The 60,948-nt window shown below is 49.6% G+C and overlaps 1 protein-coding gene across 3 annotated transcripts; it reads left to right on the forward strand.

Annotated features, from left to right (window-relative positions):
- The first annotated feature begins 19,661 nt into the window (after positions 1 to 19,661).
- Positions 19,662 to 60,646, forward strand: LOC129025982 (granulocyte-macrophage colony-stimulating factor receptor subunit alpha). Of its 3 annotated transcripts, XM_054473139.1 has the most exons (13): positions 19,668 to 19,718; positions 25,836 to 25,899; positions 32,290 to 32,391; positions 35,638 to 35,780; positions 38,474 to 38,597; positions 38,718 to 38,847; positions 40,253 to 40,425; positions 41,765 to 41,898; positions 44,330 to 44,359; positions 48,253 to 48,388; positions 50,777 to 50,897; positions 53,010 to 53,091; positions 59,851 to 60,646. In XM_054473139.1, exons 3-13 carry the CDS (start codon positions 32,316 to 32,318, stop codon positions 59,926 to 59,928), a joined length of 1,227 nt encoding a protein of 408 aa, XP_054329114.1. In that variant the 5' UTR covers positions 19,668 to 19,718; positions 25,836 to 25,899; positions 32,290 to 32,315; the 3' UTR covers positions 59,929 to 60,646. The 3 variants fall into 3 exon arrangements, with proteins under 3 accessions (XP_054329112.1, XP_054329113.1, XP_054329114.1); XM_054473137.1 differs by lacking the exon at positions 25,836 to 25,899 and having other exon boundaries at positions 19,662 to 19,718; XM_054473138.1 differs by lacking the exon at positions 25,836 to 25,899 and having other exon boundaries at positions 19,662 to 19,718; positions 50,801 to 50,897.
- Positions 60,647 to 60,948: the final 302 nt, after the last annotated feature.

A 60,948-nucleotide genomic window follows, 5' to 3' on the forward strand; every position in this document is an offset into this window, starting at 1 on the left:
AGTAAATACAAAGATAGAGACATAGATAATACATGGAATAGAAGATCGATTGATATAATAAGTGATCATTATAGATATGATAGATGATAGGTGATAGGTAGACAAATGATAGATGATAGAAATATAGATAGATAAAATAAAACTTAGATGATATAATAAATGATTATGATAGGTGATACATAGGTATCTATATAGATATATAGAGGGAGTAAATACAAAGATGGAGAGAGACATAGATAATAGATGGAATAGACGATTGATATAATAAGTGATCATTATAGATATGATAGATGATAGGTAGATGATAGATTAAAACTTAGATGATAGATATAAGTGATTATGATAGGTAATAGATATCTATATAGATATCATCTATATAGATATATAGAGAGTAGACACAAAGATAAACAGATAATAGATGGAATAGAAGATTAATTGATATAATAAGTGATCATTATAGATATGATGGATGGTAGGTGATATGTAGACAGATGATAGATAATTGATAGATGATAGAACAGATAATTGGTAGATGATAGATAGATAGATACGATAGCTAATTGATAGATAGATAGATACATAGATGCCAGACATGGTGGCTCACGCCTGTAATCCCAGCACTTTTGAAGGTCGAGGCGGGCGGATCACGAGGTCAGGAGTTCGAGACCATCCTGGCCAACATGGTGAAACCCCGTCTCTACTGAAAATACAAAAAGTGGCCAGGCATGGTGATGCACGCCTGTAATCCCAGCTACTCAGGAGGCTGAGGCAGGAGAATGGCATGAACCCGGGAGGCAGAGGTTGCAGTGAGCCGAGATTGCACCATTGCACTCAGGCCTGGTGACAGAGGAAGACTCCCTCTCAAAATAATAATAATAATAATAATAATAAACAAAGTGCTGGGATTACAGGCATGAGCCACCACTCCTGGCCTGGAGTTGTAGTTTTCCATCTCTTTGTTCCAAAGGCCGGAGTCACCAGCAGTTGATGCTTATCTTAATTTGCCTTCTGGTCTACCTGCCAACCTTCCCACCACCCCACACAGGAAAACTCTTTGAGGCTGCTTCAGCAGACAACACCCTGAGCCTGCTGCCACTGGTGCCTTTACTTATTACAACGCCGAGCTGCTTCAGAGGCAGAACAGGCTTATCTGAGTCCTCAGACTTCTCTCCTTCCCAATAGCATCAACATTTTCCAAGAAAATCACAACATGTGAATTTATTTTATTATTTTTATTTTATTTTATTTATTTTTTGAGATAGAGTTTCACTCTTGTTGCCCAGGCTGGAGTGCAATGGCACGATCTCAGCTCACTGCAACCTCTGCCTCCCAGGTTCAATCGATTCTCCTGCCTTAGCCTCCTGAGTAGCTGGGATTACAGCCGCCTGCCACCATGCCCGGCTAATTTTTTTGTATTTTTGTTAGAGATGGAGTTTCACCATGATGGCCAGGCTGCTCTCGAACGCCTGACCTCAAGTGATCTGCCTGCCTCGGCCTCCCAGACTTCTGGGATTACAGGTGTGAGCCACTGTGCATGGCCAATGTGTAGATTTATTAAATGCCCTTGTTCGGCCTCCCAAACTGCTGGGATTATAGGTGTGAGCCAACTCACCCAACCCACCATCTAAATTCTGTCTCTGAGATTTACCTCATACCACCCCCTCTCCTGGCACCCATCCCTGCCCCTGAGAAAAGGGCGGTGAAGGAGACCAGGAACCACAGTTGTTTTCAGCTAAGAGGAAACTTCAGCTCAGAAAGTCCCTGCCTGGCCCACACCCCTCATTCTAAAGAGAGAATTGGGGCTTCCCAGCAAGGAACAAGGAGATGGCACAGACAAGGCTACATCTGTTCAAACAGTGACATTCTCTGGGCCATGTGTTCATCAAGCAAAAGATATCACCATCCCGATGTTCACAGACCAGGACAGGAACCTACAGGAAGCCGCTTACAGGTGCTGGGATGAATCTCAGAGCTTGGTCCTTTGAACACATCCCTCAGGGCCACGTTCTGGCCTTAGCACTGGAGGTTAAAGATTCACAGGACCATTGTTTCTGGAAAGGCAGGGAAGTATAAATAAACAAATGCTCAAGGTCATCTGAAGGTGACCTATGAGGGAAGCAGAGAACTAAGAACTGGAGGTGGAGGGTTTCCAGTCATGGCAGAAGGCAAAGAACTGGAGCTTCCCAGCAAGGAACAAGGAGATGGTGCAGACAAGGCTACGTCTGTTCAAGCAGTGACATTCTCTGGGCCATGTGTTCATCAAGCAAAAGATATCACCATCCCCATGTTCACAGACCAGGACAGGCACCTACAGGAAGCCACTTACAGGTGCTGGGATGAATCTCAGAGCTCGGTCCTTTGAACACATCCCTCAGGGCCACGTTCTGGCCTTAGCACTGGGGGTTAAAGATTCACGGGACCATTGTTTCTGGAAAGGCAGGGAAGTATAAATAAACAAATGCTCAAGGCCATCTGAAGGTGACATACAAGGGAAGCGGAGAACTGAGAACTGGAGGCGGAGGGTTTCCAGTCATGGCAGAAGGCAAAGAACTGGGGCTTCCCAGCAAGGAACAAAGAGATGGCACAGACAAGGCTACGTCTGTTCAAACAGTGACATTCTCTGGGCCATGTCTTCATGAAGCAAAAGATGTCAACATCCCCATGTTCACAGACCAGGACAGGAACCTACAGAAAGCCGCTTACAGGTGCTGGGATGAATCTCAGAGCTCGGTCCTTTGAACACATCCCTCAGGGCCACGTTCTGGCCTTAGCACTGGAGGTTAAAGATTCACGGGACCATTGTTTCTGGAAAGGCAGGGAAGTATAAATAAACAAATGCTCAAGGTCATCTGAAGGTGACCTATGAGGGAAGCAGAGAACTAAGAACTGGAGGCGGAGGGTTTCCAGTCATGGTGCAAGGCAAAGGGGTAGAAGGAATTACATGGTGAGAAAGGAAGCAAGAGAGAAGCCAGGGTCTTTTTTTTTTTTTTTTTTTTTGAGATGGAGTCTCACTCTCTTGCCCAGGCTGGAGTGCAGTGGTGCGATCTCGGCTCACTGCAACCTCCGCCTCCCAGGTTCACGCCATTCTCCTGCCTCAGCCTCCCAAGTAGCTGGGACTACAGGCGCCCACCACCATGCCTGGCTAATTTTGTGTATTTTTAGTAGAGACAGGGTTTCACTGTGTTAGCCAGGATGGTAAAAGAACAAGCTCTCACACAAACTCACAAAGGAGAGCTCATTTACTGTCTCATTACCTTGGGGACTGCACCAAGCTATTTACTAGGGATTCACCCCATGACCCAAACACCTACCACCAGACCCCACCCCCCAACATTGGGGATCCCATTTCAACATGAGATTTGGAGGGTACAAACATACAAACTCTATCACCATCTCAATTTTTTTTTTTTAGAGAGAATCTTGCTCTGTTGCCAGGTTGGAGTGCAGTGGCACGATCTCGGCTGACCGCAACCTCCGCCTCCAGGGTTCAAGCGATTCACCTGCCTCAGCCTCCTGAGTAGGTGGGATGACAGGTATTACAGCTGCACGTCCATGGTGGGCTGTGGGACGGTGATAAAAGTAGGGACAGAGAAGTCTATGTTCAGCCAAGATGGAATCATGGAAACGCACTTTACCCTCCCATCTGAAACAATCAAGAAAAACATGGAAAAATGCAACTGTGTTAATTTCTTTTTTTTTTTTCTTATTTCTTATTATTATTATTGAGACAGAGCTTCACTCTTGTCGCCCAGGCTGGAGTGCAATGGCACAATCTTGGCTCACTACAACCTCCGCCTCCAGGGTTCAAGCGATTCTCCTGCCTCAGCCTCCCGAGTAGGTGGAATTACAGGTGCACGCCACCATGCCCAGCTAATTTTTGTATTTTTAGTAGAGATGGGGTTTCACCATGTTGGCCAGACTGGTCTCGAACTCCTGACCTCAGGTGATCCACCCACCTCGGCCTCCCAAAGTGCTGGGTTTACAGGCATCAGCCACTGCACCTGGCCTTATTATTATTATTTGAGACAGAGTTTTGCTCTTGTTGCCCAGGCTGGAGTACAATGGCACAATCACAGCTCACTGCCACCTCCACCTCCAGGGTTCAAGCGATTCTCCTGCCTCAGCCTCCCGAGTAGGTGGAATTACAGGTGCCCGCCACCACGCCTGGCTAATTTTTGTATTTTTAGTAGAGACAGGGTTTCACTGTGTTGGCCAGGCTGGTCTCAAACTCCTGACCTCAGGGGATCCGCCCACCTCAGCCTCCCAAAGTGCTGGGTTTACAGGCGTGAGCCACCACACCCCGCCAACTGTGTTAGTTTCTTAAGGCTGTGACAATAAATTAAAACAGATTGGGAGGTTTCCAAGAAAAGAGATTTATCCTCTACCAGTCCTGGAGACCAGAAGTCTGAGATCAAGGTGTCTCAGGGCTGTGCTCCTTCCAGAGGCTCTAGGGGAGGATCCTTCCTGCCTCTCCCAGCTCCTGGGGGCTCCAGGCATCCCTGGTCTTGTGGCCACATCACTCCAGTCTCTGCCTCTGTCTCCGTGTGGCCTCATCCTCTGTGTCTGTGTCTCCTCTTCCGTCTCTTAGAAAAAAACCTACCATTGGAATTTGGACCCACCGTCAATCCAAGATGGATTTCATTTTGAGATCCTTCACTTAATTGTATTTGCAAAGACCCTATTTCCAAATGAGGTCCTATTCGCAGGTTCTTGGGGGTTAGGACATGAATCTATTGTGGATCATCATTCAACTCATTGCAATATTGTTTGGTACCTTCTAGAGGCTCTAGGGGAGGATCCTTCCTGCCTCTCCCAGCTCCTGGGGGCTCCAGGCGTCCCTGGGCTTGTGGCCACATCACTCCAGTCTCTGCCACCATCTCCAAGTGGCCTCCTCCTCTGTGTCTGTGTCTGCACTTCTGTCTTTTACAGGGATACCTGGTATTGGATTGAGAATCCACCCTAAACCTAGGATGATCTTATCTCAAGATCTTTTACTCATTACACCTGCAAAGACCCTATTTTTTTTTTTTTTCTTTTTTTGAGACAGAGTCTCACTCTGTCACCAGGCTGGAGTGCAGCGGCGCGATCTCGGCTCACTGCAACCTCCGCCTCCCGGGTTCAAGCAATTCTCCTGCCTCAGCCTGCTGAGTAGCTGGGACTACAGGCGCCCCCCACCGCGCCCAGCTAATTTTTTTTTGTATTTTTAGTAGAGACGGGGTTTCACCGTGTTAGCCAGGATGGTCTCGATCTCCTGACCTTGTGATCCGCCCGCCTCGGCCTCCCAAAGTGCTGGGATTACAGGCGTGAGCCACCGCGCCCGGCTTTTTTCTTTTTTTGAGACAGAGTCTCACTGTGTCACCAGGCTGGGGTGCACTGGCGCGATCTTGGCTCACTGCAACCTCCGCCTCCTGGATTCAAGCGATTCTCCTGCCTCAGCCTCCCAAGTAGCTGGGACTACAGGTGCACGCCACCAGGCCCAGCTAATTTTTGTATTTTTAATAGAGATGGGGTTTCACCGTGTTGGCCAGGATGCTCTCGATCTCTTGACCTTGTGATCCACCCGTCTCAGCCTCCCAAAGTGCTGGGATTACAGGCGTGAGCCACCACGCCTGGCCAAATGCAAAGACCCTATTTCAAAATAAGGAAATAAAAAAATATTTCACAGCTGGACTTGATGTTGCGTGTCTGTGGTCCCAGCTTCTCTGGAAGCTGAGATGGGAGGATTGCTTGAGCTTGGGAGTTCAAGGTTGCAGTGAGCTGTGATCTCACTACTGCAGTCCAGCCTGGTTGACAGAGCAAGACTCTGTCTCAAAAAAATAAAAAAATAAAATAAAATAAAATAATAAAGAGTGGGTGAGGTCAGGAGTTCCAAGACCAGCCTGGCCAACGTGGGGAAACCCTGTCTCTAGTGAAGATATAAGAAATCAGCTAGGCGTGGTGTCGGGCACCTGTAGTCCCAGCTACTCGGTAGGCTGAGGAAGGAGAAGGCTTCAACCCAGGAGGCGGAGGTGGTGGTGAGGAGAGATTGTGCCACTGCACTCCAGCCTGGGCGACAGAACAAGACTCTGTGTCAAAAAAAAAAAAAAGAAAAAAGAAAAAAAAAGAGTGGAGATAATTACAACAACCTACTCTTTAAATTCTAAACAAATGGACTGGGCGCGGTGGCTCACACCTATAATCCCAGCACTTTGGGAGGCCGAGGCGGGAGGATCACTTGAGGCCAGGAGTTCGACACCAGCCTGGCCAACATGGTGAAATCCCGTCTCTACTAAAAATACAAAAATTACCAGGCACAGTGGTGCACGCCTGTAACCCCAGCTACGTGGCAGGCTGAGGTATGAGAATCAGTTGAACCCAGGAGGTGGAGGATGCAGTCAGCTGAGATCAGGACACTTCACTCCAGCCTGGGGGACAGAGTGAGAGTCTGTCTTTTTTTCTTTTTCTTTCTTTTTTTTTTTTTTTTTTGAGACAGAGTCTCGCTCTGTTTCCAGGCTAGAGTGCAGTGGCGCGGTCTCGGCTCACTGCAACCTCCGCCTCTCGGGTTCAAGGGATTCTCCTGCCCCAGCCTCTTGAGTTACTGGGATTACAGGCACGCACCACCATGCCCAGCTAATTTTTTGTATTTTTAGTAGAGATAGGGTTTTACCACTTTACCCAGGGTGGTGTCCAACTCCTGAGCTCAGGCAATCCGCCCGCCTCGGCCTCCCAAAAGTGCTGGGATGACAGACGAGAGCCACACCAGGCCGGGTTGCTTCTATACATTTTAGGGAGACGTGAGACATGAATTAAACACATTTAAGATACACATTGGTTCAGTCCAGAAAAATGGGGAATCTCACAGCGAAAGCTCCCAGGTTATGGGTAGATTTAAACATTTTGTGATTGGTAATTGTTTGAAACAATTTTTTTTTGTTGTTTTGAGACGGAGTTTCACTCTTGTCCAGGCTAGAGTGCGGTGGCGTGATCTCAGCTCACTGCAACCTCCACCTCCCGGGTTCAAACGATTCTCCTGCCTCAGCCTCCGGAGTAGCTGGGATTACAGGATTGCGCCACCACGCTCAGCTAATTTTGTATTTTTAGTAGAGACGGGGTTTCTCCATGTTGGTCAGGCTGCTCTGGAACTCCTGACCTCAGGTGATCCACCCGCCTCGGCCTCCCAAAGTGCTGGGATGACAGGCGTGAGCCATTGTCCCCGGCCGAGAATTATTATCAATAGAAAAGAATATCTGGGTTATAATGGTATAGGGTTTGGGGACCAAGGTTTTATCAAGCAGATGACGCCTCCAGGGAGCAGGCTTCAGAGAGAAGAGATTGTAAATGTTTCTCCTTTTTTTTTTTTTTTTTTTTTTTTTTGTTAGAGCGTTGCTCTATTGTCCAGGCTGGAGTGAAGTAGCGTGATCTCGGCTCATCGCAACCTCTGCTTCCCAGGTTCATGTGCTTCTTCTGCCTCAGCCTCCCAAGTAGCTGGGATTACAGGTGCCACCATGCCCGGCTAATTTTTTTTTTTTTTTTGCCACTGCACCCAGCCGATTGTAAATATTTCTTATTCAGACTTAAGATCTGTGTTAGGCCGGGCGCAGTGGCTCAAGCCTGTAATCCCAGCACTTTGGGAGGCCGAGGAGGGCAGATCACCTGAGGTCAGGAGTTGGAGACCAGCCTGGCCAACATAGTGAAACCGTGTCTCTACTAAAAATACAAAAATTAGCCGGGCGTGGTGGCGCACGTCTGTAATCCCAGCTACTTGGAAGGCTGAGGCAGGAGAATTGCTTGAACCCGGGAGGCAGAGGTTGCAGTGAGCTGATATCATGCCGCTGCACACCAGCCTGGGCGACAGAGTGAGACTCCACCTCAAAAATTAATAAAATAAAATAAAATAAAATAAAGTAAAATAATAAAATAAAATAAATGAAATGAAATGAAATGAAATAAAATAAAATAAAATAAAATACTCTAATTTTCCCTCCACTTTTCTGTGTAAAAACTGGTCATAAAGGCCAGGCGCGGTGGCTCATGCCTGTCATCCCAGCACTTTGGGAGGCCGAGGAGGGCGAATCACCCAAGGTTGGGAGTTCGAGACCAGCCTGGCCAACATGGAGAAACCCTGTCTCTACTAATAATACAAAAATTAGCCAGGTGTGGTGGCACATGCCTGTAATCCCCGCTACTCGGGAGGCTGAGGCAGGGGAATCATTTGAACCCGTGAGGCAGAGGTTGCAGTGAGCTGAGATCACGCCATTGCACTCCAGCCTGGGCAACAGAGCAAGATTCCACCTCAAAAATAAAATAAAATAAAATAAAATAAATAGGCCGGGCGCGGTGGCTCACGCCTGTAATCCCAGCACTTTGGGAGGCCGAGATGGGCGAATCACAAGGTCAAGAGATCGAGTCCATCCTCGCTAACACGGTGAAACCCCGTCTCTACTAAAAATACAAAAAATTAGCCGGGCATGGTGGCGGGCACCTGTAGTCCCAGCTACTTGGGAGGCTGAGGCAGGAGAATGGTGTGAACCCGGGAGGCGGAGCTTGCAGTGAGCAGAGATCGAGACTCCGTCTGAAATAAGTAAATAAATAAAGAAATAAATAAATATAGGACTCTAATTTTCCCTCCCCTTTTCTGTGTAAAAACTGGCCGTAAAGAAATTCCCTCACCTCCCTTGTTTGTCTGAAGATCCTAAGATTTCCATTCCAGAGAGGAACGGGAATTCCGTTCTTTTCTTCTGCCCCACACCCAGAAGAAAGGAGCTCTGTTCAGAGACACCAAGAAGAATCTAGAAAGACAGGCCTGGCTGGATTTCCTCACTCATCCATGAGCCTTAGATCTGGCCCTTTTCCACCCATTCTGTTTCTACACAGCTGTCCAGACTGTGTTAAACCTAAGCTTAAAAACGAACAGTGTCACGCCTGGCGCGGTGGCTCACGCCTGTCATCCCAGCACTTTGGGAGGCCGAGGCGGGTGGATCACGAGGTCAAGAGATTGAGACCATCCTGGCCAACATGGTGAAACCCCGTCTCTACTAAAACTACAAAAATTAGCCAGGCGTGGTGGCGGGCGCCTGTAGTCCCAGCTACTCGGGAGGCTGACGCAGGAGAATCACTTGAACCTGGGAGGTGGAGGTTGCAGTGAGCTGAGATCAAATCACTGCCCTCCAACCTGGGTGACAGAGTGAGACTCAGTCTCAAAAAAAAGAATGTGCCAAGATCATCTATCACTGTGTGGTTTTTCTGCAGACAGATCACTTGGGCCCAGGAGTTCGAGCCAGTCTAGGCAACATAGCGAGACCTCGTGTGTACAAATAAGTGTTTTTATAAAATTGCCTGGGCACGGTGATCCCAGCCTGTCATCCCAGCACTTTGCGAGGCCAAGACAGGCGGATCACGTGAGGTAGGAGTTCGAGACCAGCCTGGCCAACAGGGTGCAGCCCCGTCTCTACTAAAAATACAAAAATTAGCTGGGTGTGGTGCTGCATGCCTGTAATCCCAGCTACTCAGGAGGCTGAGGTATGAGAATCATTTGAACCCGGAGGCAGAGACTGCAATGAGTTGGGATCACACCACTGTACTCCAGCCTGGGGGACAGAGTGAGACCCTGTCTCAAAAAAAAAACAAAACAACAACAGAAAAAAAAAAAAGAAAAACAACAGAAAAGAAGAGAAAAAACAGAGGTTTATAGCATCTCCACAGGCTCCTGTTATCACTAATGTAAACCACAAATAAAATTTGAATGCCTGCTTAACCATCTGAATGGATCCCTTCCCTGAGCTAAGGACATTTGAAAGTTAAGGCCGGGCGTGGTGGCTCATACCTGTAATCCCAGCACTTTGGGAGGCCGAGGCAGGTGGATCATGAGGTCAGGAGATGGAGACCATCCTGGCTAACACGGTGAAACCCCGTCTCTACTAAAAATACCAAAACATTAGCTGGACGTGGTGGCGGGTGCCTGTAGTCCCAGCTACTCGGGAGGCTGAGGCAGGAGAATGGCTTGAACCCAGGAGGTGGTGGTTGCAGTGAGCTGAGATCGCACCATTGCACTCCAGCCTGGGTGTTGCAGCGAGACTATCTCAATTAAAAAAAAAAAAACAGAGATCATAAGATTGACAAAACAGGCCGGGCGCGGTGGCTCACACCTGTAATCCCAGCACTTTGGGAGTCCGAGGTGGGCAGATCGCCTGAGGTCAGGAATTTGAGACCAGCCTGGCCAGCATGGTGAAACCCCGTCTCTGCTAAAAATACAAATATGAACCAGGTGTGGTGGGCAGACACCTGTAATCCCAGATACTCAGGAGGGTGAGGCAGGAGAATTGCTTGAACCCCAGAGGCAGAGGTTGCAGTGAGCTGAGACCTCACCACTGCACTCCAGCCTGGGCGACAGAGCCAGACTTTGTCTCAAAAAAAAAGACGAAACAGGCCTCCAGGTAGCAGACTTTTTTTGCCACTGCACCCAGCCGATTGTAAATATTTCTTATTCAGACTTAAGATCTGTGTTAGGCCGGGCGCGGTGGCTCACGCCTGTAATCCCAGCACTTTGGGAGGCCGAGGCGGCCGGATCATGAGGCCAGGAGATCGACACCATCCTGGCTAACACGGTGAAACCCCGTCTGTACTGAAAATACAAAAACAATTAGCCAGGTGTGATGGCGGGTGCCTGCAGTCCCCCTACTCAGGAGGCTGAGGCAGGAGAATAGCTTGAACCTGGGAGGCGGAGCTCGCAGTGAGCCGAGATCGTGCCCCTGCACTCCAGCCTGGGTGACAGAGCAAGACTCCATCTCAAAAAATAAAATAAAATAAAATAAAAATAAAATAAAATAAATAATAAAATAAAAATAAAATAATGCTGAAGGGGTATCATGAGGCTTGTCCGACCTTCTCTGCATCATGGTCTCAACCAGTCTTTCATGTTGTCGACAAAAAGAGTCAAAGTCTGTGAAATATTTGAAGACGTTCATTCTGAGTCAAATATGACTGACCATAGCCCGTGATACAGCCCTCAGGAGGTTCTGAGAACGTGTGTCCAAGGTGGTCGGGCGCAGCCTAGTTTTATACATTTTAGGGAAGCACGAGACATCAATCAAATACATTTAAGAAACACATTGGTTTGGACCAGACGCGGTAGCTCACAGCTGTAATCTCAGCACTTTGGGAGGCCAAGGCGGGTGGATCACCTCAGGTCAGGAGTTCAAGACCAGCCTCAATAACGTGGCGAAACCGCATCTCTACTAAAAATACAAACATTAGCCGGGTGTAATGGCGCACGTCTGTAATCCCAGCTCCTCAGGAGGCTGAGGCGGGAGAATTTCTTGAACTCAGGAGGCTGAGGTTGCAGTGAGCCGAGATCGTACCATTGCACTCCAGCCCAGCGAAAGAGCGAGACTCTGTCTCAAAAAAAAAGAGCGGGGGGGTGTCAGGCATGGTGGCATAAACCCAGCACTTTGGGAGGCCAAGGCAGACGAATCACTTGAGATCAGGAGTTCGAGACCAGCCTGACCAACCTGGAGAAACCCCGTCCCTACTAAAAATACAAAATTAGTTAGGCGTGGTGGTGCATGCCTGTAATCCCAGCTACTCGGGAAGCTGAGGCAAGAGAATCGCTTGAACCCTGGAGGTGGAGGTTGCACTGAGCTGAGATCTACTACTGCACTCCAGCCTGGGCAACAAGAGCAAAACTCCGTCTCAAAAAAAAAAAAAAAAAATTGGATAAGAATTTAAGGTTTGTAGGGCATAAGTCCCCAGACATCTTAGATAGGAATTTGGGCAAGTTAAAAAAATCAGAGTGATCAGGCGCGGTGGCTCATGCCTGTAATCCCAGCACTTTGGGAGGCTGAAGAGGGCAGATCACAAGGTCAGGAGATCGAGACCATCCTGGCTAACACGGTGAAATCCTGTCTCTACTAAAAATACTAAAAATTAGCCAGGCGTGGTGGCGGGCACCTGTAGTCCCAGCTACCCGGGAGACTGAGGCAGGAGAATGGCATGAACCTAGGAGGCAGACCTTGCAGTGAGCCGAGATTGCGCCACTGCACTCCAGCCTGGTCGACAGAGTGAGACTCCGTCTCAAAAAAAAAAAAAAAAAAAATCAGAGCTTCATCCTCAATGTTAACTCCAAAACGTCCTTGGCAGACAGGAGGGGTGCACTCAGATGGTTGTGGGGGGCTTAAAATTTTATTTTGGGTTAGCGTTAGTTGGCCAGGCACAGTGGCTCATGTCTGTCATCCCAGCACTTTGGGAGGCCAAGGCGGGTGGATCACCTGAGGGCAGGCGTTCGAGACCAGCCTGGCCAACGTGGCGAAATCCCGTCTCTACTAAAAATACAAAGATTAGCTGGGCATGGTGGTACACGTCTGTAATGCCAGCTACTCAGCTACTGAGGCAGGAGAAACGCTCGAATCTGGGAGGCGGAGGTTGCAGTGAGCCGAGATTGCACCATTGCACTCCAGCCTGGGCAACAGAGCAAGAGTCCGTCTCAAAAAACAAAACAAAACATCTGTGATGTCAGCTACTCAGCTACTGAGGCAGGAGAAACGCTCGAACCCGGGAGGCGGAGGTTGCAGTGAGCCGAGATTGCACCATTGCACTCCAGCCTGGGCAACAGAGCGAGAGTCCGTCTCAAAAAACAAAACAAAACAAAAAAAACAGTAGCTAATAAGTGGCCTCTGAAAAGGACATCAGTTTGGGAGTTTTTGGCCCAAACCTGGGAGAATAATAAGACGTGAGGAATTCTTTGTGTGGGCAGAAGAACATGCAGAGTGGGAAACCCAGTCTCCGTTTCTTGGAAAGCCTGGTTCTCATCTGTTCTCAGAACCTGTCTCTCAGCCACTAAACTTTAGGATAAGCTGCCAGACAAGGGAGATTTGAAATCCTGCAACTCACAGCTTCCGGGTAATCCTCAGTTCTCGAGAAGTAGAAACCGACCCCTCTGGGCCATGGGATTTTGGTTCTGGAAGTTCTGTGGGCTCCAGAGGAATGAGGGTTTTTTGGTTTTTGGTTTTTATTATGAGACGGAGTTTCACTCTTGTCACCCAGGCTGGAGTGCAGTGGCACGATCTCGGCTCACTGCAACCTCCGCCTCCCGGGTTCAAGAGATTCTCCTGCCTCAGCCTCCCGAGTTTCTGTGAGTACAGGTGCCTGCCACCACGCCTGGCTAATTTTTCTTTCTTTTTCTGTTTCTGTATTTTTAGTAGAGACAGGGTTTCGCCATGTTGGCCAGCCTGGTCTCGAACTCCTGACCTCAAGTGATCCACCCCTCTCGGCCTCCCAAAGTGCTGGGATTACAGGCATGAGCCACTGCGCCCGGTCAGAAACAGGTTTTTCTTTTGTTTTGTTTTGTTTTTATGTTTTCAGATGGAGTTTCACTCTTGTTGCCCAGGCTGGAATGCAGTGGCACAATCTCGGCTCACTGCAACCTCTGCCTCCCAGGTTCAAGGGACTCTCCTGCCCCAGCCTCCTGAGTTTCTAGGAGTACAGGTGCCTGCCCCCACGCCCGGCTAATTTTTCTTTTTTGTTTTTGTATTTTTAGTAGAGACAGGTTTCGCCATGTTGGCCAGCCTGGTCTCGAACTCCTGACCTCAACTGATCCACCCGTCTCGGCCTCTCAAAGTGCTGGGATTACAGGCGTGAGTCAATGCGCCCAGTCAGCAAGAGACTTTTTTTGTTTTGTTTTGTTTTGTTTTATGTTTTGAGATGGAGTTTTACTCTTGTCGCCCAGGCTGGAGCGCAGTGGCTTGAACTCAGCTCACTGCAACATCTGCCTCCCGGGTTCAGGTGATTCTCCTGCCTCAGCCTCCTGAGTAGCTGGGATTACAGGCGCCTGCCATCACGGCCGGCTAATATTTCTTTGGTGTTTTTAGTAGAGATGGTGTTTCACCATGTTGGCCAGGCTGGTCTTGAACTCCTGACCTCATGATCTGCCTGCCTCAACCTCCCAAAGTGCTGGGATTACAGGCGTGAGCCAGTGAGCCCGGCCCAGAAGCTTGAGCTTTTTGTCATGGAGAATTTCCAGTTGGGAAGGAGTTATCGAGACAGGATCATTCTGATCACAGTGCCCCAGGGAGACCCCTGTGAGGGGCGCTTTCTGTCATGTAGAGAAAAAAGTACAGCCTGAATGAGAAGCTCTCCGGCAGCATCATCAATGCCTCCAACCCCCAAGAGAGCAGGTGCTCTGCAGACCCCGCCCCACAGCTGAATGGTTTCTCCCTGGGGAAGCCAAGGCCCCTCTCCTTGCCCCTTAATCCCATTCCCCTGAGAGCAGGGCTTCTATTTCTTTCTTTTCTTTTCTTTTCCTTTTTTTTTTTTTGAGATGGAGTCTCGCTCTGTCCCCCAGGCTGGAGTGCAGTGGCGCGATCTCGGCTGGCTGCAACCTCCGCCTCCCGGGTTCAAGTGATTCTCGTGCTTTAGCCTCCCAAGTAGCTGGGACTACAGGCGCCGCCACCACGCCTGGAGAATTTTTTTTATTTTTAGTAGAGACGGGGTTTCACCGTGTTAGCCAGGATGGTCTCGATCTCCTGACCTCGTGATCCACCCGCCTTGGCCTCCCAAAGTGCTGGGATTACAGGCGTGAGCCACCGCGCCCAGCCTTTCCTTTTTTTTTTTTTTTTGAGACAAAGTCTCGCTCCTGTCCCCCAGGCTGGAGTGCAATGGCGCGATCTCAGCTCACTGCAACCTCTGTCTCCCGGGTTCAAGCGATTCTCCTGCATCAGCCCCCCGAATAGCTGGGATGACAGGTGGCTGCCACCATGCCTGGTTAATTTTTCTATTTTTAGTAGACAGGGTTTCACCATGTTGGCCATGCTGGTCTCTAACTCCTCTGACCTCAGGTAATCCTCCCGCCTCGGCCTCCCAAAGTGCTGGGATGACAGGCGTGAGCCACCGCGGCCAGCCCAGAGCTTTTATTTCTTATCTCTGCGTTCCCCCAACTCAACCTTCTCCCCAGCTCCCCTGCTCCCCTACCCCACCTCCTCCCCAACCCACCTCCTCCTTCACCTGCTTCTAGCCCCTTCCAGGAAAGCTGATGTCCCTTTTGAAAGAAAAATAAATCGCCGGGCGCAGTGGCTCACACCTGTCATCCCAGCACTTTGGGAGGCCGAGGCGGGAGGATCACTTGAGGTCAGGAGCTTGAGACCAGGTCAGGAGATTGAGACCAGCCTGGCTGACATGGTGAAATCCCGTCTTTACTAAAAATACAAAAACTTAGCTGGGCGTGGTGGGGGTGCCTGTAATCCCAGCTGCTCGGGAGGCTGAGGCAGGAGAATCGTGTGAACCCGGGAGGTGGAGGTTGCAGTGAGCCGAGATTGCGCCACTGCACTCCAGCCTGTGGACAGACTGAGACTCCATCTCAAAAAAAAAAAGAAAAGAAAAAATATGGGAAAGTTCTCTACATCGACATCAGCAACAAAGTATGAGCCACTGACAAGAACATCCACCTTCGTGGCCAGTTCCAGCAGCCTTGGTGAGCCATCTGATTTGGCTCTTGGAAAGACAAACTTCTCTACATGAATGGTGAAAGTCAGAAACAGGGTATGAGCCATTGACAATCAGACCCACTACAGTTTGCAGTTTGAGGAGCCCTGGTAAGCCATCTGGTTGAACTCTTGGAAAGTTAAAGTTCTCTACATCGATGTCAGCAACAAAGTATGAGCCGTTGACAACAACATCCACCTTCGTGGCCAGTTCCAGCAGCCTGGGTGAGCCATCTGGTTGAGCTTTTGAGAAGATAAACTTCTCTACATCCATGTCAAAAGGAAGATATGAGCCATTGACGAGAAGATCCACCATGGTGCCAGTTCCAGCAGCCTTAGCATCTGGCTGAATTCTTGGGAAGATAAACTTCTCTACATCAATGTCAACCAGAAGATATGAGCATTTGACAAGAAGATCCACCATGATGCCAGTTCCAGCAGCCTGGGTGAGCCATCTGGTTGAATTCTTGGGATGACAAACTTCTCTATATCAATGTCAACCAGAAGATATGAGCCTTTGACAGAAGATCCACCATGGTGCCAGTTCCAGCAGCCTGGGTGAGCCATCTGCCTGAATTCTTGGGAAGATAAACTTCTCTATATCAATGTCAATAAGAAGATATGAGCCTTTGACAAGAAGATCCACCATGATGCCAGTTCCAGCAGCCTTGGTGAGCCATCTGGCTGAATTATTGGGAAGATAAACTTCTCTATATCAATGTCAACCAGAAAATATGAGCCTTTGACAAGAAGATCCACCATGGTGCCAGTTCCAGCAGCCTGGGTGAGCCATCTGGTTGAATTCTTGGGAAGATAAACTTCTCTACATCAATGTCAACCAGAAGATATGAGCATTTGACAAGAAGATCCACCATGATGCCACTTCTAGCAGCCTTGGTGAGCCAGCTGATTGAGCTCTTGGTAAGATAAACTTTGCATTGATGTCAATAACAAGGCATGATTCATTAAAGACAAAAAGTCCCATTATTGTGCCCAGTTCCAGCAGCCTTGGTGAGCCATCTGATTTGGCTCTTGGAAAGACAAACTTCTCTACATGAATGGTGAAAGTCAGAAACAGGGTAGGAGCCATTGACAAGCAGACCCATTATGGTTTGCAGTTTAAGGAGCCTTGGTAAGACATCTGGTTGAACTCTTGGAAAGTTAAAGTTCTCTACATCGATGTCAGCAACAAAGTATGAGCCATTGACAAGAACATCCAGCTTCGTGGCCAGTTCCAGCAGCCTTGGTGAGCCATCTGATTTGGCTCTTGGAAAGACAAACTTCTCTACATCAATTCTGGAGCGAAGCAGCGTGCTATGGTTTGGGTATGGTTTGTTTGGTCCTGCCAAGTTGCATGTTGAAATTTGACCCCCAGTGTGGTAGTGGGGCCTGGTGGGAGATGTTTAAACCATGTGGGTGAATCCCGTGTGAATGGCTTGGTCCTGCCTCCATAGTCATGAGTGAGTTCTCATTCTCAGTTTCCAGGAGAGCTGGTTGTTGAAAAGAGCCTGGCACCTCCACCCCTCTCTCTTGCTTCCTTTCTGCCCATGTGGTCTCCACACACAATGTCTTCCTTTCACTTTCTGTCATGACTGGAAGCAGCGTGATGTCCTCACCACACCAGGTCCAAACACCGTGCTTCCTGGACAACCTGGAGAACCCCCATGAGCCGAATAAATAATCTCTTTTTTTTTAATTTTATTATTATTATACTTTAAGTTCTAGGGTACATGTGCACAACGTGCAGGTTATTTACATATGTATACATGTGCCATGCTGGTGTGCTGCACCCAGTAACTCATCATTTAGCATTAGGTATATCTCCCAATGCCATCCCTCCTCCCTCCCCCCACCCCACAACAGGCCCCGGTGTGTGATGTTCCCCTTCCTGTGTCCATGTGTTCTCATTGTTCAATTCCCACCTATGAGTGAGATCATGTGGTGTTTGGTTTTTCGTCCTTGCGATAGTTTGCTGAGAATGATGGTTTCCAGTTTCATCCATGTCCCTACAAAGGACATGAACTCATCATTTTTTATGGCTGCATAGTATTCCATGGTGTCTATGTGCCACATTTTCTTAATCCAGTCTATCGTTGTTGGACATTTAGATTGGTTCCAAGTCTTTGCTATTGTGAATAGTGCTGCAATAAACATACGTGTGCATGTGTCTTTATAGCAGCATGATTTATAATCTGTTTTTCTTTTTTTTTTTTGAGACACAGTCTTGTTCTGTCACCAGGCTGGAGTGCAGTGGCGCCATCTCGGCTCAATGCAAGCTCCACCTCCCTGGTTCAATTGATTCTCCTGCCTCAGCTTCCCAAGTAGCTGGGATTACAGGTGCACGCCACCACGCCCAACTAATTTTTGTATTTTTAGTAGAGATGAGGTTTCACCATGTTGGCCAGGATGGTCTCAATCTCTTGACCTCATGATCCGCCTGCCTCGGCCTCCCGAAGTGCTGGGATTACAGGGGTGAGCCACCGCACCCAGCCAATGATCTCTTCTTTATCGATTACCCAACCTCAGGTATTCCTTTACAGCAACATGAATGGACTAAGACACAGCTCCTGCAGGAACGGGGAGGCTAAGACGGTAGACGTGCAGACTGGGCAGCCGTCTTTCACCTTTGCTGATGTTGTTATCTAGGTGTCATTTTCCATTGCATGTGCATGAAGCCCTATGCTTTGTTTAGGCGCCAACTGTTTGTATCGTAACACATCTCAAGTCTGCTTGGTTCTTTTTTTGGGGACGGAGTTTTGCTCTTGTTGCCCAGGCTGGAGGGCAATGGCACCATCTCGGCTCACTGCAACCTCCACCTCCTGAGTTCAAGGGATTCTCCTGCCTCAGCCTCCTGAGTAGCTGGGATTACAGGCACTCGTCACCACGCCCGGCTAATTTTTGTATTTTTTTTTTTTTAGTGAGCCACCACCCCTGGCCTGCTTGGTGTTTCTTATGATTTTGTAGACGGCACAAAAGGCATCTGTATTTTTGTGTGTGCAAGTGTGTGTGCAGGTGTGTGTGTGCCAATATGCTTGTTTGTGCAGAGGAGTGTGCAGATGTGTGTGTAGTTGTGTGTATGCACATGTGCACAGTGTCCAGGTGTGTGGGGATGTGGGTGTGCAGGTCTGTGTGTGCAAACATGCATATGTGTGTGCAGGTGTGTGTATGTACAGATGTGTGTGCAGGTGTGTGTGTGCATATGTGTGTGCAGATGCGCATGTGTCATTGTGTATATGCACGTGTGCTCTGTGTGCATGCATGTGTGTGCACAGATATGTGTGCAGGTATGTGTGTGCAGATGTGCACTGTGTGCAGGTGTGTGGGGATGTGTGTGCACAGGTCTCTGTGCAGATGTGCTTGTGTACAGATGTGCATATATAGACAAGTGTGCATGCAGGTGTGTGCCATTGTGTTTGTGCAGACGTGTGTGCAGGTGTGTGTGCAGATATGTGTGCAGGTGTGTGTGCAGATGTGCAGATGTGCATGTGTAATTATGTGTATGCACATGTGCACTGTGTGCAGGTGTGTGTGTGCAGATGTGTGTGTAGTTGTGTGTACGCCCATGTGATGTGTGTGTGTGCAGGTCTCTGTGCAGATGTGCTTGTGTGCAGATGTGCATGTGTAGACAAGTGTGTGTGTGTAATTGTGCTTGTTTGTGCAGACGTATGTGCAGGTGTGTGTGCAGATGTGTGTGTGTAGCTATGTGTACACACATGTGCCCTGTGTGCAGGTGTGTGGGGGATGTGTGTGCACGTCTGTGTGTGCAGACATGCATATGTGCTTGCAGGAGTGTGGGATGTGTGAGTGTGCAGTTCTGTGTGTGCAGGTGTGTGTGCAGACATGTATGTGTGTGCAGGTGTGTGTGCAGGACTGTGCTAATGTGCTTGTTTGCGCAGATGTGTGTGTAGCTGTGTGCAGATGTGTGTGTACGCCCATGTGCCCTGTGTGCAGGTGTGTGGGGATGTGTGTGTGCAGGTCTGTGTGTGCAGATGTGTGTGCAGACACGCATGTGTGTGCAGGAGTGTGTGTGTAGACGTGTGTGGGACTCACACTTGAGCTGTTCCACAGGCCACTCTTTGGAGACGAGGTCAGGAGCCAATGAACTCACGGAGCAATTACAGGTTTCCCAATCCTAAGAAATGAGGAAGCAGGGGAGGGAGGAGCAGGGAGGGCCTGATGAGACAGAGGAGCTCTGAAGGGAGCTACTCAGAAGCGGGAGTCTCCGAGAGAAGAAAAGCAAGTGAAAGGAGAGGAAGCGGATGCCGTGGGGTAAGCTAAGTTCTTTCGTTCTGTGGTCTTCGAGCATGTCGAGTCACCCGGGTACATGTTTCTGCTGTGTCTGTCGATCGGAAAGAAAGAGACTGAACCGTAACGTAAGATTTCAAACGTTGACTCAAGCCAAAGTGGGGACAGCGGCCCGGAAGACTGAGACCCAAGGAACGTTGGATATGAGTTGTCTTCTGCCTTTGTTATACGCAGGTTTTTAAAGGCAAAATAAAAAAAAAAAATTAAATAAAATAAAAAGAGGGAGGTGTTGTTGGAGGACAGGGAGGGGGCTTCTGTGAAGCTGTTTGCTGGGAATTCTCGTTGGTTTACAGAAAAAAACAATTGATTAATGATTGGCTGTACATTGCTAAGCTACAGGACATTGGGGTATAGTATCTAGCATGGAATTATTACGTGAATTGATAGCTATCTGTGGCATCCGGAAGCCGTTTCGAGAGATGAACGCGGACGGGCGTGGTGGCTCACGCCTGTCATCCCAGCACTTTGGGAGCCTGAGGCGGGTGGATCACCTGAGGTCAGGAGTTCGAGACCAGCCTGGCCAACATGGAGAAACCCCGTCTCTACTAAAAATACAAAATTAGCTGGGCATGGTGGTGGGCACCTGTAATCCCAGCTACTCAGGAGGCTGAGGCAGGAGAATCGCTTGAACCTGGGAGGCAGACGTTGATGTCTCAAAAAAAAAAAAGAGAGATGGAAAGAGATGAACGCATAGCTGAAATGGGGAGGGAGTGTGATGGTGTTACTGGTTACTAGAAAGGGGTCCTGATCCAGACTCCAAGAAAGCGTTCTGGGATCTTGTGCAAGAAAGAATTGGAGGCAAGTTCACATTGCAAACTGAAAGCAAGCTTATTAAGATAGCAAAGGGGGGCCGGGCACGTTGGCTCATGCCTGTAATCCCAACACTTTTGGAGGCTGAGGCGGACGGATCACCTGAGCTCAGGAGTTCGAGATCAGCTTGGCCAACATGGCAAAACCACACCTTTATTAAAAATACAAAAAATTAGCTAGGCGTGGCAGTGTGTGCCTATAATCCCAGCTACTTGGGAGGCTGAGGCAGGAGAATCGCTTGAACCCACGAGGTGGAGGTGCAGTGAGCCCAGATCGCAGCACTGCACTCCAGCTTGGGCAACAAGAGCAAAACTCTGTCCCCAAAAAAAGATAACTAAAAGAAAAAATCACGGGGAGAGATGCTCCACTACAAGGGTGTCTGATAAAGGATTCATCTTTGTCATGACTATCTTTTGCAATAATCAATATTATATATATATATTTTTTTGGGGGGGGGGGCATCTGATTCTGTCGCCCAGGCTGGAGTGCAGTGGTGCAATCTCAGCTCACTGCAACATCCACCTCCCGGGTTCAAGCGATTCTCCTGCCTCAGCCTCCTGAGTAGCTGGGACTACAGGCACCTGCCACCATACCCGGCTAATTTTCTTTGTATTTTTAGTAGAGACGGGGCTTTCACCATGTTGGCCAGGCTGGTCTCGAACTCCTGACCTCGTGATCTGCCTGCCTCGGCCTCCCAAAGTGCTGGGATTATACGCATGAGCCACTGCGCCCAGCTGCTTCTTCTTTTTCTTTTTCTTTCTTTTTTTTTATTTTAGATGGAGTCTCACTCTGTCTCCCAGACGGGAGTGCAGTGTTGCAATCTCAGCTCACCACAGCCTCCGCCTCCCAAGGTCAAGCAATTCTCCTGCCTCAGCCTCCCGAGTAGCTGGGATTACAGGCGTGTACCACCACTGCCTGAGTAATTTTTGTGTTTTTAGTAGAGACAACGTTTCACCATGTTGGCCAGGCTGGTCTCGAACTCCTGACCTCAAATGATCCACACGCCTCAGCCTCCCAAAGTGCTAGGATTATAGGCACGAGCCACCACACCTGGCCTCTGACATTTTCTTATCTTGCCCAAATTCCTATCTAAGAGGTCTGGGGAGGCAAGCCCTACAAACCATAAATTCTCATCAAATGGGATTTATTTAACCCTGTATGTTGTGATTTACTTTCCAAGCTGACTCTGGCAAACATTACAAGACAAAGAGAAAAAAACAACATATTTTGCCCCAAAACATATTTCTTAGCCGTATTTTTTCGTTTTCTTTTGAGACGGTCTCATTCTGTTTCCAAGGCTGGAGTGCACTGGTGCAATCTTGGCTCCCTGCAACCTCCATCTTCCGGGTTCAAGCAATTCTCCTGCCTTCTCAGCCTTCCAAATAGCTGAGATAATATGCATGAGCCATCGTGTCCAGCTAATTGTATATATATATATATATATATATATATATATATATATATTTTTTTAGTAGAGATGGGGTTTCACCGTGATGGCCAGGCTGGTCTCGCACTCCTGACCTCAGGTGATTCACCTGCTTCGACCTCCCAAAAATGCTGGGATTACAGGCGTGAGCCACCATGCCCAGCCTTCTTTGCCATATTTTGAAATGACCCCCAAAAGCTGTCCTTTGTTGGGGAAAATTTGCATCTGTAAAGAATTTCTGCTGGGGGTGGTGGCTCACGCCTGTAATCCCAGCAGACCAAGGCTAGCGGACTACTTGAGGTCAGGAGTTCGAGACCAGCCTGGCCAACATGGCGAAAACCCGTCTCTAGTAAAAACAAACAAAAAAAAAATACAAAAAATTAGCCGGGCGTGGTGGCACGCGCCTGTAATCCCAGCTACTTGGGAGGCTGAGGCAGGAGAGTCACTTGAACCCAGGAAGCAGAAGTTGCAGTGAGCTGAGATCATGCCATCTTGTCAGAGCGAATCTGTGTCTCAAAAAAAAAAAAAGAATCTGTATTAACATAGCTGGACATAGCTGGATCTTTTTCTTCCAGGACCTCCCAATCCTTAAGAGATTAACTAAGATCTGAATAGAAAACATTTGTCAGCCTGGCGTGGTGGCTCACGCCTGTCATCCCAGCACTTTGGGAGGCTGAGGCAGGTGGATCACCTGAGGTCAGAAGTTCGAGACCAGCCTGACCAATATAAAGAAACCCCGTCTCTACTAAAAATACAAAATTAGCCAGGCGTGGTGGCAGGTGCCTGTAATCCCAGCTACTCGGGAGGCTGAGGCAGGAGAATTGCTTGAACCTGGGAGGCAGAGGTTGCAGTGAGCCCAGATCACACCATTGCACTCCAGCCTGGGCGACAGAGCAAGATTCCGTCTCAAAAAAAAAAAAATATATATATATATATACACACACACATATATATACACACACACATATATATACACACACACATATATATACACACACATATATACACACACACATATATACACACACATATATACACACACATATATACATATATACACAGATACATATATATATACACACACACATATATACTTATATACATATATACACACACACATATATACATATATATACACACACACACATATATATATATTTTACAGAGTCCGACTCTTTTCATCTACACTAATTGAATCGGAACAGAGATTAACATGTAAATAGTTCTCTTTGGAGAACTTAATATACTCGATTCTTGGAGACATGCTTTTTACTTGTAAAACGGTCTGTTCAGGTGAGGTAAGAACCTGGTAGGCGGGGCGCCTCGGCTCTCATCTCCATTCTCACCACTTTGGGCGGGAGAATCGCTTGAACCCGGGAGGTGGAGGTTGCAGTGAGCCGAGATCGCGCCACTGCACTCCAGCCTGGGCGACACAGCGAGACTCTGTCTCAAAAAAAAAAAAAAGAAGATCTTGGTCTTTTTTTTCTACAACAGATAATGAGATGACAGGGGAAAAATAAAACAAGAACAATTGTTCTCCTTGGAAGCTCCGTCCTATTGTTACGGAGGTAGAAGGAAACCTTTTCCAGAGCTTGTTGACATCAAAGGGTTTTTTTGTTTGTTTGTTTGTTGGTTTGTTTTTTTGAGACAGAGTCTTGCTCTTTCTCCAGGCTGGAGTGCAGTGGCACCATCTCGGCTCACTGCAACCTCCGCTTCCCAGGTTCAAGTGATTCTCCTGCCTCAGTCTCCCGAGTAGCTGGGACTACAGGCGCCTGCCACCACGCCCAGCTATTTTTTTTTTTTTTTGTATTTTTTTGTTTAGTAGAGATAGAGTTTCACTGTGTTATCCAGGATGGTCTGGATCTCCTGACCTCGTGATCCACCCGCCTCGGCCTCCCAAAGTGCTGGGATGACAGGCGTGAGTCACCGCACCTGGCATGAAAGGGTTTTTCATTAAAAATCCTCGTTATACCACGGAGCCCTGTGTTGGGGTAAAATATCATGATTTCCCTCACTCTCCATCATTCTTGCTTTGAATCTGAGAAGGAAGCTTGGCGGCCTCTATTTTAGGATCAGTCGAAAATTTCCAGAAAGGGGAAAGAAAACTCATTCTGTAAACAAAAAAGAAGAAGAGAAAAAAGTATAAGCGGTACAGACAAAACGCAAAGATGTTGCATAATTTTCCATGAGTGGAAAACGTCCTGTAAACCAAAAAAGACGTATCTGAGACAGGTCTCAGTCCATTTAGAAAGTTCATTTTGCCGAGCTTAAGGACGCCTGCCCATGACAGAGCCTCAGGAAATCGCGATGACAGGTGCTCTGGAAGCACAGGGCACAATTTGCTTTCATACATTTTTTGGGGGGGTGCTGGGGATCCAGTCTTGCTCTGTCACCCAGGCTGCAGTGCAATGGTGCGATCTCAGCTCACTCTCACTGCAACCTCCGCCTCCCAGGTTCAAGCGATTCTCCTGCCTCAGCCTCCCGAGTAGCTGGGATTACAGGCACCCACCACCACGCCAAGCTAATTTTTGTATTTTTAGTAGAGATGGGGTTTCACCACGTTAGCCAGGCTGGTCTCGAACTCCTGGCCTCAAATGATCCACCTGCCTCGGCCTCCCAACGTGCTGGGATGACGGGCTTGAGCCACTGCACCCGGCCTTTTTTTTTCTTTTTTTGAGATCCAGTCTTGCTCTGTCACCCAGGCTGGAGTGCAATGGTGCAATCTCAGCTGACTCTCACTGCAACCTCTGCCTCCCGGGTTCAAACGATTCTCCTGCCTCAGGCTCCCGAGTGACTGGGATGACAGGTGCTCACCACCACGCCCAGCTAATTTTTCTATTTTTAGTAGAGATGGGGTTTCATCATCTTGGCCAGGCTGTTCTTGAACTTCTGACCTCAAGTGATCCACCTGCCTCGGCCTCCCGAAGTGCTGGGATGACAGGCATGAGCCGCCGCGCCCGGCCCTAAATCTGCATTTTTACATGAACAGTAGGGCAGAGGAGCCAGGCGCAGTGGCTCACCCCTGTAATTCCAGCTCTTCGGGAGTCCAAGTCGGGTGGATAACCTGAGGTCAGGAGTTCGAGACAAGCCTGGCCAACATGGTGAAACCCTGTCTCTACTGAAAATACAAAAATTAGCCAGGTATGGTGTGGTGGCGGGTGCCTGTAATCCCAGCTACTCAGGAAGCTGAGGCAGGAGAATCACTTAAATCTCGCAGGTGGAGGTTGCAGTGAGCTGAGATCACGCCACTGCACTCCAGCCTGGGCAACAGAGCGAAACTCTGTTAAGAAAAAAAAAAAAAAAAAAAAAGGTAGGGGAGAGGAAACAATCAGACTTTGAAATTTGTTTGTCCTTTGTCTCCAAGGATTTCCTTGTGGCCAAATTGTGAGGGATATATGTAGTTCTTTTTTTGTTTTGTTTTGTTTTGTTTTTTGTGATAGAGTTTCTCTCTGTCACCCAGGCTGCAGTGCAATGGCACGATCTCAGCTCACTGCAACCTCCGCCTCCCAGGTTCAAGCAATTCTACTGCCTCAGCCTCCTGAGTAGCTGGGATTACAGGCATGCACTACCATGCCCAGCTAATTTTTGTATTTTTAGCAGAGAAAGGGTTTCTCCACGTTGGTCAGGCTGGTCTCAAACTCCTGGCCTCAGGTGATCCACCAGCCTCGGCCTCCCAAAGTGCTGGGATTATAGGCATCAGCCACGGCGCCCGGCCCCAGTATGTAATTTTAAAAATCTTTGTAGTACCTCATGTACAAATAAAATGGGAGGCAGATTTGCCTAAGACAGTTTCCACTACGACCTTTCGTGATTTTGGGGTCCTGAGACTTATTTACCTTTCACAGTTTACAGCAGGAAAATCCGTGGAGACAGCAGATCCGAGAAGCGGCGATGTTTGCGTAGAACCCTGTACGTGCTTCCTTTGGCCTGTCGGTAATGGGGTTGGGGATTTTCTTTTTTTTAAGTGAAGTGTAAAGAACTGAAATGTTTTGCTCCGTAATGATGAACCAGGATAGAAGTGAGAACTCAGGGCAGAAGAATCTGAATGAGGAACTGTCTGACCTATGACAAATTTAACATGTCACGTTCCCTCTGAGACGCTGCACATCCTCCTGAAGCAGCGTGACAAGGCACATCCTCCTGAAGAGTCTCCAGGCAGAAGATACGCATGAACCTGTCAAAAAAAAAAAAAAAAAAAAAGAGCCGGCCAGGCGCGGTGGCTCAAGCCTGTAATCCCAGCACTTTGGGAGGCTGAGGTGGGGGATCATGAGGTCAAGAGTTCGAGACCAGCCTGGCCAACATGGTAAAACCACATCTCTGCTAAAAATACAAAAATTAACTGGGTGTAGTGGCGGGTGCCTCTAGTCCCAGCTACTCAGGAGGCCAAGGCAGGAGAATCGCTTGAACCCAGGAGGTGGAGGTTGCAGTGAGCCAAGATCACACCATCGCACCCCAGCCCGGGTGACAGAGTGACAGTCTGTCTCAAAAAAAAAAAAAAAAAACAACAAAAAACAACAAAAAACAGCCAAACACTGCAAAATATTTAAAGAGGTTTATTCTGAGCCAAATACGAGTGAGCAAGAAGGCCCAGAGAAAATAGTCTAAAGAGATCCTGAGAACACGTATCCAAGCTGGCTGAGCGGCAGCTTGGTTTTATATGTTTTTGTTTGTTTACTTATTTTACTTTATTTTATTTATTTATTTATTTATTTATTTATTTATTTTGAGATGAAGCCTCGCTCAGTCTGTTAGGCTGGAGTGCAGTGGCGCAATCTCAGCTCACTGCAACCTCTGTCTCCCGGATTCAAGCGATTCTCCCGCCTCAGCCTCCCGAGTAGCTGGGACTACAGGAGCCCACCACCACGCCCGGCTAATTTTTTTTTTTTTTTTTTTTTTTTGAGACGGAGTCTTGCTCTGTCGCCCAGGCTGGAGTGCATTGGCGTGATCTCTGCTCACTGCAACCTCCACCTCCCGGGTTCACACCATTCTCCTGCCTCAGCCTCCTGAGTAGCTGGGACTACAGGCGCCCACCACCACGCCCAGCTAATTTTTTGTATTTTTAGTAGAGACGAGGTTTCATGGTGTTAGCCAGGGTGGTCTCGATCTCCTGACCTTGTGATCCACCCACCTCAGCCTCCCAAAGTGCTGGGATTACAGGCGTAAACCACCACGCCCGGCCAATTTTTGTATTTTTAGTAGCGACGGGGTTTCACCATGTTGGCCAGGCTGGTCTCAAACTCGTGACCTCACGTGATCTGCTCACCTCAGCCTCCCAAAGTGCTGGGATTACAGGCGTGAGCCACCGTGTCCGGCTATTTTATTTTATTTGTTTTATTTTTTGAGACAGAGTCTCACTCTGTCGCCCAGACTGGAGTGCAGTGGAGCGATCTCAGCTCACTGCAACCTCTGCCTCCGGAGTTGAAGCAATTCTCCTGCCTCAGCCTCCCAAGTAGCTGGCATTACAGAGGTACGCCAACACGCCTGGCTAAATTTTGTTTGTTTGTTTGTTTGTTTGTTTTTGTTTTTCAGTAGACACAGGGTTTCACCATGTTGGCCAGGCTGGTCTCGAACTACTGACCTCACATGATGTGCCTGCCTCAGCTTCCAGAAATACTGGGATTACAGCCGTGAGCCGCCTCACCCAGCCAGCAGCTTGGTTTTATGTTTGTTTGTTTATTTTTAATTTTTGGAGACCGAGTCTCACTCAGTCGCCCTGGCTGGAGTGCAGTGGCGTGATTTCGGCTCATGGCAACCTCCACCTCCCGGGTTCCAGTGATTCTCCTGCCTCAGCCTCCCGAGTAGCTGGGAGTATAGGTGCATGCCACTGTATTGTCCAGGCTGGTCTTGAACTCCTGACCTCATGATCCGCCCACCTGAGCCTCTCCAAGTGCTGGGATTACAGGCGTGAGCCTCTGTGCCCAGCCAAGAGACAGTTTTGCAGGACCATTTCAAAATATGTCAAGTAAATATATTTTGGGGTGAAATGTATTTTGGAGTGGCATATACTGATTTCCCACAGTCTTATCTGGGGAGGCATATCCTGGCCTCCTAGAAAGGTTACACAATAGCAGACAGGTGTGGTGGGTCACGCCTGCAATCCCAGCCCTTTGGGAGGCCGAGGCAGGTGGACCATGAGGTCAGGAGATTGAGACCATCCTGGCCAACATGGTGAAACTCCATCTCTACTAAAAATACAAAAGTTAGCTGGGCGTGGTGGCGCATGCCTGTAATCTCAGCTACTCAAGAGGCTGAGGTAGGAGAATCGCTTGAACCCGGGAGGTGGAGGTTGCAGTCAGCTGAGATTGCGCCACTGCACTGCAGCCTGGGCGACAGAGCGAGGCTCCGTCTTAAAAAAAAAATAATAATAAATAAATAAAAGCTTATGCAGTAGCTGAAAAGACAGGGAAAGGAGGTGAAGAAATGACAGAAAGCTTAGAAGTCTCTCGTTATAACCCCTTCTTGCCCCATCTTATGGTTCCCTTAAAGCACCAACCAAAGGTACTTGTGTTACAGGAAAGGGGTTCGGATCCAGCCCCCAAGAGAGAGGGTTCTTGGATCTCACACAACAAAGAATTCAGGGCGGCCGGGCGCGGTGGCTCACACCTGTAATCCCAGCACTTTGGGAGAGGCAGAGGCGGGTGGATCACGAGGTCAGGAGTTCGAGACCAGCCTGGCCAACGTGGTAAAACCCCTTATCTACCAAAAATACAAAAATTAGCCAGGCGCGGTGGCAGACGCCTGTAGTCCCAGCTACTCAGGAGGCTGAGGCAGGAGAATGGCGTGAACCCGGGAGGCAGAGCTTGCATTGAGCTGAGACCCCACCACTGCACTCCAGCCTGGGTGACAGAGCGAGTCCATCTCAAAAAAAGAAAAAAAAAAAATTCAGGGTGAGTCGGCAGTGTAAAGCCAATGCAAGTTTATTACAAAAGTAAAATAGTGAAAGACTAGATACTCCAGAGGCCGGGCACAGTGGCTCATGCCTGTAATCCCAGCACTTTGGGAGGTCGAGGTGGGCAGATCACCTGAGGTCAGGAGTTCAAGACCAGCCTGGCCAACATGGTGAAACCCCATCTCTGCTAAAAATACAAAAATTAGCCAGGCGTGGTGGTGCGTGCCTGTAGTCCCAGCTACTTGGAGGCTGAGGCAGTAGAATCGCTTGAACCTGGGAGGTAGAGGTTGCAGTGAGCCGAGATGGTGCCACTGTACTCCAGCCTGGTTGACAGAGTGAGACTTCGTCTCCAAAAATTAAATAAATAAGTCAACCAAGAGGGCTGGACGCGCAGTGGCTCACACCTGTCATCCCATCAGTTTGGGAGGCCAAGGCAGGAGGATCACTTGAGATCCGCAGTTCGATACCAGCCTGGCCAACATGGTGAAACCCTGTCTCTACTAAAAATACAAAAATTAGCAGGGCGTGGTGGCAGGCGCCTGTAATCCCAGCTACTCGGGAGGCTGAGGCAGGAGGATGGCTTAAACCCGGGAGGCGGAGGTTGCAGTGAGCCGAGATCGTGCCGTTGCACTCCAGCCTGGGCGACAGAGCAAGACCATCTCCAAAATAATCATAATAATTAATAATAATAATAATAAGTAGTGCAAGAGAAGTACACAAATATTCCAAACATTTAGTGACTCAGCAGAGGGGCCAGTCTCGCGGAACAAGAGTTCTGCACCTGTTACCACCACCCAGGGAGTTGTATCTGAATCTCAACATTTAGTGACTCAGCAGAGGGGGCCAGTCTCATGGAACAGGACTTCTATACCTGTTACCACCACCGGGGGAGTTGTATCTGAATCTCAAGGTCAGGCCCACCCAGACAGAACGTGCATCTCTACGGTGCCACAGGAGAGTCTGTCCAGTGCCCAGAGACACCTGCAAGACCCAGAAGCAGGCTCCAAGAAGCGGGGTGCTGCAGTCCAGTGGGGAAAGCAGCCACATCCCTATGTCATGTGGGCTACAGATGAGTAGGGGGGGGCGGGGGCAGGAGAAGAAGAAACAGGTGTGGCCTACATGCTTTTACTTCCCCTTAGCAAGCGAGGTTCCTCTTGCAGAGGAACGGTCTCAGAGACACAATCTTTTTTTTTTTTTTTTTTTGAGTTGCAATCTTGCTCTGTCACCCAGGCTGGAGGGCAGTGGTGCGATCTCGGCTCACTGCAGCCTCCACCTCCCGGGTTCAAGCCATTCTCCTGCCTCAGCCTCCCGAGTAGCTGGGACTACAGGCACCCACCACCACACCTGGCTAATTTTTGTGTTTTTAGTAGAGACGAGTTTTCACCATATTAGCCAGGCTGGTCCCGAACTCCTGACCTCAGGCGATCCACCTGCCTTGGCCTCCCAAAGTGCTGGGATTACAGGCATGAGCCACTGCGCCCAGCCGAGAGACGCAATCTTTCAGAGAGGAGGTTTGGAGCAGGAACCTCAGAGTGGACAGATGGTTCCCACCAGGTGCAGAAGCTTGAACTAAAGATGCTACAAAGGCCGGGTGCAGTGGCTCACACCTGTAATCCCAGCACTTTGAGAAGCTGAGGCAGGCAGATCATCTGAGGTCAGGAGTTTGAGCCCAGCCTGGCCAATATGGCAAAACAGCGTCTCTACTAAAAATGCAAAATTAGCCTGGCATAATGGCGGGCGCCTGTAATCCCAGCTACTCGGGAGGCTGGAGCAGGAGAATCGCTTGAACCCGGGAGGCTGAGGTTGCAGTGAGCCGAGATTGCACCACTGCACTCCAGCCTGGGCGACGGAGCGAGACTCCGTCTCAAAAAAGAAAAAATGAAATACATTAGTTTGGTTCATAAAGGTGGGACAACTCAAAGTGGGGGCTTCCGGGCTATAAATGAATTTAAACATTTTCTGGTTGACAATTGGTTGAGTTTGTAGCTCCTCCTCCTTCTCCTCTTCCTCCTCCTTCTCCACCCCCCTTCCTCCTCCTCCTTCTTTTTCTCTTCTTTCTTCTTCTTCTCCTTCCCCTTCTTCTTTCTTCTTCTTCTCCTTCCCCTTCTTCTTTCTTCTTCTTCCTCCTTCTCCTCCTCCTTTTTCTTCTTCTTCCTTATGGGCTTGGATAAAAGTATATTGACATGGATCCACCATTTGTAGAATCATAGAGTAGCTTCTTTTCTCCTCCTTCCCCTCCTTCTCCTCTTGCTCCTTCTCTTCCTCCTCCTCCTCCTTCTTCTTCTTCCTTTTTTGCATAAAGAAGTATCAAGTAAGAGTAGTTTCACCGCCCTAAAAATCCTCTGAGGTCCATGTATTCATCCCTCCCTCTGCCCAGCGCCTACCAACTCCGGATCTTTTTACTATTTCCATGATTTTGTCTTCTTCACACTGTCCAAGTGTTAGGATGACTCAGTCTGCAGCCATCTCAAAGTGGCTTCTTTCCCCTTAGTCATAAGTATTTAAAATTCATTCATGTCGTTTTATGTACTCACCCTTTCTTTCTTCCTCTTCTTTTTTTTTTTTTTTCACTTGCCTTTTATAGCTGTTGCAAAAGTCAAGATTTTTTAAAAAGTATAAAAGAGCAGGGCTGGGCGCAGTGGCTCACACCTGTAATCCCAGCACTTTGGGCGGGCGAGGCAGGTGGATCACGAGGTCAGGAGATCGAGACCATCCTGGCTAACACGGTGAAACCCCGTCTCTACTAAAAATACAAAAAAAAAAAAATCAGCTGGGTGTGGTGGCGGGTGCCTGTAGTCCCAGCTACTTGGGAAGCTGAGGCAGGAGAATGGTGTGAACCTGGGAGGTGGAGGTTGCAGTGAGCCGAGATCACCCCACTGCACTCCAGCCTGGGCGACAGAGCATGACTTCGTCTCAAAAAAAAAAAAAACAAAAAACAAAAAACTACAAAAGAGCAAAACAAAACAAAAAAACCAGTTATGAAAATGAAAACCTGAGCCATCCTTTCTTATTTTATTTCCCCAAATCCACTAATTATTAACAGAAAGTAAAGCTATGAGAAATGAATAAAAGTGACTGCAATTTCCTCGAAATGTGTGAGAACCCACCTTTAGTGTCAGCTATGGGTTCCCTCGTGAAGGTCAGCTGAGCCGTGACCCATGAACCACGGAAGCTTGACTCTAGATTGACCATCTTGAGATGCCAAAGATGTCCACGTCCTAATCCCCATGTGGGAGACACAATAATGGCCCTGCAGACCTTCCCCAGCTGGCCATGACCCCTCATTCGACCAGGTCCGCAGCTGACCACCATCCTGGGTTTGTTTCCCCAAATCACCTCCCTGGGGTCCCCTGCCAGGAATGTCCTGGGAGAGGCACCCTTCTCACTGTGTGACATTTTCTCTCGTGCAGCTCTTCCCTTCCCTCTGACCAGCACCATGCTTCTCCTGGTGACAAGCCTTCTGCTCTGTGAGTTGCCACACCCAGCATTCCTCCTGATCCCAGAGAAATCGGGTAAGTATGGAAACCTGGCTGAACCTTCTCTGCGGCCCCTGTTTAGACGTCCTGCATCTGGAGACCTATTTGGATACCTGGGTCCATCTGCATTTCATCTCTAATGTTTATGAGGGACCCAATAAGCACCAGCCAACCCACCAGAAGCTCAGAGCTCCTCTTGTTCTCACCTCCCTTTCTACCATTAATTCCCATCCACCCATTCTAGAGATGAGAAAACGGAGGCTCAGATACCTCCACGGTTTAACCCAACGACCATCCAGGTAGTGATGGGGCCAGGATGAGGACCCATGTCTGCATGGAGCCAAAGTGTTTCTTCCTTCCTTCCTTCTTTTGCTTCCTTCCTTTTTCCTTCCTCCCTTCTTCCCTCCCTTGCTTCCTTCTCTTCCTCCTGCCTTCCCTCTTTCCATCCTTCCTTCTCTCCTTCCTTCCATCCTTCTCTCCCTCCTGATTCATTTCTTCTTCCTTTCTTTCTCTTTCTTCCTTCCTTCCCTCCTTCCCTCTCTCTCTTTCTTCCTCCCATTGTTTCTTTCTTTCCTTCCTTCTTTCCTTCCTTCCTTCTTTCTTCCTTTCTTTCTTTCCTTCCTTCTTCCTTTCTTTCTTTCCTTCCTTCCTTTCTTTCTTTCCTTCCTTCCTTCCCTCCTTCCCTCTCTCTCTTTCTTCCTCTCATTGTTTCTTTCTTTCCTTCCTTCTTTCCTTCCTTCCTTCCTTCCCTCCCTCCCTCCTTTCTTTCTTTCTCTTTCTTCCTTCCTTCCCTCCTTCCCTCTCTCTCTTTCTTCCTTCTTTCCTTCCTTCCTTCTTCCTTTCTTTCTTTCCTTCCTTCCTTCCCTCCTTCCCTCTCTCTCTTTCTTCCTCTCATTGTTTCTTTCTTTCCTTCCTTCTTTCCTTCCTTCCTTCCCTCCCTCCCTCCTTTCTTTCTTTCTCTTTCTTCCTTCCTTCCCTCCTTCCCTCTCTCTTTCTTCCTTCCATTGTTTCTTTCCTTCCTTCTTTCCTTCCTTCCTTCCTTTCTTCCTTTCTTTCTTTCCTTCCTTCTTTCCTTCCCTCCTTCCCTCTCTCTCTCTTCCTTCCATTGTTTCTTTCTTTCCTTCCCTCCCTCCCTCCTTCCCTCTCTCTCTCTTTCTTTCTCCTTCTTTGTTTCTTTCTTTCTCTTTCTTTCTTTCTTTCCTTCTTTCTTTCTTTTTCTTTCTTTTCAGAGTCTCCCTCTTGTTGCCCAGGCTGGAGTGCAATGGCTCAATCTCAGCTCACTGCAAACTCAGCCTCCTGGGTTCAAGCGATTCTCCTGCCTCAGCCTCCCAAGTAGCTGGGATTACAGGTGCCTGCCAAGAGGCCCAGCTAATTTTTTGTATTTTTAGTAGAGACAGGGTTTTGTCATGTTGGCCACGCTGGTCTCAAACTCCTGGCCTCAGGTGATCCACCTGCCTTGGCCTCCCAAAGTGCTGGGATTACAGGTGCCTGCCACCATGCCCAGCTAATTATTGTATTTTTAATAGAGACAGGTTTTGTCATGTTGGCCAGGCTGGTCGCAAACTCCTGGCGTCAGGTGATCCCCCGCCTTGGCCTCCCAAAGTGCTGGGATCACAGCTGTGAGCCACGACACCCAGCCTCTTGTTTTTGGACTTCTTAATAACAGCCATTGTGACTGGTGTGGAATGACAGCTCATTGTGGTTTTGATTTGCATTTCCGGGAGGGACCTTCTTGACTGAAGATGTCAGGGCCTGCTTCGGGAAAATATTTCCAGGTTTTTGTGACCTGTTTCAGGGAAGACAGACAAAGACAGCTTTCTGTTTCTGCAATTTTCTCAAATTCCTTCGGCTTTATTTTAAACTGCCAAGGTTCCATAATTTGGGAAGCGTGTTCAGAGCCACATCACTCTGGATAAAGAGTATTTGCCTGTTCTCATTCAAGCGGTGTTCTCTCTCTCTCTCTCTCTTTTTTTTGAGACAGGGTCTCACTCTGTCACCCAGGCTGGAGTGCCATGGTGTGATCTCGGCTCACTGCAGCCTCAACTTTCTGGGATCAAGTATCATCCCACTCCAGCCTCCCAAGTAGCTGGGACTACAGAAATACACCACCACACCAAGCTAATTTAATTTTTTTTTTTTAATTTTATAGAGATGAGATCTTGCTATGTTGCCAAGACTGGTTTTTGATTTTTTTTTTTTTTTTTTGAGACGGAGTCTTGCTCTGTCTCCCAGGCTGGAGTGCATTGGTGCGATCTCGGCTCACTGCAGCCTCCACCTCCCAGGTTCAACCGATTCTCCTGCCTCAGCCTCCTGAGTAGCTGGGATTACAGGCACATGCCACCATGTCCACCTAATTTTTTTGTATCTTTAGTAGAGACGGGGTTTCACCATGTTGGCCAGGCTCGAACTCCTGACTTCAGGTGATCCACCCACCTCAGCCTCCGAAACTACTGGGATTACAGGCGAGAGCCACATCGCCTGGCCAGTTTCTGATGATTTCTGCAGTAAACATCTCCATGTGGAGAAGGAGCAAGCTGGGACTACAGACGTGCACCACCACGCCTGCCTAATTTAAATTTTTTTTTAATTGTTTTTTTTAAGAGATGCGATCTTGCTATGTTGCCCAGACAGATCTCAACCTACTGGGCTCAAGTCTGCTTTTTGCCTCAGCCTCCCAAGCTGCTGGGATTAGAGGTGTGAGCCACTGCCCCCAGTCTTCAGATGATTTTTGAATATTTCTGCAGTAGAAATCTCCTTTTTCAGAAACAGCAAGGGGGCTGTGAAAAGGAGGGAAGATGGACAAGGGAGGAACAGATACCTGAGGATGTGGGATGTCCTGGGACCACGTGAGTGACAGAGGAAAGTCAGCAGGCTCCAGCCCTGAACTTCACCTCCCAGAACCGAGTGAGAGGAGAGAAAACAGGGCCAGCCGGGCGTGGTGGCTCAGGCCTGTAATCCGAGCACTTTGGGAGGCCAAGGTGGGTGGATCACCTGAGGTCAGGAGTTCGAGACCAGCCTGACCAACATGGTGAAACCCCGTCTCTACTAAAAATACAAAAATTAGCCTGGCATGGTGGTGCGCGCCTGTTATCCCAACTACTCAGGAGGCTGAGGCATAAGAATCACTTGAACCCAGGTGGCGGAGCTTGCAGTGAGCCAAGATCGCGCTATTGCACTCCAGCCTGGGCGACAGAGCCAGACTCTGTGTCAAAAAAAAAAAAAAAAAAAGGAAAAGAAAACAGGAAAAGACGAAATTCTGAATCCAGTGCCCGTTCCTTGCAGATCCACCAACAGTGGTACCAGCCTCTAGTCTCAATGTGAGGTTTGACTCCAGGACGATGAATTTAAGCTGGGACTGCCAAGAAAACACAACCTTCAGCAGGTGTTTCTTAACTGACAAGAAGAACAGAGTCGTGGAACCCAGGGTGAGATGAATTTCCCATGCTCAACCCCTGTCCTTTACACAGCCCTTGCTGAGTTAACAGCAACAGGGTCGGCCGGGCGCAGTGGCTCACGCCTGTAATCCCGGCACTTTGGGAGGCGGAGGCGGGTGGATCACTTGAGGTCGGGAGTTCGAGACCAGCCTGACCAACATGGTGAAACCCCGTCTCTACTAAAAATACAAAAATTAGCCAGGTGTGCTGGTGGGTGCCTGTAATCCCAGCTACTGGAGAGGCTGAGGCAAGAGAATCACTCGAACCCGGGAGGCGGAGGTTGCAGTGAGTCGAGCTCGTGCCATTGCCCTCCAGCCTGGGCGACAGAGCAAGACTCCGTGTCATAAAATAAACTAAGGCCGGGTGTGGTGGCTCACGTTTGTCATCCCAGCACTTTGGGAGGCCGAGGCAGGTAGGTCACCTGAGGTCAGGAGTTCAAGACCAGCCTGACCAACATGGTGAAACCCTGTCTGTACTAAAAATACAAAAATTAGCCTAGCGTGGTCCTGTATGCCTGTAATCCCAGCTACTTGGGAGGCTGAGGCAGGAGAGTCACTTGAACCCGGGAGGTGGAGGTTGCAGTGAGCTGGGCGTGGTGGCAGGTGCCTGTAATCCCAGCTACTCGGGAGGCTGAGGCAGGAGAATTACTCGAACTCAGGAGGCGGAGGTTGCGGTGAGCCGAGATGGTGCCATTGCACTCCAGCCTGGGCAACAAGAGCAAAACTCTGTCTCAAAAAGTAATAATAATAAATTAAATTAAATTAAAGCGAGACGGCCACAGACACAACACAAGCGTGGTATTTGGAGAAATGTCAGAGCCATAATCTCACAGGGACTGGGAAAGTGCTGTTGGCTCATGGCCGCAAGGTGTACCAGAGCCTGATTCCCTGAGGCAGAGCCTATTTTACCGTATTTTAGCGCAAGAGCATATTTTACCCCAAGAGAAGAGAAACCCTGGCAAATGCGGTTGGATGTATGCCTGGGTCTGTGGTAGAAGCAGGACGGAGAAAAGTAAAGTGTCAGTGACGTTGTCAGTGTGTCACCGTCCTGGTCCCCCAAAGGATTAAGGTCAGGGTTTTCGGAACACAGGAGACAGAGACAGAAGAGCGGGGAGAGGGGAGGGAAGGAGGGAGAAACACAGAGAAAGAGAGAATAGAAGGAGGAAGGAGAGGAAGAGAGAAATATATGATCGATAGGTAGGTGATAGATGATTTATTGACTGATACGTGATAATAGATGATTGGGTGATTGGTAGTCAATTCTATAGATAGATGTTACACGGGTGGATGGGTGGTCTTGCTATGTTACCCCAGATGACATATTTTTTTTTTTTTTTTTTTGAGATGGAGTTTCGCTCTTGCTGCCCAGGCTGGAATGCACTGGTATGATCTTGGCTCACTGCAACCTCCACCTCTCAGGTTCAAGCGAGTCTCCTGCCTCAGCCTCCCGAGTAACTGGGATTACAGGCACCCGCCACCATGCCCGGCTAATTTTTGTATTTTTAGTAGAGACGGGGTTTCACCATGTTGGCCAGGCTGGTCTTCAACTCCTGACCTCATGATCCGCCCCCCTTGGCCTCCCAAAGTGCTGGCATTACAGGTGTGAGCCACCGTGTCTGACCTTTATTTTTTGGCGTGGAGTCTCGCTCTGTCGCCCAGGCTGGAGTGCACTGGTGCAATCTCGGCTCACTGCAACCTCTGCCTCCCGGGTTCAAGAGATTCTCCTGTCTCAGCCTCCCAAGTAGCTGGGATTACAGGTGCCCGCCACCACACCTGGCTAATTTTGTATTTTTAGTAGAGACGGGCTTTCACCATGTTGGCCGGGCTGGTCTCGAACTCCAGACCTCAAGTGATCCACCCGCCTCAGCCTCCCAAAGTGCTGGCATTACAGGTGTGAGCCACTGTGTCCGATCCTTTTTTTGGGGGGTGGAGTCTCTGTCTGTTGCCCAGGCTGTAGTGCAATGGCGTGATCTCAGCTCACTGCAACCTCCACCTGCCAGGTTCAAGAGATTCTCCTGCCTCGGTCTCCTGAGTAGCTGGGATTACAGGCATCTGCCACCACACCTGGCTAATTTTGTATTTTTAGTAGAGACGGGGTTTCACCATGTTGGTCAGGCTGGTCTCAAACTCCTGACCTCAACTGATCCACCCACCTCAGCCTCCCAAAGTGCTAGGATTACAGGCGTGAGTCACTGCACCTGGCCTCTAGTCTGATACTTTCAGCACTGCTAGAGTATAAGATTGAGTTTTCACCTGCAAGCTGGTATTCGGCGTATCCACTCAGAGTCCTTGGAGGAAGCATAGGGGGATGATTTCACAAAGGGAGGCAGGTGGGTGTCGCCAAATCCAGGTAAAAACCAATACCATGGCCGGGCGTGGTGGCTCACGCCTGTAATCCCAGCACTTTGGGAGGGCGAGGCGGGTGGATCACCTGAGGTCAGGAGTTTGAGACCAGCCTGGCCAACATGGTGAAACCCTGTCTCTACTACAAATACACAAATTAGCTGGGTGTGGTGGCAGGTGTCTGTAATGCGAGCTACTCGGGAGGCTGAGGCAGGAGAATTGCTTGAACCTGGAAGGCGGAGGTTGCAGTGAGCCGAGATCGCGCCACCGCACTCCAGCCTGAAGAGTGTAGGAGACAGAAGGTTGTTTCCTAATCGGCTCTGTCTGGTTGCAACTCTTCAGCTCAATAACAATGAATGTTCGTGCACATTTCGTGAAATTTGTCTGCATGGAGGAGTCACTTTTGAGGTTCACGTGAATACTAGCCAAAGAGGATTTCAGCAAAAACTGCTTTATCTAAATTCAGGTAAGCAAGAGCAGCTCAGGGATCCGTTTACAGCACTAGCCCCACCACCATCCCGCCAGCATCAAAGTACATCCCGTTGAGCTTCGGAGTGAAAATTATTTTGTTTCTGCCTCTTCCCAGGAAGGGAGGGTACCGCTGCTCAGAATTTCTCCTGTTTCATCTACAATGTGGATTTCATGAACTGTACCTGGGCGAGGGGTCCGACGGCCCCCCGTGACGTCCAGTATTTTTTGTACATACAAAACTCAAAGTAAGTGTTCACCTCATGTGAAGAATTGTGAGCAATGCAGGGATGGGAGAAAAATCATGCTTGTTTTTTTTTTCTTTTTCTTTTTTTAAGACATGGTCTTGCTCTGTTGCCCAGGCTGGAGTGCAATGACACCATCTCAGCTCACTGCAACCTTGACCTCCTGGGTTCAAGCAATTTTTCTGCCTCAGCTTCCCAGGTAGCTGGGATTACAGGCGCCCGCCACCACATCCAGCTAAATTTTGTATTTTTAGTAGAGACGGGGTTTTGTCATGTTGCCCAGGTTGGTCTCGAACTCCTGACCTGAAGTGATCTGCCTTCCTTGGCCTCCCAAAGTGCTGGAATGACAGGCGTGAGCCACCACACCACGTCTCATATATGTATTTAGAGACAGAGTCTTGCTCTGTCACCCAGGCTGGAGTGTAGTGATGTGATCTCAGCTCCCTGCAACCTGCGCCTCCCTCCCGGGTTCAAGCGATTCTCCTGCCTCAGCCTCCCGAGTAGCTGGGACGACAGGTGCGCACCATCACACCCGTCTAATTTTTGTGTTTTTGGTAGAGACGGGGTTTCACCATGCTGGCCAGGCTGGTCTCGAACTCCTGACCTCAAGTGATCCGCCCACCTCGGCCTCCCAAAGTGCTGGGATTACAGGCGTGAGCCACTGCACCGGGCATGTTTTGTTTTTTTGTTGTTTTGTTTTCTGTTGTTTTGTATGTTTCTTTTTGTTTTGTGTGTTTCTTTTTGTTTTGTGTTTTTGTGTTTTTGTTTTTTTGTTTCATGTTTTTGTGTTGTTTTGTCTTTTTGTGTTTTTGTTTTGCTTTGTGTTTTGTTTTGTGTTTCTTTTTGCTTCGTTTTGTGTTTGTTTTTGTTTCATTTTGTGTTTTTGTGTTTTTTTGTTTCGTGTTTTGGTGTTTTTGTTTTGTGTTTTTGTGTTTTGTGTTTTGTTTTGTGTTTGTTTTTGTTTTGTGTTTGTTTTTGTTTTGTTTTGTTGTTCTGTTTTCTGTTTGTTTTTGTTTTGTTTTGCGTTTTTGTGTTTTTGTTTTGTGTTTTTGTGTTTTGTTTTGTTTGTTTTTGTTTTGTCTTGTGTTTTTGTGTTTTGTTTTGTGTTTCTTTTTGCTTTGTTTTGTGTTTGTTTTTGTTTCATTTTGTGTTTTTGTGTTTTTTTGTTTCGTGTTTTGGCGTTTTTGTTTTGTGTTTTGTGTTTTGTTTTGTGTTTGTTTTTGTTTTGTGTTTTTGTTTTGTTTTGTTGTTCTGTTTTGTGTTTGTTTTTGTTTTGTTTTGCATTTTTGTGTTTTTGTTTTGTTTTGTGTTTTTGTGTTTTGTTTTGTGTTTGTTTTTGTTTTGTTTTGTGTTTTTGTGTTTTGTTTTGTTTTCCTGATTGCTCTCTGAGCACTTTCTAATCTTTCAGGAGAAGGAGGGAGATCCGGTGTCCTTATTACATGCAAGACTCGGGAACCCATGTGGGATGTCACCTGGATAACCTGTCAGGATTAACGTCTCGCAATTACTTCCTGGTTAATGGAACCAGCCGAGAAATTGGCATCCAATTCTTCGATTCACTTTTGGACACAAAGAAAATAGGTGAGAATAACACATATGATTTTCCTATTGTTTATAGGTGAAATGGAATTTGCCTTAAAATCTGTGTAACTGAGGCCAGGTTGGTGGCTCACACCTGTAATCTCAGCACTTTGGGAGGCCGAGGCAGGCCGATCACCTGAGATCGAGTGTTCAAGACCAGCCTGACCAACATGGAGAAACCCCATCTCTACTAAAAATACAAAAATTAGCCAGGCGTGGTGGCACATACCTGTAATCCCAGCTACTCGGGAGGCTGAGGAGAATCACTTGAACCCAGGAGGTAGACGTTGCAGTGAGGTGAGATTGTGCCACTGCACTCCAGCTTGAGTGACAGAGCAAGACTGTGTCTCAAAAACAAACAAACAAAAAAACTGTGTAACTTTGGTGCTGTAACAAATTAGAACTGAGTCGATTTAACTTTCGTTTTTTTGAGATACAGTCTCACTCTGTTGCCCAGGCTGGAGTGCAGTGGTGCAATCTCAGCTCACTGCAACCTCTGCGTCCCAGTTTCAAGCAATTCTCCTGTCTCAGCCTCCTTAGTAGCTTGGATTACAGGTGCCCGCCACCCACCACGCTCAGCTGATTTTTGTATTTTTAGTAGAGACGGTGTTTCACCATCTTGGCCGGGCTGGTCTCGAACTCCTGACCTCAGATGATCCGCCTGCCTTAGCCTCCCAAAGTGCTGGGATTACAGGCATCAGCCACCGCACCTGACCTCCCTCTTTCTCTCCTTCCTTGTTTCCTTCCTCCCTGCCTTTCTGCCTTTCTTCTTTCTTCTTCTCTTCCTTTATTCCTTCCTTCCTTCCCTCCCTCCCTCGCTTCTTTCCTTCCTTCCTTACTCCTTCCCTCCCTCCTTCCCTCCCTCCTTCCTTCCCTCCCTCCCTCTCTCTCTCCCTTCTTCCTTCCTTCCTTCTTCCTCTCCTTCTTTCTTCACTCCTTTCCTCCTTCCTTCCTCTTTTTCTTCATTTCTTCCTCACCAGCACCTCTTCGTGTCCCAGTGCCCCGCTCCTGGCTGGCCTTTTGGAGCCAGTCCCATATGCCCACACGCTCTCCTCTTCCCAAGCCCACCACATCCCACCAGTGGACTCCCTCATCCTGTTGGACGTTCTCAGGCTCTTCAGGCTCAGGACTCTCACAGAAGTGTGACTCCTGCCCACCGAGCCCATCCCCACCTCCCACCCTGGACCCCCTGCCCCAGTGGGTATCTCTCCTGTACATGGTAACTGCCCCACGTCCACCTGGACCCAGTGTAGACAGGAGACCCTGCCCCACCTCCACCTGGACCCAGTGTAGACAGGACCTTTCTGGTTCAGGGGTGTGTCCTGCGCCCTCATTACAGAACGATTCAACCCTCCGGGCAATGTCACTGTACGTTGCAACATGACGCACTGCCTCGTACAGTGGAAACAGCCCAGGACCTACCAGAAGCTGTCGTACCTGGACTTTCAGTACCAGCTGGACGTCCACAGAAAGGTCGGTGAGAGCTCCCCGGGGTTGGGCACCAGGAGGGAGGCGTACAGGACACGCCCACACAGGAGCCTGGGAATCCCGGGGAAGTGGCCTGGGGGAAGGATGGCTGGGTGGTGAGCAGTGACTCTGGGGTGAACGCACTTCGGGTAGTGGAGGAAGAGGTGAAGGGTCTGTGGCCTGTGAAGCCACCTTGAAGAAGGTTGCAGGGAGGATGGACAAGGACGATCCTGCACCCATGGGACCAGGAAGTGGACCGGGAGGTGTGGGGGACGATGCCACAAGCAAGGGAAAGCGTCCGCTCCACTTCCAGCTGGACGCAGTGTAGACAAGAAGGAGAGCCTGCCCCATGTCTACCTGGACCCAGTGTAGCTAGGAGGAGACCCGACCCCACCTCCATCTACACCCAGTGTGGACAGGAGGAGACGGAGACCCTGCCCCACCTGCACGGAGACCCAATGTACACAGGAGGAGCTCTTGTCCCACAACCACCTGGACCCAGTGTAGACGTGATGAGAGATGGCCTCACGTCCACCTCGATCCAGTGTAGACAAGAAGAGATCTTGTCCCACAACCACCTGGACCCAGTGTAGACGTGATGAGAGACTGCCTCACGTCCACCTCGATCCAGTGTACACAGGAGGAGCTCTTGTCCCACAACCACCTGGACCCAGTGTAGACGTGATGAGAGACTGCCTCACATCCACCTCGATCCGGTGTAGACAGGAGGAGATCTTGTCCCACAACCACCTGGACCCAGTGTAGACGTGATGAGAGACTGCCTCACATCCACCTCGATCCGGTGTAGACAAGAGGAGATCTTGTCCCACAACCACCTGGACCCAGTGTAGACGTGATGAGAGACTGCCTCACGTCCACCTCGATCCGGTGTAGACAAGAAGAGATCTTGTCCCACAACCACCTGGACCCAGTGTAGACGTGATGAGAGACTGCCTCACGTCCACCTCGATCCGGTGTAGACAAGAGGAGATCTTGTCCCACAACCACCTGGACCCAGTGTAGACGTGATGAGAGACTGCCTCACGTCCACCTCGATCCAGTGTACACAGGAGGAGATCTTGTCCCACAACCACCTGGACCCAGTGTAGACATGATGAGAGACTGCCTCACGTCCACCTCGATCCGGTGTAGACAAGAGGAGATCTTGTCCCACAACCACCTGGACCCAGTGTAGACGTGATGAGAGACTGCCTCACGTCCACCTCGATCCGGTGTAGACAAGAGGAGATCTTGTCCCACAACCACCTGGACCCAGTGTAGACGTGATGAGAGACTGCCTCACGTCCACCTCGATCCGGTGTAGACAAGAGGAGATCTTGTCCCACAACCACCTGGACCCAGTGTAGACGTGATGAGAGACTGCCTCACGTCCACCTCGATCCAGAGTAGACAAGAGGAGATCTTGTCCCACAACCACCTGGACCCAGTGTAGACGTGATGAGAGACTGCCTCACGTCCACCTCGATCCAGTGTAGACAGGAGGAGATCTTGTCCCACAACCACCTGGACCCAGTGTAGACGTGATGAGAGACTGCCTCACGTCCACCTCGATCCGGTGTAGACAAGAGGAGATCTTGTCCCACAACCACCTGGACCCAGTGTAGACGTGATGAGAGACTGCCTCACGTCCACCTCGATCCGGTGTAGACAAGAGGAGATCTTGTCCCACAACCACCTGGACCCAGTGTAGACGTGATGAGAGACTGCCTCACGTCCACCTCGATCCGGTGTAGACAAGAGGAGATCTTGTCCCACAACCACCTGGACCCAGTGTAGACGTGATGAGAGACTGCCTCACGTCCACCTCGATCCAGAGTAGACAAGAGGAGATCTTGTCCCACAACCACCTGGACCCAGTGTAGACGTGATGAGAGACTGCCTCACGTCCACCTCGATCCAGTGTAGACAGGAGGAGCTCTTGTCCCACAACCACCTGGACCCAGTGTAGACGTGATGAGAGACTGCCTCACATCCACCTCGATCCGGTGTAGACAAGAGGAGATCTTGTCCCACAACCACCTGGACCCAGTGTAGACGTGATGAGAGACTGCCTCACGTCCACCTCGATCCGGTGTAGACAAGAGGAGATCTTGTCCCACAACCACCTGGACCCAGTGTAGACAAGGAGAGCCTGCCCCAGGTCTACCCGGAGACAGGAGAATACCCTGCCCCAAGGCCAGTGGGAGCTTTCTGGATGGGTTACAGGAAGATATCTGGCCAGGAAGACTTCTGTGTTTGCAGCTCCTCATCCCACCTGTCTTGTAGATTCGGGGTTTGTGGAGGGAGACCTGCCCGCCACTCCTCAGGGACTCTTTCCCATTCGGTGCCCACACCAGGGGAGACACTGTGTGAACCATCTAAAGTGTTTTAGAAATGGAAACAGTGAGCCTTGTATTGTGTTTTGTTTTGTTTCTAGAATACCCAGCCTGGCACGGAAAACCTACTGGTAAGTGAAACCACAGACCCCACTGATGACCCTCAGCATAACCCTGCAGTGCCGTACTCACCACATCTAGCATAACCCTACAGTCCCCTACTCACCACCCCTAGTGTAACCCTACAGTCCCCTACTCATGACCCCTATAGTCCCCTACTGACGACCTCCAGCATAACCCTACAGTCCCCTACTCACCACCCCTAGTGTAACCCTACAGTCCCCTACTCATGACCCCTATAGTCCCCTACTGACGACCTCCAGCATAACCCTACAGTCCCCTACTCACCACACCTAGTGTCACCCTACAGTCCCCTACTCACCACCCCTAGTGTAACCCTACAGTCCCCTACTCACCACCCCTACAGTCCCCTACTGACGACCCTCAGCATAACCCTACCATCTGCTACTCACCACCCCTAGTGTAACCCTACAGTCCCCTACTCACCACCCCTAGTGTAACCCTACAGTCCCCTACTCACCACCCCTACAGTCCCCTACTGACGACCCTCAGCATAACCCTACCATCTGCTACTCACCACCCCTAGTGTAACCCTACAGTCCCCTACTCACCACCCCTAGTGTAACCCTACAGTCCCCTACTCACCACCCCTACAGTCCCCTACTGACGACCTCCAGCATAACCCTACAGTCCCCTACTCACCACACCTAGTGTCACCCTACAGTCCCCTACTCACGACCCCTACAGTCCCCTACTGACGACTCTCAGCATAACCCTACAGTCTGCTACTCACCACACGTACTGTCACCCTACAGTCCCCTAGTGATGACCTCCAGCATAACCCTACAGTCCCCTATTCACCAGACCTAGTGTCACCCTACAGTCCCCTACTCACCACACCTAGTGTAACCCTACAGTCCCCTCGTCATGACCCCTGGAGTAACCCTACAGTCTCCTACTCACGACCTCTACAGTCCCCTACTCATGACCCCTAGCGTAACCGTACAGTCCCCTACTCATGACCCCTGGCGTAACCCTACAGTCCCCTACTCACCACACCTAGCGTAACCGTACGGTTCCTTACCCATGACCCCTGGCATAACTCTATAGTCCCCTACTCACGACCCTTACAGTCCCCTACCCATGACCCCTGGCGGAACCCTACAGTTCCCTATTCACCACCCTGGCGGAACCCTACAGTCCCCTACTCATGACCCCTACAGTCTCCTACTCACCAAACCGAGCGTAACCGTACGGTTCCCTACCCATGACCCCTGGCAGAACCCTACAATTCCCTATTCACAACCCTGGCAGAACCCTAAAGTCCTCTACTCGTGACCCCTGGAGTAATCCTACAGTCCCCTATTCACGAGCCCTAGCATGACCCTACAGTCCCCTACTCGTAATCCCCGGCGTAACCCTACAGTCCCCTACCCATGACCTTTGGCGGAACCCTACAGTCTCCTACTCACGATGCCTACAGTCTCCTACCCATGACCCCTGGCAGAACCCTACAGTTCCCTATTCAGAACCCTAGCATAACCCTACAGTCCCCTACTCATGACCCCTAGTGTAACTGTACAGTTCCGTACCCGTGACCCCTGGTGGAACCCTACAGTCCCCTACTCATGACCCCTAGTGTAACTGTACAGTCCCGTACCCGTGACCCCTGGTGGAACCCTACAGTCCCCTACTCATGACCCCTAGTGTAACTGTACAGTCCCGTACCCGTGACCCCTGGTGGAACCCTACAGTCCCCTACTCACGACCCCTAGTGTAACTGTACAGTCCCGTACCCGTGACCCCTGGTGGAACCCTACAGTCCCCTACTCACGACCCCTAGTGTAACTGTACAGTCCCGTACCCGTGACCCCTGGTGGAACCCTACAGTCCCCTACTCATGACCCCTAGTGTAACTGTACAGTCCCGTACCCGTGACCCCTGGTGGAACCCTACAGTCCCCTACTCATGACCCCTAGTGTAACTGTACAGTCCCGTACCCGTGACCCCTGGTGGAACCCTACAGTCCCCTACTCATGACCCTAGTGTAACTGTACAGTCCCGTACCCGTGACCCCTGGTGGAACCCTACAGTCCCCTACTCACGACCCCTAGTGTAACTGTACAGTCCCGTACCCGTGACCCCTGGTGGAACCCTACAGTCCCCTACTCATGACCCCTAGTGTAACTGTACAGTCCCGTACCCGTGACCCCTGGTGGAACCCTACAGTCCCCTACTCATGACCCCTAGTGTAACTGTACAGTCCCGTACCCGTGACCCCTGGTGGAACCCTACAGTCCCCTACTCATGACCCCTAGTGTAACTGTACAGTCCCGTACCCGTGACCCCTGGTGGAACACAACCCTGGCGTCATCCTACAGTCTCCACAAACCCAGTGTAACCCTACAGTCTTGGTTTACGGGACTGTTAGTGCCAGTGTGGCCCAGGGGTGGACACGGTGGGGTGTGATCCTGAACCGGAGGATGCAGATCTCACACGGATGAGGGCCCCCTCATAGTTCTCACTGGGCAGGGTCTGCTCTTGGCCTCAACCTTCATGTCCCAATGGTTGGAATATTTACGCTCAGCCTGTTCTACTGATTTTCCCATTTTATTCCTCTTTCCTCTGAGTGGGTTAAAAATATATCCCAGTGACTGTCTAAGGAGATTATGTCTCCCTCTAAAATGCTTTTAGAGTGAGTACTGTTGCCGGATATTTACCAAGTCTCCTGGCGACTCTGACCCTCAGTATCCTCCTCTGTCCGACGCGTATGCTAGACTTGGGGATCTTAATATCCCTTGCTAAACTATCCGTCTGAAGCTCTGTTAATATCAGTTGTTACTCCTGAATCATTTATTTATGTATGTATTTATTTTTAGATGGAGTCTCGCTCTGTCCCCCAGGCTGGAGCGCAGTGGTGCGATCTCAGCTCACTGCAACCTCCACCTCCCAAGTTCAAGCGATTCTCCTGCCTCAGCCTCCCTGGTAGCTGGGACTACAGGCGCCCGCCACCACACATGGCCAACAATTTCTGTTTCAAAAAATAAAATTTTAGCCAGGCACGATGGCTTACACCTGTCATCCCAGCACCTTGAGAGGCTGAGGTGGGCAAATCACTTGAGGTCAGGAGTTCAAGACCAGCCTGGCCAACGTGCAGAAACCCTGTCTCTACTAAAAATACAAAAATTACCCATGCACGCTGGCGGGCACGTGTAATCCCAGCTACGCGGGAGGCTGAGGCAGGAGAATCGCTTGAACCCAGGAGGCGGAGGTTGCGGTGAGCCCAGATCATGCCACTGCACTCCAGCCTGGGAGACAGAGTGAGTGTGTCTCAAATAAAATAAAATAAAATAAAATAAAATAAAATAAAAGAGGCCGGGCGTGGTGGCTCACGCCTGTAATCCCAGCACTTTCGGAGGCTGAGGTGGGCGGATCACGAGGTCAGGAGTTCGAGACCATCCTGGCTAACACGGGTGAAACCCGTCTCCACTAAAAATACAAAAAAAATTATCTGGGCGTGGTGGTGGGTGCCTGTAGTCCCAGCTACTCGGGAGGCTGAGGCAGGAGAACGGTGTGAACCCGGGAGGCGGAGCTTGCAGTGAGCCGAGATTGCACCACTGCACTCCAGGCTGAGCGACAGAGCGAGACTCCATCTCAATAAATAAATAAATAAATAAATTAATTAATTAATTAATTAATTAAATTAAATAATTTAAAGCCTACATCACCCAAATTTTCCCAATTTGTCTCCCATCCAAATACTAACGAGGCTTGACTGTGCTTAGCTTCCAAGACCCGATCAGACCAAGTGCATTCAGAGTGGTAGAAAAAAAAGAAAAAAAAAAAAGGAGAAAAAAAATTAAAAGACAAAAGAATGAAAAAAGACAACATTTTCCTCCACGCAGAGGACGTCTATCTCTAACTTTTCTTTTTTCCTCCAAAGATTGATGTTTCTGGTGATTTGGAAAATAGATACAACTTTCCAAGCGCTGAGCCCAGAGCAAAACATAATGTGAAGATCAGAGCTGCAGATGTCCGCATCCTGAATTGGAGTTCGTGGAGTGAAGCTGCTGAATTTGGTAAGCGTTGGGCGGAGGTAAGGGATGTTTGTGCCATCTGCCGCCACTTTGGAGCAGGCACAGAGGTCAGGTACTCTGTCCTGGGCGCTGAGATTGAGTTGAGAACGTTGCTGGGAGTAGTATCAGGCTCTGAGTCTTTTGCTGAGGCTCAAAAGAAGGAGGTGGTCTCGTACTTGGTCACGCAACATTGCTTTGCTGATGTTTTTTCAGGACGGATGAGCTAGTTTCCGTTAATAACCAGAGAAGGGCCGGGCGCGGCGGTTCAGGCCTGTAATCCCAGCAATTTGGGAGGCCGAGGCAGGCGGATCACCTGAGGTCAGGAGTTTGAGACTAGCCTGGCCAACATGGTGAAACCCCATCTCTACTAAAAATACAAAATTAGCCCAGCGTGGAGGCGGGTGCCTGTAATCCCAGCTACTCGGGAGGCTGAGGCAGGAGAATGACTTGAACCCGGGAGGCGGAGGTTGCAGTGAGCTGGGATCACACCACTGCACTCCAGCCTGGGTGACAGAACAAGATTCCGTCCCAAAAATAATAATAATAAAAAAAAACTAGCCAGGTGTGGTGGCACATACACCTGGTAATCCAGGTGTAATCTCAGCTATTCAGGAGGCTGAGGGCAGGAGAATCTTTTGAACCCGGGAGGCGGAGGTTGCAGTGAGCTGAGATTGCACCACTGCACTCCAGCCCGGGCAACAGAGCGAGACTCTGTCTCAAAAAAAAAAAAAAAAAAAAAAAGTAGAAGGAGGTGGTCTCATACTCATACGGGGTCATGCAACACTGCTTTGCTGGTGTTTTTTTCAGGATGGATGAGCTAGAATCCCTTAATAGCCAGAGAAGGACCCCACTGATAGCCCTCCTAAAGCCCCACCTCCCTCTGCTCCACTGGGAAATAATTAGTCAGTCTTCGTCCAGTCAAACCATCACCATTCCGGCTCCCTGACCAAGGGGAAGCTCTCTCCCTCTTTTTTTTTTCGAGATGGCGTTTCGCTCTTGTTGCCCAGGCTGGAGTGCAATGGCGCCATCTCTGCTCACCACAACCTCCGCCTCCCAGGTTCAAGTGATTCTCCTGCCTCAGTCTCCCGAGTAGCTGCGATTACAGGCACCTGCCACCACACCCGGCTAATTTTGTATTTTAGTAGAGACGGGGTTTCTCCATGTTGGTCAGGCTGGTCTCGAACTCCCAACCTCAGGTGATCCGCCCGCGTCGCCCTCTGAAGGTGCTGGGATGACAGGCGTGAGCCGCCGTGCCTGGCCGGGGAAGCTCTCTTCAAAGCCAGGTCTGGGCCCCCCAGGAGACAGGTCTATGCTTTTCTCTGAAGATGATTTTGAGGGCTCCAAATTGAAAAGGGGAAGGGGCAGGACATTGAGAATACGCGGTTTTCACCTAAACAAAGGGGACAGAGGAAAAAATGTGAGCTGCAGTGCAGTGGTGCACCTCCACCTCCCAGATCACACAGACAAAATGGGGTACAGGGATGATTAGAGGTGCATTTGTGTCCGGTGGGCCAGGGTGACTGCACCTGTAAGAAATTTTGTTTGTTTGTTTATTTTTTGTTTTTTGAGACGGAGTCTCGCTCTGTCACCAGGCTGGAGTGCAACGGCACGATCTCGGCTCGCTGCAACCTCCGCCTCCCGGGCTCAAGCGATTCTCCTGCCTCAGCCTCCCGAGTAGATGGGATTACAGGCATGCATCACGCTTGGCCAGTTTTTGTATTTGTATTTTTATTTATTTATTTATTTTGAGATGGAGTTTCGCTCTGTCACCCAGGCTGGAGTGCAACGGCACGATCTCCGCTCACTGCAACCTCCGCCTCTCGGGTTCAAGTGATTCTCCTGCCTCAGACTCCCAAGTAGATAGGATTACAGGTGCACGCCACCACGCCTGGCTAATTTTGTATTTTTTTTAGTAGAGACGGGGTTTCACCATGTTAGTGAGGCTGGTCTCTAACTCCTGACCTCAGATGATGCACCTGCCTCAGCTTCGCAAAGTGCTGGGATAACAGGAGTGTGCCACCGTGCCTGGCCCAATTTTTGTATTTTTAGTAGAGACGGGGTTTCACCATGTTGCCCAGGCTGGTCTCGAACTCCTGACCTCAAGTGATCTGTCTTCCTCAGCCTCCCAAAGTGCTGGGATGACAGGCGTGAGCCACTGTGTCCGGCCCATGGTGGATTAGTTTTAACAGCTCACCACAAATTTCCTTGTTGGTAAAACATGGAGCAGGCAGGTCGCCTTTCATCTCAGAGCCATCTTACTTAGGAACCAAAAAGAGGGAGGCAGGTTTGCTGGACCCAGTTTTCAGCTTGACTGTTCCCTTTGGCTAAATGCGTTTGGACACCCAAAAAGATTTAATTTCCTTTCACATGTCCATCAACGATTCACCGCAGACGCAAACCTGTGTGTCTCTCTAGGCTCTGACGACAGAAACCTCAGCTCTGTGTACATTTATGTGCTCCTGATCGTGGGAACCCTTGTCTGTGGCATCGTCCTTGGCTTCCTCTTTAAAAGGTAATCTGTGAAACATCTCGGCCTCCCCCAGGCAAACAGGGCAGGCCGGGAGGAAAGCGCTTTCTCCAAAGTCTCTGTCTCTGTCTCTGAGAAAGAGAAACACAGCCTTGGCCGGGCATGGTGGCTCATGCCTGTCATCCCAGCACTTTGGGAGGCCGAGGCGGGAGGATCACCTGAGGTCGGGAGTTCGAGACCAGCCTGGCCAACGTGGAGAAACCTCGTCTCTATTAAAAATACAAAATGAGCCGGGTGTGGTGGCGGGCACTTGTCATCCCAGCTACTCGGGAGGCTGAGGCAGGAGAATCGCTTGAACCTGGGAGGCGGAGGTTGCGGTGAGCCGAGATCAGGCTGTTGCACTCCAGCCTGGGCACCAAGAGCGAAACTCTGTCTCAAAGTAAGTAAGTAAATACATAAATAAATTTTACTTTAAAAACAGACCCCGGCCGGGCACGGTGGCTCATGCCTGTAATCCCAGCACTTTGGGAGGCTGAGGTGGGAGGATCACCTGAGGTCTGGAGTTTGAGACCAGCCTGACCAACATGGGGAAACCCTGTCTCTACTAAAACTGCAAAATTAGCCGGGCGTGGTGGCGCGTTCCTGTAATCCCAGCTACTCATCAGGCTGAAGTAGGAGAATGGCTTGAACTCAGGAGGCAGAGCTTGCGGCGAGCTGAGATTGCACCACTGCACTCCAGCCTGGGTGACAGGGCGAGACTCCATCCCAAAACAAACAAACAAAAAACACCTCCAACCCAGAAACCACGCTCTTCAAGGCTGGTGGGATCAAGGCAGGCGTTTCCCCTTCTGGAGCTCAGCCCTTCAACACCAGTGACCTCAGACTCCCTGAAGCTGCCCACAGCTGACTGCCTGTTCCATTCCCATCCCTGTGCCTGAGGGGCTAAGGGAAGAGTCTAGAAAGATTCCCTGTGAGCATCACTCTGTATTCCTGTAGAATCTCCTGTTTTCTCCGTTTTTTTTTTTTGTTTGTTTTTTGTTTTTTGTTTTTTTGAGATGGAGTCTCACTCTGTCTCCCAGGCTGGAGTGCAGTGGTGCAATCTCGGCTCACTGCAACCTCCACCTCCCGGGTTCAAGCAATTCTCCTGCCTCAGCCTCCTGAGTAGCTGGGATGACAGGCATGCACCACGATGCTCACCTAATTTTTGTATTTTTAGGAGAGTTGGGGTTTCTCCATGTTGGCCAGGCTGGTCTCAAACTCTTGACCTCAAGTGATCCACCCACCTCGGCCTCCCAAAGTGTTGGGATTACAGGCGTGAGCCACCAAGACTGGCCTAGTTCCTTCAGATTTTCATCATTTGGTGATTCTTTTATTTTTTGAGATGGAGTCTCACTCTGTCGCCCAGGCTGGAGTGCAGTGGTGCAATCTCGGCTCACTGCAACCTCCACCTCCTGGGTTCAAGCAATTCTCCTGCCTCAGCCTCCTGAATAGCTGGGATTACAAGCATGCACCACGATACTCAGCTAATTTTTGTATTTTCGGTAGAGACGGGGTTTCACCATGTTGGCCAGGCTGGTCTCGAACTCTTGACCTCAAGTGATCCACCCGCCTCAGCCTCCCAAAGTGCTGGGATTACAGGCGTGAGCTGCCATGACTGGCCTAGTTTAAGATTTTCGTCATTTGGTGATTTTTTTTTTTTTTTTTTTTTTTTTTGAGATGGAGTCTTGCTCTGTCGCCCAGGCTGGAGTGCAGTGGTGCAATCTCGGCTCACTGCAACCTCCACCTCCCGGGTTCAAGCAATTCTCCTGCCTCAGCCTCCTGAATAGCTGGGATTACAAGCATGCACCACGATACTCAGCTAATTTTTGTATTTTTAGTAGAGATGGGGTTACACCACGTTGGCCAGGCTGGTCTCGAACTCCAGACATCAAGTGATCTGCCCACCTCATCCTCCAAAAGTGCTGGGATGACAGGCGTGAGCCACTGCGCCCGGCCTAGTTCCTTAAGGTTTTTGTCACTTGGTGATTCTTAGTGAAGTTGTTTTGCGTAGTTGAGCGCAGACACCCCGCACGCAGCATCCCTCAGCACAGGGCGTTGATAGAAGGAACTCTGGTGACCTGGGGTTCGTTCTTCTCACACTTTTTCTCTGTGTCTCAGGTTCCTTAGGATACAGCGACTGTTCCCACCAGTTCCACAGATCAAAGACAAACTGAATGATAATCATGAGGTGGAAGACGAGGTAGGTAGGGGTTGGCGGAGCAGTGACCTGGGATGGAAAGTGGGGAGTGGGGAGCGTGGGACACGGCCTCTGAGTGTCGACCGTCTTGCTTCCCCACCAGCTGCGACCGCAGCGTCGCCACGGGTGTGGCTGGAATCTGTATCCCACTCCTGGGCCTTCTCCCGGGTCGGGGTCGTCTCTGTAAGCTCCATTAGGAGAAACTGAGGCAGGGTGGTGGTCAAAAAAAGGAGGAGAAGACGGTAGAGAGAGCCAGGCACGGTGGCTCACGCCTGTCATCCCAGCACTTCCGGAGTTCGAGGCAGGCAGATCACCTGAGGTCAGAAGTTCGAGACTAGCCTGACCAACATGCTGTAACCCCATCTCTGCTAAAAATACAAAAAATTAGCCGGGCGTGGTGGCAGGCACCTGTAATCCCAGTTACTCGGGAGGCTGGGACAGGAGAATGGCTTGAACCCAGGGGGCGGAGGTTGCAGTGAGCCGAGATCGTACCACCGCACTCCAGCCTGGGTGACAGAGTGAGATTCCACCTCAAAAGGAAAAAGAAGGTAGAGAGGAGAGGCAGAAATAAAGAGACAAGAGACAAGAGACAGAGGTGGAGAAAGATGGAGGAGAAGGAGGAGAGAGAGAGGAACATAGAAGAGAATGAGAAGAAGACACCAGAGAGAGGGAAACAGAGGCAGACAGACTGACAGAGAAACAAAGGCAGACACACAGACAGAGAAACAGAGAGAGGGAGGGAGAAAAGGGAGAGGGAAAGAGAGAGAGAGACACACAGAGAGGAAGACAGAGACATACGAAGAGAAAAAGACAATCAGAGAGACAGAGATGGAGAAACAGAGACAAACAACAAACACAAAGACCCAGGCGGGGGCCGGGCACAGTGGCTCACACCTGTCATCCTAGCACTTTGGGAGGCTGAGGCGGGTGGATCACTTGAGGTTGGGAGTTCGAGACCAGCCTGACCAACATGGAGAAACCTTGTCTCTACTAAAATTACAAAAATTAGCCAGGTGTGGTGGCGCACGCCTGTAATCCCACCTACTCTGGAGGCTGAGGCAGGAGAATCACTTGAACCCAGGAGGCGGAGGTTGCGGTGAGCCGAGATCGCGCCATTGCACTCCAGCCTGGGCAACAAGAGCAAAACTCTATATATCAAAAACAAAACAAAAGTAAACACCGCAGCAGGGAGAAGAGAGAGACAGAGAAGAACAGAAGCACAGAGAGGGGAGAGAGACAAAGACAGAGACACAGAGAAAGACAGAGACAGAAAAAGAGAGAGAGACGGAGAAGGAGAGATAGAGACAGGGACAAAGAGAAAAAGACAGAGAGACAGAGGGAGAAACAGAGAGAGAGAGAGACATAGGTGGACACGGAGAGGGGAGAGAGAGAGAGAGGGAGGAAAGAGACAGACAGGGAGGCAGAGAAGAGAGACACAGAGACGCCGAGAGAGACAGGGAAGACACAGGAGTGGGATTTAGTCTCAGCGAGAGCCCAGAGACGGTGAACAAGGGCGAGGAATCATTGACCTGCACCCCGAGACCCCATTGGCGCTCCTCTCCCACCCACCTCTCTCCAGCTCAGGGACTATGTCTTATGTTGCAGTAGGCTGGCAGGCTGCAAAGTCAGGCCAGGGCTGATGCTGCATCCCAGAGGCAGAACCGTCCTGCATTCTCAGAGTAGGAGATGAAATTTTTAAAAAGGAAATAAAACTCTTGTCCGGGGAACCTCAGCTTTTATCCTTTAGACCTTCGACTGATTAGATGAGGCCCACCCTTCCCACGTTAGACCTTCGACTGATTAGATGAGGCCCACCCTTCCCACTGTAGACCTTCGACTGATTAGATGAGGCCCACTCTTCCCCCTGTAGACCTTCGACTGATTAGATGAGGCCCACCCTTCCCCCTTTAGACCTTCAACTGATTAGATGAGGCCCACCCTTCCCCTTTATAATTTTTTTTTTTTTGAGATGGAGTTTCACTCTTGTTGCCCAGGCTGGAGTGCAATGGCGCAATCTTGGCTCACTGCAACCTCCACCTCCCAGGTTCGAGTGATTCTCCTGTCTCAGCCTCCGGAGTAGCTGGGATTACAGGCACACACCACCACGCCCAGCTAATTTTTTGTATTTTTAGTAGAGACGGGGTTTCGCCATGGCCAGGCTGGTCTTGAACTTCTGACCTCAGGTGCTCCACCCACCTTGGCCTCCCAGAGTGCTGGGATTACATGCGTGAGCCACTGCACCCAGCCACTTTTAGGCTTTTCAATGATTAGATGAGGCCCACCCTTCCCCCTTTAGACCTTTGACTGATTAGATGAGACCCATCCTTCCCCTTTAGACCTTCAACTGATTAGATGAAGCCCAGCCTTCCCCTTTATAGCTTCAACTTATTAGGCTCACCCTTATCCTTTAGACTTTCAACTGATTAGATGAGGCCCACTCTCCCCGTTTAGACGTTTGACTGATTAGATGAAGCCCACCATTCCCCTTTATACCTTTGACTGATTAGATGAGGCCCACCCTCCCCTTTAGATCTTCAACTGATTAGATGAAGTCCAGCCTTCCCCTTTAGACCTTCAACTTCTTAATTAGATGAGGCCCACCTTTCCCCCTTTAGACTTTTGACTGATTAGATGAAGCCCAGCCTTCCCCTTTAGACCTTCAACTTATTAATTAGATAAGGCCCACTCTTCCTCTTTAGACTTTCAACTGATTAGATGAGGCCCACTCTCCCCATTTACACCTTCGACTGATTAGATGAAGCCCACCATTCCCCTTTAGACCTTCAGGTGATTAATTAGATAAGGCCCACCCTTACCCTTTAGACTTTCAACTGATTAAATGAGGCCCACTCTCCCCGTTTAGACCTTTGACTGATTAGATGAAGCCCACCATTCTCCTTTATGCCTTCGACTGATTAGATGAGGCCCACGGTTCTCCTTTGGACCTTCAACTGATTAGATGAGGCCCACCCTCCCTTTTATACCTTCGACTGATTAGATGGGGCCCATCCTTCCCCTTTAGACCTTCAACTGATTAGATGAAGCCCACCTTTCCCTTTTTAGACCTTTGACTGATTAGATGAGGCCCACCTTTCCCCCTTTGGACCTTCGACTGATTAGATGAAGCCCACCTTTCCCTTTTTAGACCTTTGACTGATTAGATGAGGCCTACCCTTCTCCCTTTAGACCTTTGACTGATTAGATGAAGCCCACCTTTCCCTTTTTAGACCTTTGACTGATTAGATGAGGCCTACCCTTCTCCGTTTAGACCTTTGACTGATTAGATGAAGCCCACCTTTCCCTTTTTAGACCTTTGACTGATTAGATGAGGCCTACCCTTCTCCCTTTAGACCTTTGACTGATTAGATGAGACCCACCCTTCCCGTTTAGACCTTCAATTCATTAGATGAAGCCCAGCCTTCCCCCCTTCCCCTTTAGACCTTCAACTGATTAGATGAGGCCCACCCCCTTTAGACCCTTCGACTGATTACATAAGGCCCACCCACATTCTCCAGTCCAATCTCTTTTCCTGGAAATCAGCTGATTGTGAACTTGACATCTACAAAGCACCTTTGTAGCAGCCCCTGAGTCATGGTTTGATTCAATAACTGGGGACTGTAGCCTAGTCACAGGGACACGTCATTGGTGCTGGGTATCCGAGACATCATTGGTGCCAGGTATCTGAGACAGGGACCAAGAGATGAAAGAGAAACAGAGAGACTCAACCCGAAAGAGGTAGACATGCAGGAAGACGGAGATAGAGACCCAGAGATGGGGGTGGAAGGAAGGTGAGAGGGGGAGGAAAGAGAGACAGAGAGGGAGACAGAGAAAAGAGGCAGAGAGACCGAGAGAGAGGCTCAACAGCAAGACCCCAGAGAGGGTGACTAAGAGTGAGAGATCTGCATGACCCACATCCCAAGACCCCGTGGGTGGCCTTCTCCCACCCACCTCTCTCCAGCTCAGGGGCTGTGTCTTCCTCCCATGGGGAACTCCAGTTCCAGCCCAGGGTTGCCCCGAGTGCCCTCTTCCCTGCCACATAGGTAACATCCTCCCAGTTGCCACTTGCACACCCCCGTCCTAGACCCGGCCATCTGTCATTCCGTTACCTTCTACCCCCACGCCAGCCTCCTCCTTGGCCCCTGCTTTCCACTGACCCCCAGGGGTCCCCCACATCGAGGTGCCAGGATGATGGCTTCAGGCTTCAACCTTCCCTTCTCCGAGCTCCGTTGGCCCCAGGGGCTTAGCACCTGCTGTACCCTGCCCGGGTTTCACGCTCACAAGCTCTTCCAAAAGCCACCCTGTTCATCGTCAACTATGAGGCCGCATGGGTGGATCTGTCTCAGATCTTTACCCCAGGAAAAACCCCTGGCCAGGCACAGTGGCTCACGCCTGTCATCCCAGCAGTTTGTGAGGCCAAAGCGAGTGGATCACCTCAAAGTCAAGAGTTTGAGACCAGCCTGGCCAACATGGTGAAACCCCATCTCTACTGAAAATACAAAATGTAGCCGGTGGTGGCTAAAGGGGGAAGGGTGGGCCTCATCTAATCAGTCGAAGGTATATAGGAGGAAGGGTGGGCCTCATCTAGTCAGTCAAAGGTCTAAAGAGGGAAGGGTGGGCCTCATCTAATCAGTCGAAGGTCTAAAGGGGGAAGGGCGGGCCTCAGCTAATCAGTTGAAGGTATATACGGGAAGGGAGGGCCTCGTCTAATCAGTCGAAGGTATATACGGGAATCAGTCAAAAGTCTAAAGGGGGAAGGGTGGGCCTCATCTAATCAGTCGAAGGTCTAAAGGGGGAACGGTGGGCCTCATCTAGTCAGTCAAAGGTCTAAAGAGGGAAGGGTGGGCCTCATCTAATCAGTCGAAGGTCTAAAGGGGAAGGGTGGGCCTCATTTAATCAGTCGAAGGTCTAAAGGGGGGAGGGTGGGCCTCATCTAATCAGTCGAAGGTATATAGGGGAAAGGTGGGCCTCATTTAATCAGTCAAAAGTCTAAAGGGGGAAGGGTGGGCCTCATCTAATCAGTCGAAGGTATATAGGGGAAAGGTGGGCCTCATTTAATCAGTCAAAAGTCTAAAGGGGGAAGGGTGGGTCTCCTCTAATCAGTCGAAGGTCTAAAGGGGGAAGGGTGGGCCTCGTCTAATCAGTTGAAGGTATATACGGGAAGGGTGGGCTTTGTCTAATCAGTTGAAGGTACATAGGGGAAAGGTGGGCCTCATCTAATCAGTCAAAAGTCTAAAGGGGGAAGGATGGGCCTCATCTAATCAGTCGAAGGTCTAAAGGGGGAAGGATGGGCCTCATCTAATCAGTCGAAGGTCTAAAGGAAGAAGGGTGGGCCTCATCTAATCAGTTGAAGGTATATACGGGAAAGGTGGGCCTCATCTAATCAGTCGAAGGTATATACGGGAATCAGTCAAAGGTCTAAAGGGGGAAGGGTGGGCCTCATCTAATCAGTCGAAAGTCTAAAGGGGGAACGGTGGGCCTCATCTAATCAGTCGAAGGTCTAAAGGGGGGAGGCTGGGCCTCATCTAATCAGTCGAAGGTATATAGGGGAAAGGTGGGCCTCATCTAATCAGTCAAAAGTCTAAAGGGGGAAGGGTGGGTCTCCTCTAATCAGTCGAAGGTCTAAAGGAGGAAGAGTGGGCCTCATCTAATCAGTCAAAAGTCTAAAGGGGGAAGGGTGGGCCTCATCTAATCAGTTGAAGGTATATACGGGAAGGGTGGGCCTCGTCTAATCAGTCGAATGTATATAGGGGGAAGGGTGGGCCTCATCTAATCAGTCAAAAGTCTAAAGGGGAAAAGGTGGGCCTCGTCTAATCAGTCGAAGGTCTAAAGGGGGAAGGGTGGACCTCATCTAATCAGTCGGTATATAGGGGGAAGGGTGGGCCTCATCTAATCAGTCGAAGGTATATAGGGGAAAAGTGGGCCTCACCTAATCAGTCAAAAGTCTAAAGGGGGAAGGGTGGGCCTCATTTAATCAGTCGAAGGTATATAGGGGAAGGGTGGGCCTCATCTAATCAGTCGAAGGTATATAGGGGAAAAGTGGGCCTCACCTAATCAGTCAAAAGTCTAAAGGGGGAAGGGTGGGTCTCGTCTAATCAGTCGAAGGTCTAAAGGGGAAGGGTAGACCTCATCTAATCATTCAAAAGTCTAAAGGGGGAAGAGTGGGCCTCATCTAATCAGTCGAAGGTATATACGGGAATCAGTCAAAAGTCTAAAGGGGGAAGGGTGGGCCTCATTAATCAGTCGAAGGTCTAAAGGGGGAACGGTGGGCCTCATCTAGTCAGTCAAAGGTCTAAAGAGGGAAGGGTGGGCCTCATCTAATCAGTCAAAAGTCTAAAGGGGGAAGGGTGGGCCTCATCTAATCAGTCGAAGGTCTAAAGGGGGAACGGTGGGCCTCATCTAGTCAGTCAAAGGTATATAGGGGAAAGGTGGGCCTCATCTAATCAGTCGAAGGTCTAAAGGGGGAAGAGTGGGCCTCCTCTAATCAGTTGAAGATCTAAAGGAGAAGGGTGGGCCTCATCTAATCAGTCAAATTTGTGGTGGCGGGCACCTGTAATCCCAGCTACTCCAGAGGCTGAGGCAGGAGAATCGCTTGAACCCGGGAGGCCGAAGTTGCAGTGAGCTGAGATCACACCAGAGCACTCCAGCCTGGACAACAGAGTGAGACTCCGTCTCGAGGGAGAAAAAGAAAATAAATACAGCCCACTGAGTCCCAGGCTGAGCTTGTGAAGATCTGACCGCCTGAATCCTCCTTCTTTTTCTCAGATCATCTGGGAGGAATTCACCCCAGAGGAAGGGAAAGGCTACCGAGAAGAGGTCTTGACTGTGAAGGAAATTACCTGAGACCCAGAGGGTGTAGGAAGGGCATGGACATCTCCGCCTCCACGACACTGGGGAACTGTTTTCTTGTTGATGATGCTGTGAGCCTTTATATCATTTTTTATGTTTTTATTTAAAAACATGATATTTGGGGCCAGGCGCGGTGGCTCATGCCTGTAATCCCAGCACTTTGGGAGGCCAAGGCGGGCAGATCACCTGAGGTCAGGAGTTCAAGACCAGCCTGGCCAACATGGTGAAACCCCATCTCTACTAAAAATGCAGAAATTTACACCCAGGCATGGTGGTGGACTCCTGTCATCCCAGCTACTCGGGAGGCTGAGACAGGAGAATCGCTTGAACCCAGGAGGCAGAGGTTGCAGTGAGCCAAAATCGCGCCATTGTATGCCAACTTGGGTAACAGAGCAAGATTGCATCTCAAAACAAATAATAATAATAAATAAAATAATACTAAAAGCATAATATTTGTCTGGGCGCCGTGGCTCATGCCTGTAATCCTAACACTTTGGGAGGCCAAAGTAGGAGGATTGCTTGAGACAGGAGTTTGAGACTAGTCTGGGCATCATAGCGAGACCTTATCTCTACAAAAAAGGCAAAAATTAGCTGGGGAATGGTGGCTTGTGCCTGTAGTCCCAGCTACTCGGGAGGCTGAGGCAGGAGAATGGCGTGAACCCAGGAGGCGGAGGTTGCAGTGAGCCAAGATCACACCACCGCACTCCAGCCTGGATGACATAGCGAGACTCCATCTCAAAAAAAAAAAAAATTAATTTATTATTGTACAGTGCCAGGCCTCCCTGGGTTAAAAATCCAGTTTTTAGCAGGTCTGGTTTCTTCTGGAGGACAAAGTGATGATATAGTTTGGTTGTTTGTCCCTTGCAAATCTCAGTTTGAAATTTGGTTCTCCAGGTTGGAGGTGGGACCTCGCAGGAGGTGTTTGAATCAAGCGGGGCAGTGCCTTTCTTGTAGTAATGAGTGAGTTCTTTCTCTATTTGTTCCTGAAAGAGCTGGTTGTGAAAAAGAGGCTGG

Source organism: Pongo pygmaeus, chromosome X, assembly GCF_028885625.2.
Source record: "Pongo pygmaeus isolate AG05252 chromosome X, NHGRI_mPonPyg2-v2.0_pri, whole genome shotgun sequence".
NCBI lineage: Eukaryota > Metazoa > Chordata > Mammalia > Primates > Hominidae > Pongo > Pongo pygmaeus.

What these genes read in the sequence shown, in the direction of transcription:
- LOC129025982 (XM_054473137.1), top strand. An exon ending in CCTGATCCCAGAGAAATCGG is followed by an intron (nt 32,392 to 35,637) that starts GTAAGTATGGAA and finishes CGTTCCTTGCAG; the next exon opens with ATCCACCAACAGTGGTACCA. An exon ending in CTGGCACGGAAAACCTACTG is followed by an intron (nt 44,360 to 48,252) that starts GTAAGTGAAACC and finishes TTTCCTCCAAAG; the next exon opens with ATTGATGTTTCTGGTGATTT.